Genomic DNA, 57,212 nt, shown 5'->3' on the forward strand with positions numbered 1-57,212 from the left:
GAGACCCCAAAATGAAAACTCCCAGAAATATTGTAGCCAAATTCCAGAACTCCCAAATCAAGGAGTAAATACTACAAGCAGCCAAAAAAGAAATAATTCAAATAATATAGAGTCACAGTTAGTCAGCATAACACAAGATGTAACAATTTCTACATTAATGGATTGGAGAATATGACATGGAATTTGATATTTGAGAGGACAAAAGAGCTAGGATTACACCCAAGAATAACCTATCCAGTAAAACTGAGTATAATCCTTCAGGAGGAAGAAATAAACATTCAATAAAATAGAGGATTTTCAAGCATTCCTGATGAAAAGACCAGAACTGAATAGATAATTTGTTTTTCAAATAGAAGATACAAAAGAAACATAAAGAAGGTAAATAGGAAAGAAAAATCATAAAGTATTTGTAGTTAATTGTTTATATTTCTACATAGTAAAATGATATTTTTATGTTCCAGAAACATTTTCATTATCAGAGCAGTTAGATGGAACATATTTAGGCAGAAGGCAGAGGTATGAGTTGAATGTAATGGTATAATAATCTAAAAAAATAAAATTAAGGGATGAGAAAGAAGAATGCATTAAGAGAAGGGGAAAGGAGTAATGAGATGGGATAAATTATCTGAGATACAAGAGGTCTGAAAGAAAATTTACAGTAGAGGGGGAATTGAGGGAAGTAGGGAGGAGAGAACATGAACCTTACTCTCATCAGAATTGGCTCAAAGAGGGAATAACATTCAATTGGGTGTAGAAATCTACTTTACCCTTTAGGAAAGTTAAAAAAAAGAAAGGGCTAAGATAAAGGGGATGGGAACTGATAGAAGGGAGGGCAGTTTGGAGGAGGCAATGGATTTGAAAACAGAGGACCGAGGCTATCATTATCTGTATAATCTAGGCCAAGGCCTCAATTTCCTTATCTGTAAAATGAAACAATTGGAGTAAATGATCTTCTAAGGTTTTTTCTGATCCCAAATATCTTAAAAGAGAGCCTAAGCCATGAATAAAATATTGGATTTGGAGTTAGGAAACTAAGTTCAAATCTTCATTAAGATACTTAGTTGTCTGACTCTGGGCAAAGTGCTTAACCTCTGTGAGTCTCAATTTCCTCACTTATAAATTGTGTAGGCTGAACTCTATTATCTCTAAGACCCCTACCAGCTTCAAACCTATGATTCTATAACCAGAGAATATCTGAAAGTGACTTTAGAGCCCAATCCTCTCATTTTACAGATAAGGAAGTAAAATCCACGTTTTTTTTATTTCATAACATTGTAGATTGCGAGCTAGAAAGGACTTCAGAGAACATCTAATCCATATCTTCTCATTTCTCAAGTGAGAAAACTGAAGCACAGGAAAGTTAAGGAAGGTTAATTTCCCTAACATCATATAGGTAGTAAATTTCAAAAGTGGGATCTGAATTCATATCTTCTGATTCCTGAGCCAGTGCTCAAGGTCACATTAATACCAAATAGCATAGCAAGATCACACTTTCTGATTTTAGATCCCCACTGCTCTCTTTACTTTACTATTTCTGCCTATGAAGTAACTGCAGAATCAAAGAAAAGAAATCAACCAAGCATTACAGCAAAAGGACAAGGAAGAGGAGAAGAGAATGTTTGATTCAGGAACTCTGGATGAGTAAGTGTGGAAAATAAGGAGGAAGCAGTTGCTAGAAGACCTTGAAAGTCAGTAAGGTATTTATACATGATTGAGAAGGCATAACTGTAATGTTTTTAACTTGAGTAAAGGAGAAGGGAAAATGTGATATAATAAAATTCATATTTTAAGAAGATTAATATGTCTGTGTGTCCAGAATGGATTGAAAGGGAAAAAGGTTTAAAAATAGATAAAAACTAGAAGTATATGTCTGGGATGTTTATCAAGTGATGTTAGTGGATTAAGAATAATGAAGAAACAAATCTAAGAGTCTATGGAATAAAGACAGGATAGGTCAGAATAATCACCAAGTCATAGAAAAAGAAACTTAATACCATTTAATTCTACTTTCATTTTTTAAGTGACTATTATGTGCAAAACATTGTACTAGATGTTGGAATTCCAAAGACAAAAATGAAGTGGTTCCTGCCCTCAGGAATTTTACATTCTACTGATCATAGAGGAGATAGGATATATATGCAGATAAATACAAATTATATATAAATGCAACATATCTATAGACTCTTGGGTATTCTTATCTCAACTCCCACTCAGACAGAGATGAGTTCAAATACCAAGAAATCTGTAACACAGAAGACATTGTAGTTTCTACTGTAAGTAAAAGGAGATTCTGGAATATAATATTCCAAAGGGAAAATTATATAGGCTTACAACCAAGAGTAACTTATCCTGCAAAGCTGAATATCATCCTTTAGGAACAATAAGTGGATCTTTAATGGACTGGAGCACTTTCAAGCATTTCCAGTGAAAAAACTACAGCTGCATAGGAACTTTGAAATACAAATATTGAGAGTCAACAGAAATCAAGAAAGGAACATTTATTTGAGTAAATGGAAGGATGTAGTGTTAATGTTTTAGTAAAGGAAGAAGAAACAAGTGTCCCTTTAGAATTTCAGTATCTTCAAACAGTATTGAAAGAGTTAAAGAAGAAAAAGCAGAGGTGGTGAGTGAAGCAAAACTGCTCTTATTCTAAAGGTTTGAAAAAAGGGAAGGCAAAATAAAAACAATACTCTTGTATAAAAGAGGAGAACTTGATATTGATATAAAAGAGGAGAACATAATTGAGTTATATGAAAAGAATATGCAAACATGAAGAAAGAGATAGAGAGAATGAATCTCACTCTTGTCTGAAATGGACCAAAGAGGATTGAATACACAATTCCTTGTAGAAATAGGTCAAACTCATCAGGGAAACATGGGGATAGAAAGGCGTTAAAGGAAGGATAATTTGGGGGCTAAAAGAATCACTAGCAGGAGCAGCTAGGTGGCACAGTGAATAGAGTACCAGCCATGAACTCAGGAGGACCTGAATTCAAATGTGGCCTCAGACACTTAACATTTCCTAGCTATGTGATCTTGGGCAATCACTTAACCCCAATTGCCTCAGGAATAAAAAAAATCACTAGCAAAACAAATCTTGATTCTGAAGGGAGAAGACTAAAAAGAGATAAAAGAAAAGAACTTCAATATAAGGATGTGCCTCAGAGAACTGGGAAATAAGAAATTATGATATATGAATGTAATAGAGTATTATTGTGCTGTAAGAAATGATGAAAAAATTGATTTTAGAGAATCCTGGACAATATGAAATGACACAGAGAAAAGTGACCAGAATCAGAACCACAATTTATATAAGTACAACAATAATCTAAAGAAAAACAACTTTGAAAGACTTTAAGAACTCCGTTCAAAGAATTGACCAACTAGATCTATACAGATGACCTAAGATGAAGCATTTAGCACCATTTGACATAGAAGTGATGAACACAATGTTCCAAGATGTATACTTTTAAACTTGGCCACTATGTGTATTGGTTTTACTTGTCTTTGTTTATTCATTATAAAGGGGTTTTCTCCCCCTTTTCTTTATCTCTTGACTTATAATTGGATAAAGAGGAGGTGGAGTTAACAATAACAATGCCAATAAAAATGAGCAGAGGGCATTATAATGTCCAGAGAAGAACATAAGAAAGTTTAGAAGGAGACAAAGAAAGGTAGGAGACAGTTTTAAAAGTATAGAATCTACTTTTTTAAAACCCCAAACCATTATGAAATGGAGATTTATAGTTTCATATGGGAACCTTCATTTTCTACTCTGCTGTGTATATGGGAATATTCTAGGGGTGAGAAGAAAGTTGTCAGACTTTTAAAAAGAGGCACTTTCAATACTCTAGACAAGAAGCAATAAGGGATTGAACTAGAATGAAAGAAGTGAGAATTTGAGAAAGAACAGTTTGGAGGAAAAATCTTAGGGGATGATGGAAAGGTTATGAACCCAGTTTTAAATAGGTGAGTTTGGAGGTGACTACGTATCAATTCTATAAATAAAGTAAAAAACTTTGACTCTGTTACTGCAAAAAAAAAAAAAAAAAAAAAAAAAAAAAAGGAGAGGTATTCTTAAAATGGAAAGCCTGATGAAAGTTCAGAGGTATTAGAACTGGAAAGTCTGGCCTAGAAAAGGAAGTTAGCAATAGGAAGGTGATGAGGGAGCTGGAAATATAAGGGATTTAGTAAAACATATTCCTGCTGAACAAAGGCAGAAAGGAAGAGGAAAGAGGTAAAATAGTAATAATAAGAATTAAGAATAAGAAAGAAATAAACGAATAAAGGCCAAGAATGTTTTTGATTTTGTTTTTTAAGGATATCAAGAAAAAAAGTATAGTTGGCATTTGGACAGGTGAGTTCACTTCTCATTTCAGATACTAACTAGTGTTTTGACTAGAGATATGTCACAGCCTCTCAAAGCTCCAATTCCTCATCTGTAAATGGGAATAATATTGCTGGCACTATTTCCTTCATAGGGATGTTCTAAGCAAAGTTCTTTGAAAATCTTAAAACACTTTATAAATATGAAGCATGAAGTCCAGATTCTGAAATGTCCAGCACTAAGCCAAACACATGACTAATTTATAGTCATCATTAATATTCCAGTCTGTACCTACTACTCACCCATGTGGTCTTTTTCTCCCTGTATTCTCCCTCTCTCCTCAGACCCTTCCCTTCTAACCACTATCACTTCATTCAGTGTAAATAGATTTCCTTTAAAGCCCTCATTGAGTACAGAAGAATTGCACATGTTTAACATATATTAACATAACTTGCTGTCTAGTGGAAGGGGTGGGGGAAAAGGGAGGAAAAAAATTAGAACACAAGATTTTGCAAGGGTGAATGCTGAAAACTATGCATATGTTTGGAAAATAAAAAATTTTAAATAAAAAAATTTAAGATATAATCAGGGAATAGAATATTCTGGCTAATAAAGGTTTAGTCTCTATGCAAAATAAATAAATAAATAAAGCCCTCATTGAGGCAACTACTATAAATGTTACAGTTTGGGGGAGAGGAGGGCAGAGTATCTTAAAAGTTGTAATGAAGTACCAGAAATCCAACGGTGCTGGATTATTTTTTTTGTTTACTCTGTGACTGAGTGTGGGAAGAAGTATGGTTAGTAATATATCTCAGAAAAGAGGTCTTAAGGGTATAAAGGGGGCATTTGAAGCAAAAGAACGTGCTTATGACAAAAGAATTAAAACAGAGACCGACGCAGACTATGCTTTCCCTCCCGCCTTTTCACCAATCTGCCCCCAATTTCCCTCTTCATCTCAGTGACGGACACTGTCTGTGCCCATCTTCCGAATGTTTCTTCCTGCATTTTCCAGCTGCCACTAATAAAGTCCAAAAAAAAAAAAAATCCCCCAAACCAGAGCCACGCAAATCTCCTTGGGAATCTCCATCCCAGTGCTGAGAGGCTAGATAGTTAGGGAGTCTGCAGAAGGGCTGGCGGCGAAAGCTGTAGAAAGGGGGAGTCCTAAGGAGAGAAGAATTGGGAGAGAAGAGTGGGGAGTGGAAGAAGACTGACGACTCCCGGGTAGCTCCTCCTCCTTGACCCGTGAGCTCAGCGCGGAATCACAGGGGAAGGAGGAGGAGCCAGCATGAAAGAGGAGGAGCAGCTGCAAAGGCAGTGGCAATAGCCAGGGCTGGGCTGGGGCTGAGGCTGGACTGAGAAAGAGCCCCGGCGGGTAGCTGTCTCCTCCAACGCCCGGGAGCCGGGCTCCTTGGGAGCGGAGGGCTGGCCGGGGGCTGCTGACGCCCCAAGAGCCCATGGAAGGCAAGGCTGCTGAGCGGAGCTCGGGGCTCGGTGGGCTGCGGGCGCTGGGGTCCCCACCAGGTAGGCGGTGCCGCCACTGAAGGGTGGGGAGGGAGTGCCGAAGAGGTTGGGCTCTATGCACGCCGCTGCTGCCCGGGAGAATCCCCACTTTGCCCAGAGAAAGAGGAGGCAGGCGGCCTCTGGTGGGAGCCCCGAGGCGGGGGGTGGGGGACTGTCCTAGGGAGAGCGCACCCCGTCCGACAGTAGCCAGGGTCGGAATCCGGGCGCCTGGCTGCTGGGGAGGTATCCGATGCGGAGCCGGCGAGGCGGCCCCTTCATTAGCTTGCGAGTCGCATCCTTCGCTGTCGCCAGCCAGGGCCAGACTTATTCTTGCAGCTGCTGCCGCCACTGAGACCTGGGCCGGGGCAGCCCTCCCGTGACATCATGTACACCTTCGTGGTGCGCGACGAGAACAGTAGCGTCTATGCCGAAGTCTCCAAGCTGCTCCTTTCCACTGGACAATGGAAACGGTTGAAGAAAGACAATCCCAGGTTTAACCTGATGTTAGGAGAGAGGAACAGGCTGCCCTTTGGGAGACTGGGTAAGAGACTTCCCTCTCCTTCCCCTACCCACCTCCCTCCTAATGCACGCTCTCCTCTCATCCTGAGCAAATAAAGACAATATATCTTTTCCCACAATTCGGTTGCTTAGGACCCATCCAGGAAGGTGAAACGATCACAAGGTCTGAGAGCCCATTAGGTTTTATCCCTCCTCACCCCTTTGCGAAAAGCAGACTTAGGGTGGGTTTTGTGCTGATGATTCTTCCCCCTGATTCCTCTCTTCCAGCCCATCCTGAACAATGGGCTGACTCAGGAATTTACATTTTGGGAGACCCTGCAGAGTGGGGTGGAAGAGGCCCTGATTGAGCTGCCCTAGGAGAAGGGGAAGTATTGCACAGTGTAGGGTCCCGAACAGCAGCAGCTTTGCGTGTTGGGTGTTGCCTGCTGCAACAAGGGAGGGACTCAGATCTGGTATTTGCCAGTTAGAAACCCTGAACAGAGGTTTTTACCCAATAGCCAAGGTAATAAATTATGTGTCTAGGGTGTTTTTTTTCTCAAAAAGATAAAGTTTTTCTTGGGTTTAAAAGAAAAAGAATCTATTCTAATAGTCATTCATGGTTGGCAACAAAATTGGGTAGTCATTCTGCAGCACTTCCAAACCACCTTTTAAGTTGGACCTGGTATTTCATTCACCCTTCAGCTCTTTGAAATATTCTGTTGACTGATTGCCTTTTCTTAAATTCTTAGGAAAGTACTGTATTTAGGATTTGCTTCTAAAGAAAGATCCAACAATGGAAGATTTAGCTAAATGTAATGAGATACTAAACTAACAGCTGGACTAAAAAAATAAGGCTAATGAACCAATCTACTAAAAGGAGTGTACTCTTTAGGAGAGTATAAGATTTAAATTTTTTCTTCTTTCAAACTTATTTACCAAATTATTCAGTGAAAGAAGATCTTGCATGAAGTTAAGATCTAGGATAGGTCTGACTCCAAGTGCAAAAAAGACCCAAAACGATTTCTGAAGACTTAGTACTTAATCTTTTCCCTTTTATTCTCCTTTGAATACTTTGAACAAAGTAGTCATAGAACTTGTATAACATGTATACATTCTTCCTTTTGAGTGCTCAACCTGAATCAGTTTCATCCTTTCATTTATCTTTTCTGAAGCCATGGGCATGGACCATATTCAATCAATATAAATTTTTAAAATGCTTTATCAGCATAACTGTTTATAATTTTGGCATTCCATATATTTAGTTTATGTGACTATGTTTTCATCCAATTCTTTTGATGCTCATAGTTTTTTGTACTATCATAAAGTAAGGTACTACCATATGAGGAAAAAATAATTTTAAGGATGAAAATAGCCCATGTAATGAATCAAGTTTCAATGTATTACTTGCATGTATATTAAGTATGTTACAGGTTCTCTATAAAGAATCATTTTTCTTTGAAAAGAAAAAAAATGGAGTCTTCAAATTACAAGTCTTTTTTTTTTTTTGAAAATTAATATAAGGGAACCTTAAAACCTTTTAGAATTCAGAGATCTAAGTGAAAAAGCTCTTACAAGTAGACATTTAACCCAAGTTCCCAAGACTCAGTTAACACTCTTTCTGTAAAACTTCCAGTTTGGCTCACCTTCTAAGAGACAAATGAAAGTGAGTTAGTTTTTAAATGCGCCAAGATGACTTGGTTAGCCTGATTACCAACATTTTGCTTTTGAAGATAATGTATATTGTCCTAGGTGGTTATTAACACAATTTTATTTAGATTTTTTTTTTAGGAGAGGACTAGGTAAATGAGCAGATTCTTTGTTTCATTTACTACCTGTACTTAATCACTAAATGGGTATGGCCTCAGCCAAACTGAGATCACTTGAAAACCTTCACTTAAAAGGGCCAAGGTCTTTCTCTCATTGCGTCCCAGGCCATCTCCTGTTATCCTAATCTATATCTTGCCACTGAACCCAGATGGTAGGGAAAGTGAGGCAGGTGACCCTGCACAGCTCTCCCTTACTGAACTCCAGTTCACTTGCATCATCTTCCTGATGTCAAGGTCATCTTCAAGAATGAAAGACAAAACAAGTATTAACAGAATTTTGAGAAGTAAAATGACCATGTATTTAATATTTGATGGGAGTGACAGATCTAAGCCAGATGTCATTTAAAGAATCTACACTGAGTAGGAAGGATGTTGTACTTCTTTACTTAGCTTATGTCTTTTCTTTATTATCAGTATTTCTGTGAGATGAGGTAGGAGGCAAGTAATTTCATTTTGTCTTGTAGAATCATATCCATTTTCTTTGCTTGGATATGCTCTAGTCTGTTTTGTGTTTTCTCTTGCACACTGTGGGAAAAAGGTATGGAGTTGCATAGATGTATTTTCAGTTTAGAAATCTAGCTGACTCAGGTAATAGTAATTACCATGCCTAAAGCAAAAGCAAAATCCTTTTATCAAATCCCTCAGTCTCAGAAAACTTTGGCAGGGATGGAAAAGATGGAACAAGACATCTGATTCATCTTCCATTGTCTTGGAAGCTCACATCAAAAATTTACCCAGAACAACTTTAAGGGAATGACTGAAGCATTTATTAGGCATTTATTATGTGCAAAGTATTGTGCTAAGTGCTAGGGATACAAATAAAGAAGTAAGATGATCTCTGTTCTCAAGGAGCTCACATTCCAATTGGGGGAACAAAACATATGGAAGGTTTCAGCTGTGAGTAGATGGAAATGACCCCTGGTCCTTAGGGTGCAACAGCAAATGTAGAGGTTAATGACTTTTCTTTAATGTCATTTCCACTGGTAAAAGCATAATAGAGTAATGTTAAGTGATTACACAGGAAATTTTTAATTAATTTAAGCCAAAACATTTTTCAATATGCTTATCCAGATGTATGGCATAAAGAAACAGAAAGTTCATTTGTATATGATAACTTAGATTTTTCCACCTTCTCAAACATTTTTCAAGTTAAAATGCACTTACTGATACTTGTCGGCTCCCAGATTTTTGTATTTTATTTTGCTTACCTTGATGCTGAAGAGGCAGCATGACCACACAGTGAAAACCAGTTTCAAATCCTGCCTCTGAAAATTACTAGCTATGTAATTCTGGACAAATCACTTAACCTCTATGTATCCAAGGCAACACACTTACTAAGTTGTAGATTATATGGTAATTCCTTCTGCTGAGGAAATCATAGAACCTTTATTTATTCTCCTAGTACTCAATTCTAGTGATGCTAATACTTCCTGTCTTCTTAAGGAATATAAGTCCAGCAGAAGAAATATTACAGATGGACTGGAGGAGGAGAGGAGAGTGGAGGCAGGAAGATCTGTTAGGAGGCTATTGAAGTAGTTCATGTGGGTAGAAATGAAGGCCTATCTTAGGATGGTAACAGTAGGAGTAGAGAGAAGGATATGGCAGCATGCTATAGTGGATAGAACATTGGGTTTGAGTCAGAACATCTTGTTTTGAATCCATGCTCTGCCATCAATTATTTACATGACTTTGGGGAAATCATTTAATATTTCTAGGCATCAGTTGTTCATCTGTAAAATGAAGGTGTTGGACCAGGTAACTTCTAAGGTCACATCTGTGACCTTATCTGTGATTTTATCATTGCCTATAACTATGAGAATCTTTGAGGAGCTATTTAGGTACCCACACAGTTAACACTGATATAGCCATAAAGAAGGTTATTTTTCTTAATAGAAACTGAGAGGCCCCCAGGACAGTTTTGCATGACCCAGAGGAAGTGGTTCAGAAATTGGGTAGCTAATGTTTTTAATTCAGGTCCTTTAAACCCAGATAAAGCTCTTTTTAGAAGAGACTGAAATGAAAAGTAACTTTTCTAAGTTAGAGCTTCTTGTTAGCTCTTTCAGTATCCCCACTGGAGCTTGGATGACCTCATGTCTGCTAAAGATAAACAGGATGTAATTAGATAAGATGTTGGTTGGAAACAAGAAAAAATTTTATATCAAATTAGAGAAATAACTGGATTTAGGTCTGGCTTTATTTGCCAGTCATTATTAAATCTCCATTGGGTTCATAGCACTGAATAAAAGCAGCAGGAATTTGTGGATAACAACCAAGTTAAAGCCAGGGGACCCAGATTGGGACCCTGGAAATTCTTTTTTATTTCACTTCAACAAACATTGATTAAGTATGTAGTGTATACAAGGTCCTTACTGGGTCCTAAGAATACAAAGACAAATGAAAAATGGATCCTGTCCTTGGAGGTTAGAGTCTAGCTGTGTGACCTTGAGGACAAGACTTCTGATTCTTACGGGTATCATCACTGTTGCCCTATCTCCTTAGACGGTGTTAATTGCTGAGTGAAATAAATTGCAAAACACTTTGTAAATCTTGAGCACATTGTACACATATACACAATTGCTACTGTTACAGGAGAAAAAGCATGACTGAATTTGGTGGGGAAAAAAGTTATTTTCTCAAAGGCTTTATTACTCTTAGAGACAAAATTAAAATGTGTATACATTGAGTCCAACAAGATGATATGACTATTGGTCCAGTAAAATATATAATTCAAATTCATTTTATTTTGAAACAATAATTGACACTTCAATTATTGTAACTGAATTCAGAAATTTATTTCACAGAATCTGAGAATTTCTGAGTTGGAAAGGGTTTCAGCAACTATCTAGTTCAACCCATATCTAAAAAAGAGTGCACCAATAGGTGGTCAGCCAGCCTTTGCTTGAACTATTTTCAGTGAAGGGGAATCTATTTCCTAAGACAGACCATTCTACTTTGGGATAATTCTGATTATTAAGATATTTTCCTGCATGTCAAGCCTAACTTTTCCTCTTTTCAAATTCCATCTATTACTCTTGGTTCTGGTTCCTCTTTTACATGTTGTTGAGTCATTTCAATTATATCTAACTCTCTTTGTGACCCCATTTAGGGTTTTTTTGGGGCAAAGATACTAGAATGATTTGCCATTTAAACTGAGGCAAGCAAGATCGAATGATTTTCCCAGGGTCACATAGCTAATGTGTTTGAGTCCAGATCTGAACTAATAAAAATGAGTGTTCTTGACTCCAGGCCTGGCATTGTATATAGTGTACCACCTAACTTCCTCTTTCACTTGACAGTCTTTCAAATACTTGAAAATAGATATTATGACCCCCTTCACCAGACATCTTTTCTCTAAAAGTGCCTGCTAGTTCCTTCTTAAGAAATTGAACTGATATGCATTTACCCTTTGTGCACGTGGCTCAAAAATATAACATATTTATTAAACAAATAACAGTTGCTAATTCTCTTACAAGCAAGTTGGACTTACACCTTACAATGCCACTCAAACTTTTTGGAGCACACACTAGGCTGATAGCAATGAAGATAAAAGAATCAGCTAGCACTTTAGGTTACCGCTGAAATTGAGGGACCAAGGAAAGCATGGTATGGAGCAATATAAGGAAGGTATAAAAACATAAACAACAGAAAGTACTGAAATCTGAACATCAACAATACTATGAATCTAATTTCTGAAGCTCACCCAAGATAGATGGAGAAAAGGATCAAGAAAGATTTTGTATAAAATATGAACTTGTACAGAAATCAGAGAGAAATAGGAAAAGGATTATAATGAGATTGTGGTTAATGGGGAAAGAATAACTCATAGACATTAGAAATTCAACAAGCAAAGATCTTACCAGTAATATATTTAAAGCCCCATTTCCTCATCTATAAACTGAAGGGGTTAATTAAATTCTCTTGTTCCTTCCATATTAAAAAATTTTGATCCAATCCTATTAACATGTGGCATTTTTTTTTCTTTTTTGAGATGACTTTTAAAAGATATCTTAAATTAGAATATTTCACATTTATATTGTGCTTTTAAGTTTCCAAAGCACTTTATAGACATCTTCATTTGATCCTCACAACAGCAATCTAAAGCAGATGCTCCTATTATCCTCTTTTTAGCAATGTGGAAGCTAAGTCTAAGTAAATTTTCAAGATCAAAATTGAGGTCAAAGGCAGGTTTCAAAGCCAGACCTTTTGAATTCCAACTCTACAATTCTAGCTTTTATGCTAAAAATAAGTTAGTTTTTATAAGAATATTTGTTTAAATTCAAAATCAAAAGATTATCAATACTGTATCAGTTTTCCCTAACCAGATTGGTTTCTGCTGGTAAAAGAAATTCAACTTTAAATAATATGGATTATGCGGCAGCTAGCTGGTGCAATAGAGTGAACACTAACCTTGGAGTCAGGAGAGCCTGAGTTCAAATGTGTTCTCATTTCCTAGCTGTGTGACCTTGGGCAAGTAAGGGAGAAAGGGAATACATATCTCTAAAGCACCTACTATGTGCTAAGTGTTTTTTACAAATATTGTCTCATTTGATCCTTACAACAACCTTCTGAGGTAGATGCTATTATTATTCTCATTTTAGGTTAAGAAAACTGAGGCAAACAGAAGTTAAATGATTTACCCAAAGTCATATAGTAATATCTGAGGCTGGATTTGAATTTAGGTTTTCCTGACTCCAGGCCCAGAACTATATCTACTGGCCTACCAATTGCCTCACAGGCCAATGAAAGAAAGGTTATAATCATTAAACAATCTCTTTGCTATTTCTTATCAAAATCAAAGGATAATTTAAGATATCATCATAGGAACTGTCTGTGGAATCCCTCCGATTTTGAAGATAATTCTGCTTGGGGCTGGAATTATTCTAATTGCTTCATTCATAGGAGTTTAGATTTAAAACCAGAGTAGACTGCAGAAGACATCTAATCCAACCCTTTCATTTTAAAAAAGATAAACCTGGCCTTTTGAGGTGATTTGTCCAAGGTCCAGTAAATAGAGCTTGGATTTGGAGTCTTCCCCAGCACTGTAGCAAATGGGAATTTACTGAGAAGAGGAGGAGGAAGAAGTAGTCACTTTTTGAAAAGCCTTGTGCCCCAAGGGCTTAAGCATGATCTATACTACAGTGACCTAAACAAAATAATTATTCGTGCAGTCCAGTCCTGGCCTGAGGACAAGCAAGAAGCCTGTTGATGATAGAACATGTTGGTTAATAACTCCTGCTGCTTAACATAGCACGTGTGCAATTTAGCAGTTAATAGCCTTGCAGTGCTTTGTCATGTGCTCTACCTTGCAAATCACATTGCTCCCTTGGCTCATGGGAAATGACCCAACTGTTCATCTGACAGGTGTCCAATGTACCAGATCCCTGTGGCCAGCTAGAGGACCAACTGCAGAATTCCTAGACTTAAAGCAGACCATAGCCAGTTGGGAGTCTGGAAGTGATTCAGAGTCAAAAGATCCCATTAATTTTCTACCTCCCAGTTGGCTTGGCATTCCAATAACAGTTAGGGAGTTTGGAGGTGAAACTTAAAAAGGTGTGAAGAAAACAGGTCTGTAATGTAAATTTGGCCTGTAGACTGGTGTTTTCGCAGCAAATGCATGAATGTATGGCAGCTTGATAACAGACTAATTCATCAGTGTCATAATTAAGTATATATACTCAATGTTCTAAAAACCAGTTTTCTTTTTTGTCTAATTGTCAACGTAGTGGAAAAGGCCCTGCCCTAGAAGCGAGACCTTGGGTGTGCTAGTCTTGGTTCACTAGTCACTTCCTGTCTATACCTGTTTCCTCATTTGTAAAATGAGAAGATTGGAATAGATGACCTCTAAAGTTTCATCTAGCTCTAATATTTGAATGAAATAGAACTTGGTAATCCTTACATATCATGTAAACATCTACATGATCAGTCAATCAGCAGTTATTTATTGACTACTTACTTTAAGCCAGAGATTGTCCTAGGTTCTGGAAATATACATACAAAATCCTTTCTATTATACAGCAAGAAAAAGATTACTGTATATCACTCTGTATGTGGGTCATGTACTTTGATTCTCAGCCTAATCCCCAAGAGATAGTGTCACTATTGGGCTTCAGAATCCTTTAATAAAGTGAAGGGTTTTCTCATCATTTAGGGATTGGCCTTCATCTTAAGGATCTTCTCTTCACTTCTCCTTTCACCAACTTTTCCCTGTTCGTTTTCACAAATATAATGGCCACCTAGTTCTTGGTCTATCTTGAAGAGTTAAAATCCAGAACTATAAATATTTAGCATGCTATACAACATTTTATATTCTTTTTTCTTTGCTGTAATAAAAGCATCACCTTTGATGATTCATTCTTATTCCACACATCCAGTTTTTTGCCACATTTTGTTTTTGTTTTTTTTAATGTTGACAACAACTGTTGTATATGTTAGCTTATCTCCATTCACTCAGCCAGCATTCTGGTTCTGGTTTTCATTTTCTCTCATCTAGAACATTACTATTATAACCATTCTGATCTGCCTGTCTCAATGGTCTCCACATTTCATTCCATTCTCTGCTAACTTGCCTGAATGATTTCCTAAAAGCGGATTTTACTGTGTCATTCTTCTACTCAATAGAACTACAGTGGTTCCTCATGCTTCTGGAAATCAAATGCAGACTCTTCTAGTTTGACACTCTTAGTCCATCATGACCTGCCCCATCACTCTCTCTCCAGTGTATTGTATGTTACTTCTTTTAAAACATTTTGTGTTTCATCCAAACTGGCTGCCTTGTTGTTCCTCCCACAGCATGCTATCTTCTATTTCCATGTATGCAATATGCCTAGATTTCATTCTCTGTTTCTACCTATTAGAATTTCTAACTTTTCAAAACTCAGCTCAAGAACATCTCCTATATGAAGCTTTTCTTGATTCCTGAACCTAGCTATTAATTCTTTCCCCCAAAAAATAATTATACCTTTTGTAGATCCCTACATACATATATATGTATGTGTGCATATACATGTCTCCCTATACTAGATTATAGACTCATTGAAATCATGGAGTGCTTGACTTTTGTTTTTGTATACCCAGCACATCTACCATATCCTATCAACACCTGGTAGGTGCTTAATAAATGTTTGATTGTTTATACTCACCTATTTCTGTTCCTTTTCATCTTGATGTCCCCTTTATCTTCCTAGCTTCGAGTTTCATGCATGCCAGTGAGGTTAGTCTTCTCTTGCATGTGCTAGAAGGTGATAATGTGCTGTAAACAACCTGCCATTTCTAGTTCAAGATGTTGAATGACATTTTGGTTAAGTGCTTTGCAGGTAAGAGAGCTAGAACTGCAGAGAAGATTACAAGATTGTTTACTCTGAACCCTACATTTGGCAGCGATCCAAGGATGCCAAATACAGGAAAAACAGAGTAGTTCCTTCAAAGTTCCAGAGATCTTGTGGCTTAGATCTGGGATTCAATTCAATCTGCATCTAAATCCAAGGCTACACAATGCTGATTCACCAATAAGGATTCTTGACTCTGGAGGAGAAAGGAAAGCTGGTGTCTTTGCTCTTCACTTCAATCCAGTTCACTTTCATGTCATAGTATCACCTCCCTGATGTTATGATCCTCTAAAGAAAAAACAACCACAACAGCAGAGATAGAAAAAGCCCTGGATTTAGCCAAGCTCTTGAATTGAATCCTGATTCCATTACTATCTGTGTGGTCTTAGATACATCTTTTCACCTTGGGGGAGAGGAAAGGAAGGAGGGAGGGAAGGAACTAAATTTCCTTCTCTATAAAATGTAGAGCTTGGTGTGAATGATGTTCCTAGAGTTTTTTTTTTTCTTTTATAGGACAATATATTTTTATCTTAAATTATAGATTGGGAAGGAATCCATGAACTTGTTTATTTAAATATTTTGAAAGCTATTTCAATAGAATTAGTTTTATAATCTTATATCTTTATATTATGTATTTTTTTATTTTGGGGGAGGCAATTGGGGTTAAGTAACTTGCCCAGGATCACACAGATAGAAAGTATTAAGTGTCTGAGGCCAGATTTGAACTCAGATCCTCCTGATTTCAGGGCCAGCACTCTGTCCTCTACACCATCTAGCTACTTCTATATTATGTATTTTTAAAAAACATTTTTCTGATAACGGGAGCCATCAAGATACCAAAAGGCTCTATGACACCAAAAGGATTAAGAATTCCTGTCATCCCTCATTTTACAGAGAAGGGTTCTAGAGAAAGAAGAGTTCTAGAGAAATGTAAGTGACTTGACAAAGACACATTTTGTATCCCTCAGAGCCATGATTCAATCCTAAGTCCTCTGATCACAGAGTCCAACTTCCTTTCTGCCATATCAGACTACCTCTCATTTTGTATAGATGTTGACCATATATCCACATGTCTATGATATGTCACAGCTGACATATCATAGATGTTGCTGTTGAGTTATAGCCCCTGAAAATGTAGGTTTTTTCCTAATCCTGCCTAGCCTTTTACAATTTCCAAATGCTTTCAAATACATTATCTTACCTAGTGATACTCCTTACACATATTAAATAACTGTTGGATAGATTACTCTGTAGTAAGCACTATGCTGTGCCTTTTTTAAGCCCTAAAGCAAAACTTCTTAAACTTTTTCCACTCTGAACCCCTTTTCACCTGGGAATTTTTATGTGACACCAAGCAAATAGATATATAAGACAGGTATACTAATCAAACATTTACTGTTTCATGAGCCCAACATTCAGTGATATAATCCTATGTGCAGTCACAACTCACAGTTTAAGAGGCTTTGCCCTAAAGTACTGAAAGAAACACCTTTTTTTCTGGTGGGAGAAGACCACCTACAGTTTACTTTCCTGTCTTAATATTTGTCAAGTGTATAGTTCTGCCACTTGGAGAAAAATTCCAATTGAGACAAAACAATGTGGATCAGAGCAAAGTGAAACTGAACTGTTTTTGTTTTTTTTTTAATTGTGTAGTAAAGGAGAAATTTGGATATTTGGGTACTGGGAAGGGAACAGGAATTTAATAACCTAAAATGATGTCATAGAAATGAATACTTTTGGCTTTCAGAAGTTTGAAAAAAACAGAAGACATCTTAATGGGAAGTAGCTCTTTTAGAAAAACATGTACAAAGGAACTACCTTCTTGGAGGGGAAGAGATTAAGGAAATCAATTTAAATGTTTAGATAAAAACTTTTTAAAAGGCCTGGTAGAATAGCCAAGAAGGCTAATGCAATCTTAGGCTGCATTAAGAGAAGAGAAATTGTCTGAGATTAAAGAGGTACTTTAACTGTTGGCCTCTGCCTCAGTCAGGCCACATCTAAAATATCAAGTTGAATAATGGGCAGCACATTTTAAGGACATTGATAAGCTGGATGGATAGTCAAATCGAAGGCCATTCAAATAGCAGAGGCAGAGGACCTTGAATCCATGACTACTTATGAGATTTTGTCACTGGGATTTTTTGACATAGAGAGACAGTCACTGATGTCCTTTCCAATTCTGAAATTCTCCCTTTCTGTGAATCTTCTTATTCCTATCTACCATATAATTCTTTCCCTTTTTCTTCCCTTCTCTTATAATCTCCTTCCCTTGGTTTTAGATGAAACATAAAAGGAAGAGAATTTGTTGGTGAAATTTAGGGGGTCAGTCTAGTAAAACCTCAAATCTATAGATAGGGTTTTTTAGGCAGAAAAATAGGCAGGGCAAATACTGATGATTCTTTACCCTCCAGCTGATTTTAATAGCATGTTTTCATTAGGACTTAACATCTTCCAATTCCCCTCCTTATGTCATTCAGTTTAACACTTGGGAGCTGAAGCCTGAATATGATTTGTATGAATTTTTCAACATATCCAATACATTATACTGTAAAATATGAATGAATCCTGGGAAAAGAGGGATGAAGCTGGAGTCATGTTCAACTCATGGCCCCGTTTGGGGGTTTTCTTGGCAAAGACACTTGGAATGTTTTTTTTTTTTTTTTCTCATTTTACAAATGAGAAACTGAGGCAGACAGGGTTATGTGACTTGTCCAGGATCACATAGCTACTAAGTGTCTGAGATCAGATTTGAATTTAGGAAGGCAAGTCTTCTGACTGCAGGCTTAGTACTCACAGGAACTTCTTGTTCAAAAAGTATCTTAGTTGTTTTCCCCTCTAGCTAAACCCACATTTGCCACAGTGCTAGAAAAGAGTTTTGAGTTCAAATCTTACCGCTAACTAATGTCACTTGTGCAAATTTGGTTAAATGACAATCTCTCAGGGCCTTAGTTCCTTATCTGTAAAATGTTGAGGGGAAGGGAGGGGCTGAAATAGCTGGCTCCTTTTTGATCTAAATTTATGCCTCTTTGAACTCCAGTATGGTGCTTTCTACTCAGCCACAGCCTCCCTTTTGCAAGCCTGCTCTTTTGCTTAGAGTGAAATATATGATTGGGGGAAATAAACAAAAATTAGCTAGTTGACTTAAGGGAGGAAATAAGCATTGATCTGTTCAAATGCCTTTCAGGCAATTTCTATTTAATGGAAAATCCTGAAAGCAAGTAACCCCTACTGGGATAAGATAGTGAATTTTAACACTTGGTTGTGTACGCTACTCTGTTAAATTACTGTAGCTATCATCTCCTGTCTCTCCTATCTTCAATCTCTGTATAAAATGGTTTATTTCTTGCTGCCTAAAAACAAATCTTTGTCTTCCCTATCCTTAAAAACAAACCAAAAAAGTTTGATTTCACTTTCCCTATGTTTCTCCTCTCTTAATAGCTAAACTCTTTGAGAAATCAGCATATAATTGATGCCTCCACTTTCTCTCTTCTCATTCACTTCTAACTGCACTTTGGCTTCCAGCCTAATCATTCAGTAGAAACTTCACTTTCCAAAGTTAACAGGATGCTCTTAACTGAAAAATCTAAAGGCCCTTTCTCAATCCTGATCCTCCCTGAAGTCTCTGCAACATTTCATTTGTTGATCACATCTCCTAGATATTCTGTCCTCTCCGGGTTTTTGAGACTCTGCTTATTACTATTTCTCCTCTTTCCTAATTTAGCACTCCTCAGTCTCCTCTGTTAATTCTTAGTCCATGTTAGTCCATTAACCATGAGCATTCCTCAATATTATATATCCTGAACCTCTTCTCTTTTCCCTCTATATCAAAAACCTTTAACTTGTTTTGATGTCAAGGACCACTTTGGTGGTCTGGAGAAGTTTATGACCCCTTCTTAAGTGCACACAATTTTTTAAAAAATAGATTATAAAAGGAACTAATTATATTAAAATATAGTTATCAAAAAAAAAAAACTTCCTGGAGCTTAAATTAAAAACTTTTTCTCTAGACTGTTTTACTTTCATAGTTTCATCAGCTCCCATTAATTAAGTTCTCATCTTGACGAAAATAAGTCCCAGAATTATATGGCTCTGCTGAGCTACATTTACATATCTCCACTTGGCTGTTGGGCATCTCAAACTGGATATCTCATAAGTATATCATTCTTAGCATATCCAAAACTGAACTCACTCTCTTTCTCCCAAAACTTCTCCCACCACCATTTTTGAACATCTCAGTATTCTCAAGAGCACCATCATCCCTCCTCCCCCTCATCACCCAGAGGCGTCAGCCTCTATGGTAGGGCTTTTTAAACTTTTTCTACTTATAACCCCTTTTTACCTGAGAAATTTTTACATGACCTCAGGTATATAGGTACACAAAGTGGGTATACATATCAAACATTTACCGATAAATCATAATTTCACAACCCCCACATTTAGCTTTGAGACCCCATATAGAGTCACAAACCACAGTTTAAGAAGCTGTGCTCCTCACTTCACTCTCCACATCTTTCTAATCCATTGTCCAATCTTTTTCTATTTTTATAACACCTCTCATTTATGTCCCCTTCTCCATATTCATATAGCCACAATATAGCTCAGGCCTATATATTACCTCTAATATGCCTGAACAATTGCCTTTTTATTGGTCTTTCTGCTCCAGTCTACCATCACTCAACCATCAGAGTGACATAAATCCATCATAAATCGTAAGTTTAACCATTTCTGTTCCATTGTTTTATCTCTCCCCTTCATGTATGTATGTTTTTCTCTCTGTTCTCTCCTTCCATTTATCTCCCTCTTCTTCTCCCTCTTCCTCTTCTTCTCCCTCTCCCTCTCTTCTCCTCCTTGCCTGGAATGTTCCACTCTTTCATTTCCTCCTCATTTCTCTGTCTTCCTTTAATATTAAATTCAAATCCCACCTGTTCTAGGAATTCTTTCCCAATCACACATCCCCCTTGCCCAGCTGCTAATACCTTTCCCCTTTTAGATACTTCAATCTATATTGTATATCTTTTACATGTTCCTAGTTATTTACATGTTGTCTCCCTATTAGAATATAAGCTAAGGGCAAGGACTGTTTTTGCAATACTTTGAAGCCCCATCAGTACCTACTACATATGCTTAAAAATATTAACGGTTGGTTCTTAAATAGGGAAAGCATAAATTGGTCAGAGTATATCATAGACACCCTTTTCTGTGTAATATTATTGAATAATGATGGTACAGTTGTTTCTCTTGGGTGTTCTGTTGCCCAACCTTTTTCCCTCATCCTACTCATACATTAAAATAATACCTTACCTGCCTGTTTTCCTTTATAGGTCATGAACCTGGTCTTATACAGTTGGTGAATTATTACAGAGGAGCTGATAAACTTTGTCGAAAAGCTTCTTTAGTTAAGTAAGTCTACATTAAACTTTTGTTTATTTTTTTAACTGCATTTTTCCATTTTGAAAAATCTTTTAAAAAAGAAATAGAAGAAAGTTTGCTTTATGCTTATTTGAAAACATATTAGAACTCTGTTATGACAGCTAGGTGGTATGGTGGCTAGAGTGCTGAGCCTTGTGTCAGGAAGACCTGATTTCAAATTCTGTCACTGACACTTGCTAGTGTTGTGACAGTGGACACTTAACATCTGTTTGCCTCTGTTTCTTCATTTGTAAAATGGGAATAATAATAGCACCTGCCTTAAAGGATTGTTCTGAAGATCAACAAAGATAATAATTGTAAAGCATTTAGCATATTGTCTGGCACATAGTAAGCACTTTGATTGTTTTTCAGTGATGTCCAACTTCTCTGAGCCTTTTGGGATTTCTTGGCAGATATTTAAGTGGTTTGCCATTTTCTTTTTCATCACATTTTATAGATTAGAAAACTGAAGCAAACAGGGTTAAGTAACTTGCCCAGAGTCATACATCTGGTATCTAAGGCCAGATTTGAACCCAGAAGGAAGAATCTTCCTAACTTTAGGTCTGATATTCTTTCCATTGTGCCATCTAGCTGCCCACATTATGCAATATGTGTTAGATTTTAATATTATATTTTCTTTTTTTAAAAAGGGCAGAATTCAAGTTAAGCCATACTTACCCCAATGACCCAATGCAGTGAGAGTTTAGCTTCTTAGGCACCCAAGGGATTCCTTAATAAGGCAGTCATACAGATAAGACAGTATCCCTACCCCTACATACTCTGACAACAAGTTTAAGTGAAAATCACTAATTACACTTTTGTGTTAATCTCTTTAAATATGTATCAGGGTACTATGTTTGCCCATCTATTCTCTCTTTTCTTAACTGGTCCAAGTCAGTCTGAACTCATATTTTGGTTTGGCCTCTTTCCCCCTCTTTGTGTTGCTTCACTTTGCATATTTCTTTATATTCTTCATGTTTGTCATTCTTGATGACTCCATTGCATGAACATGCCACATTTTATTTAACTATTTCCTTATTATTGTACAATTAGGCTCCTTCTGCTTTTTTATAATTACTATTATGCTGCTAGAAAAAAAATCTTTGTACAATTAGGCATCTTTTTCCTCTTGATAACTTTCTGAGTAAATTACAAGTAATGCAATTATTGCATCAAATGGTATAAATTGTCTTTGTAACTTCGATGGCATACTGTCAGATTGCTCAGCAAAAAGATCATATCACTTTATAATTCCACTATCAATAAATATCAGTGAATTATTAAGGCAGCCAAGTGGCACAATGGAAAAAGCACTGGATTCAAGAAGACCTGAATACAAATCTGGCCTCAGATATTTACTAGATGTGTGACTCTGGGCAAATAACTTAGACAGGACTTAAAAAAATTAAACAGCCACCTAGAGAACACAATTAGCTCAAAGTAAAAGTATTTCCTGAGATGATATCTCAAGAAAATTAGCTACAAATTTTTCCCTTCCTCCAGTAGATGCCGTGGCCAATAGATGGGAGTAGGGTGGGAGGGATGTAGGGTATGGGTTGAGAAATCCCTTTTCTCTGCCAAGAGGCAAAAAAATTCCCTCTGTGGAGCTGGGTTCTTCCTCCATAATTGGCTCTCTTATTGACTGCCAGTGCTCATACTCTTCAGAACTGTCTTCTACCTCTCTTCTCTTTCTTGAGAACTGTCTGACTTTCTGAAGAGTCAGCTGAGGGGTGACTGAGCTGTCACCCAGCCAGTGGTTTAGCTTCCCTCAAATTCCACCAAGTTTGACTGAAACCATTCTTCCCACATTTTAAAGTGGCAGCAAGTGCAAGCCCTTCTTTAGCCTTCATTTAATAATTTGTTATCTGTGTTAACTGCCTCTTATATTCTGTATTTTCATCAGCTGCTCTGAGGTTAGGTCAATTGCTCAGGTATCCTCTGATCAACAACCTTCCCCCTCTCCTCCTCTATTAAAAAAAAAAAAAGTCTGGTTCCTTTAACCCTCTCCCCAATGTGAGGCTAAGAAGAATGGATTGTAGCAGGGAATTTACATGTGACTGAGAATCAATAGGTGTGCAGTGTTTTTTCCTTTGATTTCTAAGAAGATTAGCTCTGAGTCTTCAGTCTGCTTTGCAGTGTTACTGAGTTCCTTCATTTATACTAACCTGGCTCAGTAAATCAAATATAGTAAGTAAGGAGCCATTAAATATTTGTTGATTTGATGTCAGAATACATCATGAATCAACCAACAAGCAATTCTTCAACATCCACAATGTTGCAGGTAGCATCCAGGTTCCATGATGCTAGAGATAAAAAGACAAAAAAATGAAGTAATTTTTGCTTCTGTGGAGTTTATGATCCATTGATGAAAATGACAGCTAGATGATATGATTGATAGAGCACTGAACTTGGAGTCAGGAAGACTTATCTTCATGAGTTTAAATCTGGCCTCAAACAGTGACTAGCTGTATGACCCTTGGCAAGTCACTTATCCTTGTTTGCCTCAGTTTCCTTATTTGCAAAATGAGCTGGAGAAGGAAATGGTAAAGCAGTCTAGTATCTTTGCCAAGAAAACCCCAAATGGGGTCATGAAGAACCTGACATGACTGAATAACAACAAAAAAAATTTATATAGTATTTTAAGGTTTACAGCATGCATTACACATCTTTCAACATTTAATCCATATAACACTCCAAAACTGGAACACTTAACAGCTTCCAAGGTCACCCAGCTCATAACAGAGCCAGAATTTGAACTCCAATTTCAACTCCAAGTCTAACACTCTAACTATTGTGCTAACTAGTTGTTTATATCTACATACCTAAGTAAATAGGAAATATATAAAAAATAGGAATAGATTATTTGGAAGGGTGGGGGAGACATGAACAATCAGGGGAATGAGAAAAGGCCTCAAAGGTGGTTGCTTGTGCTGAGTTTGAGGGAAGTTAAAGAACACTAAGAAGAAAAGATGAATCTTGCAGACAAAGGGGGGATATGTTGATCAAGGATGGTGAAGTGATTGATGGAGTTTCAGTTTGTGAGTCCAATTTGAATTAAATGTATGAAGTGTGTGAAGGGAAGCAGTGTGTCATCAGCTTGGAGAGGTATTGGAACCAGATAATGATGAACTTTAAATACTAAATAATATACGTCAACAACGATACTGTATGAAGATGTAATCTGATGGAAGTTGATTTCTTGAACAAAGAGACCTAATTCAGTTTCAATTGATCAATGATGGACAGAAGCAGCTACACCCAAGGAAAAAAAAACACTGGGAAATGAATGTAAACTGTTTGCATTTTTGTTTTTCTTCCCGGGTTATTTCTACCTTCTGAATCCAATTCTCCTTGTGCAACAAGAAAACTGTTTGGATCTGCACACATACATTGTATCTAGGATATACTAGGACATATTCAACATGTATAGGACTGCTTGCCATCTAGGGGAGGGGGTGGAGGGTGGGAGGGAAAAAATCGGAACAGAAGTGAGTGCAAGGGATAATGTTGTAAAAAAAAAAAATTACCCTGGCATGGATTCTGTCAATAAAAAGTTACTATAATAAAATAAAAAAAAAATACTAAATAGAGGAGTTTGTATTTTATTTTGAAGGCAATAGAGAAGCACTAGAGCTTTTTTTCTTTAAAGGGAGTGACACAATAAAACCTATACTTTAAGAATATGATTTTAGCAGCTATGTGAAGGATATATTAAAGAGTGTAAAGGCTTGAAGCTAGAAGGCTGTTGCAGTAACCAAGCTTTTTACTGTAATGACTGGGGTCCTTTCTCCAATTAGAGATGTTTTCTTTTTCTTTAGAAACTGAGAATAGCTCTACACTAACAGAGAGAATGGGAAAATTGAGTAAATTGTTTGAATAATTCAGTCTCTTCTACCATTACTCCTGCTGCCTCTCCCCTCCCCCATAAATTATCCCCCCTTAAAAAAATATTGACTTGAAAAGTTGTACACTGAAGATAGTAGGACATATTGTTAGTTCTTTATAGATACTATAAAGTTATTTTGGACCAAGTGCCATGTTAAAATGAGCTGGAGCATGCTTTTAACATTCCATTTGGCAAATGGACTCAGGCCTCCGGGTATATCATATTTCCCTCATGTAAGGGCCCAAGGACAAGAGCTAAGCCAGAAAAAAGTCCAGTCTTTGGCTACTCCATTCCTCTTGTGACTTCTTGTCATTTAGGCCTTATTAAAGAGTGATCAGAATATTAGAAAGAAGACTTTCTGGGGCTTTCTCCTACCTCCCACTCATCCCCCAGAAGATATTCCTTGGAATTAAAAAAAAAAAAAAAAGGCAACTGATCCATCTGTTGTTATCCATTAGGTTAATCAAGACAAGTCCTGAATTGACAGAATCATGCACATGGTTCCCGGAATCCTATGTGATTTATCCGACTAATCTCAAGACTCCTGTGGCCCCAGCATCACCCTCACAGAATGGAATTCGCCATTTGATAAACAATTCAAGGACAGATGAAAGGGAAGTCTTCCTTGCTTCCTATAACAAGAGAAAAGAGAGTGGGGAGGGCAATGTATGGATAGCCAAATCCTCCGCAGGCGCCAAAGGTTAGTCCCATGGCCATGGTTATACTCAAAAGAATGTTTTTCCTCCTCTGTTTTATCATTGGTGATAATGATTTTGATAATGAGTTTGAAGATGATAGTTTGTTGTTTCAATGATAGCTTTTTGCTTCCCTAAAAATATGATGCACTGGATCATCTTAGCCTGATTCCATCTGTCTCCAAGACCAATTATGAAATAGTGAGTTTTGAATGTTTAGTGAAAGTTTTGAACTTACATTATTTCTGATAGCAAAAAAGTTTTCTGTCCATGAGATCAAAGTGGAATCGCTGAATCCAGTCTCTGCAAATAAATGATGTCACACAAACATTATGGCAGTCTTAACAATTCTAACTTTTCTTTGGAAACTGGTACAAAAAAGTAGCTATTTATAAGCATCCCTATGTTATACATCTGCCAAATCCCCAAGGCATTGCTACATCAGTAATGTTTAAAGGAGAGAAACTGAACAGTTAGCCTACCTTTTGAGCTATTTGGGATCAGCACAGTTCCTATCTGTAATTTTTATTTCTTCCACTTAACTAACAAAGAGGAGACATTAAATAAATGTTTGTGGGTTTTAAAGAAACTACTTTTTAAGCTTGAGCTTATTGATATCAGCATAGTTTAAGGACTGTGGGAAAAGTGATCCATGAATTTATTCTGAAAAAAAGTTTTATGTGTCTAATCTCAACCATGTGTCCATCATGTAGCATAAGAATGTGTAATTCTAGAAATCAGGAAACTTGGGTTCTTTTAGATCTGGCTCTATCACTGACAAACTATATGATTTGTGGTAGGTTATTTTGTGGCACTGCTTATTTCAAAAGGACTTCAGAGATCATCCAAGCTAGTCCCTACCTAAATTATGCCTCCCATAGTGATCCCTGAGGCCTCTGCACAGTGATTACTAACTTTCCCCCTTTATTTTCCTCATTCTCAAAAAGCACTTTATATAGCTAGATTTTTTAAATGACATTTTATTTTTCCCCACTTACATGTAATGACAATTTTAAACATTCATTTAAAAAATTTTTTTAAGTTCTAAATTTTTTGTCTGTCTCCCTCCCTTATAAGCAATGATCTGATAGAGTTTACATGTTAATACTACCATATTAGTCATGTACAGCTAGAATACATGTGATTCCTCTTTCATTTCTTTGAAGGTCATCATTCTCATCATGTTCCTCTCTATGTTCTCTAAGTTAAAATTGCCCCTTTCTTTCAGCTGTTCCTTGTATTACATGGCTTCAACTTCCCTTATCATAATGAGTACTCTCTTCTAGACTTCTACTTATGGATGTCCCTTCCATGATCTACTGCCCAGAACAGGACATAATATTCCAAATATGACCTGACAAGGGTGGAGCACAGTGTAGTTAATATCTGTCCTAACTCTGGATATTATATTGTTACTAATACAGCTTTATATTATATTAATTTGTGGCTCCTACATCACATTGTAGTCCACTTGAATCCCCAAGTCTTTTTGACAGGAACTGTTTTCTAATTCTTAGAGCTATATCTAAATGGTTGATTTTTAGAATTCAAGTGATAGAATTTGTAATTATTGCCACTAAATTTCAACTTGTTAGCTTTATCCCATTTCTGGAGTCTATCTGTCAAGATCACTTTGGATCCCAATTCTGTTCTCTAGGATATTAGCTAGCTAAATCTCCCCATTTCACATTATTTGAAAATTTAAAAGTTATGCCAAGTCTGCTTCCTAATCAGGATACAACATTCTATCAATGACAAAACCCTGTGACATTTCACTAGATATCTGCCAACCAATTCTGAACCCAGCTTACTGTCCTTTCCTCTAGTCTATATCCCTCCAGATTGTCCATATGGCCAAACTTATGGGTCTTAAGTTTCCTCATCTGTTAAATGAGGTGACAAAAATCAATCCGGTGAAACTTTCTTTGAGCCCTAATATTTCTATAATTCAGGGTTGGGGTTCAGAAGACCTAGTTTTGAATCTAAATTCGGTAATTTATTTTCTATGTGACCCTTGATCTCTGAGCTTTAGCCCTAGAAAAGACAAGAATGCCACACTAAGATTCTAAACTCAGTAAGGTTATATGACTCCATTACTGCTACTGATCCAAATAATAATAAACCTAATTCTCTATTCCACATTAAAAATCCTTCAGATACATGAAACTTGTTCTTCTGTCCAACCTGTGTTTTTTTCTGCAGGTGAAATATCTCCAGTTCCTTCAGCTTATCCTCCTCTAGTCCAGTCACCAGTCCCCCCACTATCCTAACAGCCCTGGAGCTGCTCGGATCGTTAGAATGTTTCCCAAATTGAACCACTCCTTACTGATCACATCATTCCAGATGGCTTTGATCAGAGCTAAGTATAGTAGAACAGGCTCAATTCTCATTTTGAACACTATATACTTCCTGATTCAGCCTAAGATCACATTAGGTTTTGTAGCTGCTATGTCATATTGTTGATTCAAATTGAGCTTATTGTCCATAAAAACCCCCAAATGATTTTGAATTGAACTGATCCATATAATGGGGGAAAGGTTTGAGTCTGGGGATTTTAGGTCTCTTTTCTCAACTCCCAAATGAGGAACTTGGATGAAATGATCTCTCAGATTCTTCCAAAATGTTACATTCTAAAATTCTATGATCCAGTGTTCATATAGTGGGAAAAGCACTGAATTTAAAATCCGGATTCCTAGATTCAAATCCCATTATCTCATAGAGAAGTCTTGAAATATGATGAGACTAAGTGGAATTTTACTAGATTCAACCCATGACTTCAGCCTTTATAGATCTCTTTCATTACTGACTTTGGTATCCACCATTATAATTATCCCAGGTTTGTGTCATTTATAAACCTGATAGGTATATCTCATATGATTTCATCCAAATTACCCAGTTTCTTCATATATAAATGGAACTCATTCTTTATCTTGATATTTCATTGGATTCTTAAGAGAGGTGATGAGTGAGAATGTGAATTATCTAAAGCACTGAATGAATGTAAAATGTTACTAATAGGATAAAAAATCCAAAACCAGATGAGAGAATTGAGGAAATTTTGTGCTCTTCTAAATAAAGTCATTGTGCATTTGTGAACTAAAAAAATAATCTTTATGGCTAATAATAATAATAGTAATGATAACTAACATGTAGGCACTTTAATAACTGAGGCAAATAGAGATTAAATGACTTCCTGGAGTCACACAGAATGGATTTGAACTCAGGTCTAACTCTAGTCCTGGTATTCTATCCACTGTGCCATTTAGTTGAAGAGCATGAAAATACTCTAATATTCTGTCTTTGTAAAAAAAAAAAGGAAAGCACTAAGTTTTGAAGATATATAAAATGATAACATTTTTAACTAGTGCTTTAAGGTTTATAAACCCCTTTCTTCAAAAAAGTGAAACAACTTGCTCTGAGACTGAATTCATTTGAGAGGTGAGAACAAGAGATGCATATTTTTGTGTAATTTTTCTATCTTTCTGGAGATGTTAGAAGTTATGAGCAAGGATGAACTCAGCAAGAGACTTAATATATATAAGAGAACAGGATCTCAGTAGATATTTAGGATTAAGGATTAAGGAATTTATAGGATTGCAGCCATCCTTTTATCCTGTTAATTATTGAAATTTCATCTAAAAAAACATTTTTAAACTAGAACTTTATATAAAGTTAAAAATATAAATTTCAAAGTAAACATCCCCTTATAAATCTTTTTATTTTAATTTGCTGTTTTCCTTAATGCAAGGTATTGATTTAATATACTTATTCATACTGAAACAGTAATGAAATCTCATCTCCAAAGAAATCTGCCAGTATGATAATCATGCCGTTATATTAGATTTTTACTGAGGAAAGCATTTACTGGACAAGAGAACTTTAATGATCTTTTAAGACTCTAACAAATCCGTTCATAGTCAAAGTCTCTCAAATGGAAAGAGGAAGGAAAGCATATGTAGGGTATTGGTTTGGTGTTCTCAGAAGACATTAAGTCCCATTTTGGTTTTGTGTGGGTTTCTCCCTCCATTCTATGAACTGAAATGACTTGCTTTCTTTTCCCCTGTTAGGTGAAGGCATTCTTATTTCTTCAGAGGCTACAGAACTGCTGGATTTTATAGATAACCAAGGACAAGTGCATGTGATTCAGAAATACCTTGAAAAGCCTATGCTTTTAGAGCCAGGTCATCGCAAATTTGATATTAGGTAATTTTTTAAATGATGCTTCTGGGGTTATGTTTATACTTAAGAAAAAAATTATGAAAATGATAAGGATGGTTCAAGACATGTTTGTTGAATCTTTTCACATTACAATTAACAGATTCAAAGAACTAGATTATAAGCCTATAAGGAAATGTTGCATAATATAGTGGATAGAATGCTGGTAAAGGAGCCTATGTTCAAGTTCTACCTCTGACATATACTGACTGAATGATCACAGTCACTCAATCAACTTATAAGCATTTATGAGATATTTAATCTATCCTAGGGGTAGGGTAGTGGCACAGAGAATAGGGCACTTAGATTGGAACCAAGAAGATTCATCTTCATGAATTCAAATTCAATCACAGACAATTACTAGCTATGTGACCCTGGCCAAGTCGCTTAACTCCATTTGCCTCAGTTTACTCATCTGTAAAGTGAGCTAAAGAAAGAAATGGCAAACCATTCTAGTATCTTTGCCCCCCCCCCAAAAAAAACATGAAATGAGGTCACAAAGAATCAGACATGACTAAAAATGACTGAACCAACAATAGTGTGTGCCAGGTACTTTGCCAAGTGCTAAGGATTTGAAGAAAAGCAAAAAACAATTCTTCTTGAGAAGATTTAAGCAGCTCTATAAGACTATATATAAGGGACAGAGAAGTTCCTGATATCCTTCAGTGGAAGTTTTCTCACCAAGAATTTTCTATAGCAAAGAAATTGCAGATCCACACAAACAAAATTCTATTTTAAAAAAAGTTTTAGTTTTTCCAAAAGAATCAAAATTTCTTTGTTTTATTACTGAGGATCTTGCTTACTAAAATTAGGGGATTGATTTTCTTGTAAATTTGAAAAGAAGCTGAGATAACAGCAAGATTTATACAAAATAAACAAATGTGGAAAGAAACTATTCCTTGCTACAGATAATAACAGTGTCTTATTTCCCTCCAACTCTTTATGAATTTCATGGGTGTGAGATTATTTTTAGAATTTGGTTTATTGACTAGAACCTCATTTATCCTAGTTTTAAGGTAGCCAGGCAAAAGGACTGACAGAAGAGGAGGGTGTGATGTTCGTTTCTGACCAAAGCAGTCATAAAGTCATTCAAGGACAACATCAGACAACAGTGTATATTCTGGGATATCTTTAATACTAGCTCACAGCAGGTATTTCAGTCTTTCTCTGGAGGATGTGTGCTCTAAACAGATTATTACTCACCAACCAGGATTTCAATTATACAAGTCTTGTTGATTATAGAGCACAAAATTTATTTAATGGCTAAGTTGAACTGCTATTGTCTTGAGTTAGTAATTATTTACTGTTTTTCTTAAAGAAGCAATCCAAGGTGCTTTCTTATCTGGGTGTCACCAATCACTTTACTGGAAATTTCTTGAAAGCCTAATGTTTTATGTTTTATGTCCCTACTTCACTTTAGATTCATAAAAAAATTATACTGAGAGAGTCGCCATCATAAGATGACATAAGATAAAGAGCCAAATTTATGATATATGACTATTTAGAATGGATTATCACCCTAATAGAAAAGTCTTCTCCCAAGATAATCATATCATCTCTGTAGTAACTTCCAATGCACCTAGAACATGGGGTTTCTTTGCCCCAGGAGAAGTTCAAAAATCGTGTGCCCTTTTCCATTGTTGGCTATGAGATTCACTGTAACATGTAGTATAACTCATCACAAATAGCTACATGACAGGGAGAAAGATATTTCCTGGGATTAGAATATACAAATGTATAAAAATCATGAGTAAAAAAGATGTTATCTAGGTAGCTGCCCATTTCCCACCCCCTGGGTTTAGCTTTTAGCTTTATTCTTTCTTTTCTTGAATCTCATCACCAGATTAAGCCACCTCCAAAATGGTTTTCTATAAGGTATTCTAAATGTATCACCCATTTGTTCAGTATAGTTAATTCTTAAAGTTGCCAACACAAATATTCTGTAAGAATTTATTTAATTTTTTGGGTTTAAATCCTTCTAAAATTTGTAGCAAATTGTGAAAATAATCACCTTGACACGGTCTTGTGATATCAGGTGCTTGGATAGAAAAGTAACTGTTGTCTTTTTTTTGGCAGGAGCTGGGTCCTAGTGGATCATCAATATAATATCTACCTCTATAGAGAGGGCGTACTTCGGACCTCTTCAGAACCATACAATATCACCAATTTTCAAGACAAAACTTGCCATTTGACCAATCACTGCATTCAAAAGGAATATTCAAAAAACTATGGGAAATATGAAGAAGGGAATGAAATGTTCTTTGAGGAATTCAATCAGTATCTAACAAGTGCTTTGAATATTACATTGGAAAATAGTATCTTATTACAAATCAAGCAAATAATAAGGTAATTTATTTGTATCTTTTTGTTAATTCTAACAATTTCAAGGGGAGGTTTGGTTTTGTTCCCTTACATGGAAAGGAGTCCCTCTTACTGACCATTCCCAAAGAATGGAGGCTGCTTCATGGATCAAACTGAGAGGGCAATTGTTATGGTTTCAATAATAATAATTGATAGATGTATATTGAAAATTGAATTTTGCATAAAGTTTCAATTACACTTTCAGTGGTGTCAAATTCAAATAAAAATGGGAGCCATTAACATAAATACGGATCCCTCTGGGATACATATTGATATAGAAAGCCTCATATTACATTATCAATGTTTTATTTCATTTTGATTTAATTTTTATTTCCCAATTACATTTTAATCTGGCTCAAGCTGTATTCTCAATGTCGTGGGCCTTTACGTGTCCCACAGGCCACACATTTGACACTTCTGGCCTACATTATTTCATTTAAGCCTCTTAACAGTTCTATGAGGTGGGTACTATAGGTATCAGTGACTTAAGAGGTTATCAGAGATGTCCATCTTAGCTTGTATAATAAACCTGGGATTTTAATCCAAATTTCTGTTGACCCTAAATGCAGCACTCCTTTTAAGGGAGAGCCCATGAAACGGTGTTAGCCTTTTTTTTATGTTGTGTTTTAGGAAAGATGATTGTGAACTAAGAGCCATGATGTATTTATCTTAGAATGATGGATGAATAAACACTGTGAATACTTGTTTAAAATATGCTTTTTCATGTATAGACTTATTTGATTTTTATAAACATATGAACTAAGAAGGACAGGTGGTGGTTTCCTGATTTTATTGATGTGAAAACAACCACAAAAATGCTAAATGACTTACACCAGACTAATGGTACAGTTAGCACTAGAATTCAGTTCTCCTAGTCAATCATTGTTGTTGTTTGTTCTTCATTCTCAAAGATGACCATGACGTTAGGAAGGTGATACCCATGATATGCAATTGGATTTGAGTGAGAGGGGGCTGTGCAAAATCACCAGCTTCAATTTCTCCTTTGGAGTCATCTGGGTCTAGTGGCCAGATATAGATCAGGAAAAGTGGACATGGCCCTTTTTTAATACTAATTTATGGTATCTATCATCTGTTCAAATAAGCATCCTTTTTGTTGTGTGTGTGCATGTGTGCTTGTGTGTATTTACCACATTCCCTCTATGTTAGCATCTTTTGTGTCTCCGGGTAACAAGCAAACAAATGGAAGCACAAGCCATTGATGCTCATTCCATTTTTACTGGTCACAAATTGGGTAAAGGGGTTTCCTAGTTGTCTTTATCCTGAAGGAATGGGTCTTGCTGAGAGATACGTTTTACTTAAGAGAAGTGAGAAGAAAATGTTTTGGAGGTAGTGACTCAAAATTAAGTTACTTTGTAAGAGATTTCATTCAGTGCTACTTGATGACAGAGGAAAGGGAGAAAAAAGTACCTTTCCAAGTGGTGGCAGGATGTCAAACAATAGAAATCCTGTGTGTATCAGTTGTAGTTTTGCCTTATTCTTGGGTCAAATTATTGTCTTATATCCTTTTACGTTTCTTATCATTCACAACAACGTGGGCTTAATGGAAGATATTCCTCCTAATCCACTGTGTGAGGTTTTAACTAATTGATTATTTTATATTTAGGACTAATTACAAAAAAGAAATTAATTTAATGCCTGGATTTGTTATGGATTCTGTTTTTGACAGGGTCTGCCATTGATTTGATTCTCCTTCCTTCCAGGTTAGTTGATTCTGTGGAAAAATCAGTTTACTGAATTCATAAAACTCCCCTAGAGTTCTTCATTTAAGGTCTTGTAGTTACTTTGAGCATGAAATATTTCTAGTAAAGTACAAGCAACTGAGAGAAATGAGAATTAGCCTGTGTAATCAATATATAGGGTGTCCCAAAAGTTTTAGTGCAATTTTAAACCTATAGCTCCAGAATTAAATTGTTGGCAAGTTTTCTACATGTATATTTATTTTTAGTAGTATTTTATTTTTTCCAATTGTGTGTAAAGATGATTTTTAACATTTTTTTATTTTGAGTTTCAAATTTTCTGTGTTTTTAAAAGTTTTATTGATGTCTTTTGGCATCCTGCCATAGTTATTTCATAATACATAATCCTTCTCAATTGAACCCTCTTATAAAAAAAGAAAAACAACCTGATAGAGTATAACCCATTCTGTACTCATAATCTCTACCTGTCTCCTGAAAATAGTGATGCATGTTCTACCATCTATTCTCTGGGACCCACTGCTATCTTCATTTTATTATTATCCTATTCACTATCTACATTATTCTGCTTCTGCTTATTTTGCTCAATATTAATTCATACAAGTATTCTCATGTTCCTCCAAATTTATCACATTTATCATTTTTTAAAGTCTAATAGTATTCATCTGTCACAATTTGTCCAGCCATTCTCCATTTAATATCCAGTTTTTGCTACCTTCAAAAGTGCAGCTATTAATATTTTGGTATATGTGGATCTTTTGGGTTTTTTTCTTGACCTCCTTGGGGATATATGCCCAGCATGTAAAGGATTTATGAGTCAAAGGATATGATGTTTGATAACTTTTGTTTTATTTTTTTCAAATTGTCTTTCAGAATGTTCAGACAAAGTCATAGCTCCAAAAGAATTATATTAATGTGTCTGCTATTCAGCTTTCTCAGTATTTACTATTTAATGTAGTTTTTAATCACATTTGCCATTTTGAGAATAACAGCATTTTGCTAATGACTCATTAGCACAGACCAGCAAACTAAGGACTGGAAATGAATTGAATTTATAGGAAATAAAACATTAATACTGATGATAAAGTTGAAAACATGGCCATATTTAAACTAGATTTCTAACTGTACCAAACCTCTTGAATTTAGAAACACTGTCTCCATGTAGTTAAAAAGTTCTTTCCAATAGAAAGAAAAAAAGATCTTATCACATTAGCTGAGGGTATGCTTCCCAACCACCTTTTTTCTCTATAGATACCAAAACTTCTTCCTAGTCTGAAATCCCTTGAATACAGGAATCAAGATAAGGAAATAAAAATTCTCAGTTTAGTGGACTATCAAAAAGCTAGTGTGATCTTGGGCTTCATTTAAACAAGTATAATATCCAAAACAAGGGAGGTAACAGTCCTTTCAATTTAGTAAATATTTCATATTGCTGTTTAGTCATCTGTCATGTTCAACACTTTGTGATCCTATTTGGGGTTTTCTTGGGTGGTTTGCCTTTACTTTCTCCAGCTCATTTTACAGATGAGGAAACTGAGGCAAATAATGTTAAGTGGCTTGCTCAGGGTCATATAGGCAATACAGGTCTGAACCAAGATTTAAACTCAGGAAGATGAATTTTCCTAAGTCCAGCAAGTGGACGATCCACCATGCCATCTAGCTGATAAAGTATTTTCTAGGTAAAAACTACTATACTGATCAAAATCTTTGTATTGGTCTAAACACATGGAATGTATTGTGTTCGATTCTGACTGCTATGTTTTAAGAGGGACATTGTCAAATTAGAGTGATATGCCCAGAGATCAGCCATATAAAGGAACTCAAAACTATGGCATGTGTAGGATACTTAAGGACAGGATGTGATGTTAACCCTAGAGGAGAAAACCTGGAGGACTCACTAGTGAAATGAAGGATGTAATGGCTACATTTAGATATTTGAAGATTGTCATCTGGGAAATGAATGCTATTTATCCTCTGTGACTCCATTGGGGAGAAACAGGACTAATGGAAAGAAATTATAGGGGAACAGACTTCAAGTCCCTTAAAGGTTCCCCATAGGTTTGCTAATATTGGAAAGTAGAATGAACTGTCTGGTGAGACAATGAGAATCCTGTCACTGAAGATGTTTAATCCAAAGCTGGATGACTACATGTAGATAGGATTCATATGTCAATGGTAAATAATGTGGTTGACTTGATAGAAATAAAACACCCCCCAAATCCAGCTTTGTCTTTCAAGCTAAGTTAACATACATTTTGGGGCTTTTATATTTCTTCTGTCCCAGGATTAGAGGCTATCCTATTGAAGGTGAGAATGTTGGGTGAATGGATATAGCATAAATGTCTCCCCCCCATTTCTTCTAATGAGCAAAAAACTTTATCACTTTATGCCTTAAAATGTGAAATACTTTGTTATTTCTTTAAATAAGAATTTAAAAGTCCAGTCTCTCTTCTTCTGTCAGAAATCCAAAAATTCTAAGGGAAAAACTAAGTTATAGATTTTCCATCCTCAAGGAAGTCAAACTTATAAAGAAGAATTCTTTATATATTAAAAAAAATCTTGCTTGATTTGATTATCCTTGATATTTATTGTCAAATATCTCCTTCCTTTTCTCATTTAATTCAAGCATTCTCTATTAGGTATATCAATTTTTCCTCTTACTCCTTTCAAAACTTTCCTTAATCTGGCTTTGATCTGCTCATTGAACTAAAATTCCCCTCTCCAAAATTACCAGTGATCTCTTAATGATCAAATTCTAATGACCTTTTCTCAATCCTGTAGCTCCTGAAGGGAAGAGTCAATATTTTTGCTTTCCTTTGTTTCTAGTTCTTAGTTAAGTGCTAAAGCTTTTACTTACTCTATGTTTAAATATGGCAGTTATTTTAGAACAGGACCATAAATGCAATATATTCAGTAGTCTGAGGTTAGTCCATTTTTGTTCTGTTATTCAACCCTGAATAAAAATGAATTTCATTTTCCAGTGATCTGGAAGATCAAAATTTGATTATATCTAAAATTCACCTGTAGTAGAAGGGTCATCTAGGTTATTCTGTTTGACCTTTTCTCTCTCCAGTTTTGAGTATTTTGAATTAAAATACCAAGTAATTCACTTTTCAAGGAATTGCACTTATATGGAAAATTGCAAAGTATTTGGAGCTTTTTACATTTTCTATTCTAAATAGAAAAAATGGCTATATTAGTTTAACGAATTTGTTAAAAGCACTTTAAAATTCTTGTTTCCCCAGATATTTTGAGGCCCTCAATAGGCCTTTCTTTCCCTCATAGCTCACAGAACTTTAAAAAAGTCATAGTTATACCTAGTTTCATTGTTTAAAATACACATATCTGAAATAGTTGTGTTCAGCCATTTTGGATGTGATGAATTGTTCTTGGAACTGAAAAGATTATCTTTAAGCCAAAATATTTCCAATTACTTAGGAAAAGCCAAGTTAACCTGCTTCCCTGTGCCATTTAGAATTGCAAATCTGTTTGATGTCTTTACTGAGTTTCATTCTGAACATAAATGATCAGATGTATTGTTGTCTTTGTGTCACACATTTTATTGTCTATCCAGTTAGATTCAGTAAAAATAGAGTTTTGTACCTTTGTTGCTGTAGAGTTCTTTGGAGATAAAATTTTTTTCAAATTTTTCATTTCATCTAGTCTATTTGGAAAGTGAGGAAGATACAGGCTAAAGGTGTGGCTGTTATAGTCTTTTCCAATCCACTGTTTTTCTTTCTAGTGCATTCATCTAGGAATCTCCATTTTGTGGAGATGCTCAGACCAAGCCTCATTCCCCTCCCCTATGTCTGGCTCCTGGACTTCAAAACCATTTCCCTATAGCATCACCTATTTTTAGATGAAAGAGGATGACCCTCATTAGGCTTCATTTTAAATCTAAAGCTAAGCTTTGTGCATTGACTAAAATTATTATTTATTGGCTAGAACATGAAATCCAAACTTCTCTGTAAGATGATATATGCTGCATCTGAGTACCAGTGTCTTTAACTTTCAGTCAGTTAACCAGTCAAGTACAATGCAGTGTTTAAGATTTTCTTTGCATTTAAGAAAATTCAGATTTTTATAGAATTTCAAAGTTGAAAAGGACTTCAAAGACCACCTAATTCAATTCTTACCTGAAAAAGAATAGTCTTTACAATCCAATCTACTACTGATCCTCCACTTTTGCTTGGAGACCTTCAATGAGGGGGAAACCACAATTTTCTGAAGCAGCCCATTCCATACAGTTATTTTGCTGCACAAGAAAAATCTAATTGCTAGAAACTTTTTCCTTATCCTCAAACCTAAATTTTCCTTTTTTGCAACTTTCCCTTGTGGCTCCTAGTTTTGCCTTTTGGGGCCAAACAGAATAAGTTAGCTTTTGTTAGCTAGAAGATGAACTATTCTGTGAAATTTACTGGATCAGTTTAGATTAGCAGAATATATTTTCATTCTCATTTAAGGAAAGGGATTCCAAATGAGTTTTTTTGACAACATTACAAATAAATTACAGTGCTGTCACTGGGCACAAGCTTGAATAGTGTGGTGACCTTCTTACTGTTCCTATTTGTTTCATCTCTCCTTAACATGACTTCTAACTCCCAGAAGTAGTTATGGTGACCATTAAAACTTATCATGAAACTGTGATGAATTGTATTTCATACCTGAAGAATTAACTGTTACTGAAATCATATGAACAATATAAACTGTCAAATGAATGTAAATTCATAATGTACCATCATAAGCAAAAAAGTCAAATTGGATCATGATGCAAAGTAATAGTAATAATGATATCATGGATTCTACAGTTTGTAAACTTAGAAATCATCCATCCCAACCCCTCATCTTACAAATGAGAAAACTGAGGCTTAGAGAGAGTAAGTGATTTCTCCAAAATGACACTGTTGCTCATAGAGCTAGAATTCAGACCTAAGTCTTGGCACCAAGTTCAGCATTCTTTCCATTGTATAATGCTTCCTAGCTTGAGTAGGGAAATAGGCTTAAAGAAACAAAGAATTTGTCCATGGAGGTATAGCTAAAAACTGGCTAGGACAGGATTTTAATCTAGGCCATCTTGACTGATCCCAATTTTTTCTTATATTGTCCTTCCTTTCTAAAAGAAAAAAGGGCTTTTTTTTAATTATAGCTTTTTATTTACAAGATATATGCATGGGCAATTTTTCAACATTGACCCTTGCAAAACCCTCTTTTTCAACTTTTCCCCTCCTTCCCCTCACCTCCTCCCCTAAATGGCAGGCAGACCCATACATGTTAAATATATTAAAGTATATGTTAAATACAATACATGTATACATGTCCATACAGTTATTTTGCTGCACAAGAAAAATCAGACTTAGACATAAGGTAAAAAATAACCTGAGAAGGAAATCAGAAATGCAAGCGGACAAAAATAGAGAGAGTGGAAATGCTATGTTGTGGTTCATATTCATTTCCCATAGTTCTTTCACTGGGTGTAGCTGGTTCTTTTCATTGTTGAACAGATGGAACTGATTTGGTTCATCTCATTGTTGAAGAGAAGGGCTTTCTTTTTTTGAAAGCCAAGTGGCCATAAGCACCAGAGAAAATAAACTAGGGTAACTATTTAAGCTAAGGGAGGGTCTGACAATGTCAAAAGTACAACAGGATTATCACGTCCTTATTTCTAGACATTGTACCTTTCTTCCTGCTGAAGATCATATTAGGCTTTGCAGCCATCCTAACATAGCGTTGACTCATGTTGATTTCTCTGTCCATTAAAGTTTCCAGATCTTTTTTCATACAAAGCACTCTCCATGTCTCTCCATCTCCTATTTGTAAAGTTGATTGTTTGAAGTCTGGGCCTTGACTTAAATACCTACCAAATTTCGTTCTATTAACTGATCCCCCAAATGTCTGGCCTATCAAGTTTTTTTTGTTTGTTTGTTTTAGGTCATGATTATTATTCAGTGTGTGAACCTATCTCTCTCTAGCAATGTAGTAGATACTTCTTGATTTACAAGCTCTGGCCATCTCTTGGTTTACAAAGGTTCTGAATATAGGTTGGGGGTCTCATTTGAGTTTACGTTGACATAACTTTAATGAAGCTTCAGAGCAGCTTATCAACTATGTGTATTGGAGAAGAGAATGAGTAAATGTATTTTGGCTATACTCTGTAGGAGGTTTTAACAAGAGATATTATTAATTTATTAATTACTAATTTTCAATTGGTAGCCAATATTAGAGTCCTTTATCTTCAGATGGATAACATTTAAGATGTATATTTTTAATAGAAATGAAACTGTGAATACCCATTACTTGATACATATGCTTTTCTTAGTTGAATTTGTTTTTAATTCTCTGGGTATGAAAACACTGCTGACTATTTGATTGACCATGAAATGAGATCCTGACATTTAAAGATCCTAGGCAAAAATTGAAATCCTGATTAATTTTGTTCATGTGAATAATTGTTATGGATCACTGGGTCTTTTCTAGACACAACAGGTTAACTTCCCTCATCTGTTGTACCTTGCTTATGAACAAATGGCCTGGGTAGCTCTGCTATCTTGATGTAATCTGGCAGGTTCCTTATAGACGTGTATGGCATTGCAATCAATAAGTCTTCTACCCAGAGGCTTTGCAAAAGATGTAAAATGAATTAATTGCCAAACCCCCTTCTCCAACAACTGAAGAATTTATATTCCTAGAAATAAATTTTGACATTTCAGGTTCTGAAAAATAATTCTTAAGTGGCAGCATAATCACATCAATTCAATAAAAAAGACTTATTTAGTAGCTAGAACACAGTGCTTATACCCTGGGAAAAATATATCAAGACAAAATGCAGTTCTTGCCTTCAAAGAGCTTACAGATAACACAGATAATGGGTAATAACACACATTACATAGTAAACACACAAGTGCAAGCAAATTTATAAATGGTACCAAGTCTTTAAAAATGTGATATCAAGTTAGAGAAGGTTGCCAACCCTCCCCCACCTACTTTTTACAAACATAAAAGAGCCATGGATGTTTAGATTAAGCTACTAAAGGCAGCTTTCCTTTATTTGATTAATTCAACAAACATTTATTAAGCACTTACTATCTTTTCCTTGTTCATTATGTATTAAATGCTTACTAAATATTTGTTGAACATATGTTTGGGACAGGCAATACAGATGGTCAAGGAATTGGGTCCAGAGTTGAACAGGAAGACAAGAACTGGTTTGCCTTGGGGAGGGCAGGCTGGTTTGCCTTTGGGAAATGGCAAAGCTTCTTTACCCCCAAGCTTCTCAGGTAAGCAAATGCCCATATTTTTAATTCCAACATTCTACTACATTGCTATGTGGCACCCAGACATGGAATACAGACATTTCTAAAGAATTAAAACTCATTACCACATAGAGGGCATTGGAGAGAAATTTATAGTGAATATGAACAGGCAGCAACATATAAACAGAAAGGAACTCTGAAGAACTGTATTAAAATATATCTCCAAAAAGCATATCTTCCAGGTATCTGGAGATAGGCCTCTAGCATGTATGAAAGGACATGGACAAAATTCACACAGGATGCATAAACCTGGAGGGGTTGCCATCTGTGTCATTAGTAGGAACTCATGAATGGATGAGATCAGAGATGTATTTGAATATGTGCTGAGAGCTATACTAGGTTTGGGAGATAAAACCAAAATAGTCCTTACCTTCAATGAATTTATATGAGGGATGGATGTAAGCAGGAGGGAGGAAGGGAACACATACACAGATAAGTAAATCAAAGGCAATCACTAATAATTATCAAATTACTAGCAACAAATCAAAGGCAGCACTAGTAACTGGGTCTATCAGGAAAGGATTCCTCTAGGAAGTTACTCCTAATTGGAGCCAGGAAAGAAGTTAGGGACTCAGAGAAGGAGAAATAAAAGATAAGCTTTTTCATTTATTTCCATTAAATTGGAATCTTTTTTGATTTGATTCAGTGTTTAGTCTGTTGAGATCTTTTTGGTTTCTGATTTTATTCTTTGTATTAGGTACCATCTTCAAATGGTACCATCTTCAAATCTGATAAGCTTTCTATTTATATCTTCATCTAAATTATGAAAATGTTATTGTCATAATCCCAAACAACATAAGATGTGTTCATTATCACAATCCTAAGCAATACACTGAAGATATAAAAATAAAAATGAAATAGTCTCTGCTCTCAAGGAACTTACATGGCACTGAGGGTTCCAGAGAAACAGATATGTCTGTGTCCTATAGAGGTTCTGTATTTTTTTTTCTTCCCAATGGAAAGAGCAAAGTCAAAGGAAGAAAAAATAAATGATATTTGAAAAAATAACATGAATTTTTTAAAAAGTAGTTTGGAAAAGATAAAAAAAAATTGATAATTGAAATTAAAAAAAAAAAGCAAATTGGGTGAGGAAGTAAGATTAAGAAAGGGATTAAGAAAGATTTCATGTATATAGTGCCACATGAGCTGACCTTTGAAGGGAACTAAATAAAAAAGTAGAAATGAAGCAGAAAGTTAGGCATGGAATGTTGAATTCATGGAACAGTTAGTGGTACAGTTTAGCTGAAATACAGGGTACATATCAAAGAATAATATACAATTTAGAAATGTGGATTGGAGCCAGATTGAAGCTTTTGATGTCAGGCTGACAGGTTTAATATTTTACAGTCGAAATTTGGAAGCCACTGAAGTTTGTTACTTGTTTTGGCAGATCTATAATTTAGGAATAGTCTTTTGGAAGTTATGTGGAGGATGGATTGGAGAGAGAAGAAGCAGGGATCATTGAGGGCTCTTTTATAGCAATACATATGAAAAATGAGGACAGACTGAACTAGGGTGGCGGTCATGTACATGGAGAGAAAGGGACTCATAGGCAAGGTATTATGGTGATAGAACTGATAAGACTTAGCAAGTGTTTAGGTGTTAGAAGACAAATCACAATGCTAGTGAGTTCAGACTTTAGAAAAAAAATTAAAGAAGTGTTTCTCTGCTGGTATCTAATTGTACAAGTAATACTTAAAAGCTCATTTGTTGGTTTTTTTAATCTTTTGTTTTGTCATCAGAAATTTGAAATGATTTTTTTTTGGCAGAGGGCTAATAGGAGGAATTAGTTGTAATCAGAGCAATCAGCAAAATCATAGTCATAGAAATGAATGTTTTAAAGTATCAATAAGTTTTTTGATTATTCAGTTTGAAATGTTGATTCTGTCTGCATTATTCTCTTATTTTTTCATTTTCAATTCACATTACATGCCAATGTACAGTCTACTTAGTGGACTCCCAACATTCAGACTGTACTGGACTTCTAGGTCTCTGTCCATTTTGGTTCTCATAAATTAACCTATGCAACACCATCCTATAAAATTCCAGCTAGCCAGTGGGATCCCTTTTCTTTTTTTGAAGATCATTTTGAAGATCATTCAACTTTCCAACTGAGATTAAGTAATAACACATAGATTTTTTTTAAAGTTACATTCTTTGATCCATATTGGTATAGCAATATAATTCCTAACTCTCAGGAAATTTAAAATGTGTCTTTTAAAAAATAATAGTAGGTTTTTATTTTTCAAAATATATACAAAAATAGTTTTCAACATTCACTCTTAAAAAATACTTGAGTTCCAAATTTTTCTCCCTCCTTTCATATCTTTCTCCTTCCCTTAGACAGCAAGTAAGCCAACATAGGTTAAACAGAAACATGTCCCTTTGTCAAGAAGCATGATATAAGAGCTGCTAGGTGATGCAATGGATAGAACATTGACCCTGATGTCGAGAGGATCTGAGTTCAAATGTGGACTCAAACACTTACTAGCTGTGTGACCCTAGGCAAGTTACTTTCTCTCTCTCTCTCTCTCTCTCTCTCTCTCTCTCTCTCTCTCTGTCTCTCTCTCTGTGTCTGTCTCTCTGTCTGTCTCTTTCTCTCTGTTTCTCTCTCTCTGTCTCTCTCTCTCTATCTCTCTCTCTCACACACACACACACACACACACACACATACACACACAACATGATAGTGGTAGGAGAGCTGGCTTTGGCATTAGAGGATCTGAGTTTAAATCCAGGCTCTGCTACTCTCCTACCTGTTTGACCTTTAGTAAATCACTCTCTTTAGTAAAAAGCATCTCTCCTTCTTGGTTTTGAAAAATGAGGGTGTTGGATTAGATGACCTATAGACCCTTAAATTCTGAATCATCATGATTCAATCTGGAAGCAGCATGGCAAAGTGGAAAGAGCTGGCCTCAGACTAAATAAGACCTGGGTTGAAGTCCCATATTTTTGTCGGTGTCTCAGGTACTTCAAATATAATCATAATTAAATTATAACTTAGGATCATAAATTAAACAGCTATTGTACATCTATACTAATGGGTTTTCCTCATCAGAAATTTTTTAAACTAATGAAATCACAATTTCAGATTTGAAAAAGAAAAAGAGGAAGAAAAAAGGAAGGAGAAAAAAAAGAGAGAAAGAGAGGAGAAAAAGAAAAGTCTCCTTTTTCATGTCATTTCTTCTCTAGGAAAAAGCAGTGTTTGTTTTACAGATTATTCAAATTCCCTTTTTTTATGCTAAAAATACACAGAAATTATATTCAAATTCCCTTTTTTTATGCTAAAAATACACAGAAATTATCTCCTAGATAAAGGAGATATAGCTAGAGGCACTTGGAAGAATAAACCTTTGGGAGTTCCACTTAAGTTGGCATTTTGTTTTGTATTAACTGACAGAGAAATATATTGTGGTTGAATACATTAGTAATTTCAGGATTTTGAAAAAAAAAGTTATTGCTTAATTGGTTCTTCCCAAATAATCTGATAGTGTCTAACCGTGGAAAAGGAAACATAGATGAAGGGTGGCATAGTGGACAGAGTATTGGACTTGGAGTCAGGAAAATTCTAGTTTGATCTGGCCTCTGTTTCTTGCCCATAAGCCTATATTCAAGTCACTTAATGGCAAAGGAGGGCGATGATGATAGTTATAGTACCTACCTCATAGCATGGTTGTAAGGGTCCAATGAGCTGAAGCACTGGCAAACCTTGAAGCACTACATAAATTATTACTAAATATAAAGAACACTTCTAATGATAATTTCTATTCTTGTTAAACTAGAGCTCTTAATGTAAAATTTTCCTTAAATAATATATGTCTACCTACCAAATTTTAATGAGACAGTTAGATGGTACAGTGAATAGAGAGCCAGGCCCGGGGTCAAGAAGACTCATTCTCCTAAGCTGAAATCTGGCCTCAGATACTTACTAGCTGTGTGACTCTGGTCTAGTCATTTAACCCTGTTTGCCTGAGTTTCCATCTGTAAAATGAGCCAGAGAAGGGAATTGCAAAACCACTCCAGTATCTTTTACCAAGAAAATCCCAAATGTGGTCACAGTGAGTCAAACACAACTGAAATACATAAACAGCAAAACAATAGAAATTTAAGCTTTCCAAAAAGCAGCTTGATAGTAGTAGATGAAGTACTGAACTCAGTAAGATCTGAAATCAAATGTGACCTTAAACACTTACTAATTGTGTGGCCCTGAGAAAGTCATTTTACCATGATCACCTTTAATTTCCTTAACTATAAAATGGGGATAATAATGGTACCGACCTCCAGAGAGTGTTGTAAAGATTGAATGAGATGATGCTTGTTTCCTTCCTTACTAAATTGCTTTCTTTTTCAATTTTACAGAAGCTGCCTTATGTGTATAGAGCCTGCAATCAGCACTAAACACCTTCACTACCAGAGTTTCCAGCTCTTCGGCTTCGATTTCATGGTGGATGAGGAGCTGAAGGTCTGGCTCATTGAAGTCAATGGGGCTCCTGCATGTGCCCAGTAAGCCAACCCCAGATACTACATTTTACATTCTTTAGGATAGATTGATAATAGTTTCTTATCATATGATTTTCCCCCTCATTCAGTTGATTGGCAATAATGGGATGAATATTATCACTAATTGGTACAAATAGTAAATACCATAGGATTCAGAGGAAGGAGTGATAACTCTGGACCTGGAATTAGAAACATAAGTTCTGTTTCAGAAAAGTGAAGAGAATCACAGAGGGAACTCTAGGAGAAGAGCATAACATGAACAAAGGTATAGAATTGAGAATGAATTAGGCCTGTTCCCAAAACTTTAAGCACACCTATTTTGCTGTTTAATACTGTAGGAGAATGGTAGAAATTAAAACTAGAATTAGAAGATGTAGAAAGGTCTTGAATGCCAAAGTAAGCCATGTGCCTTTTCTCCTATAAGCAATTGAAAACCACTAGCGGCTTTTGAACAAGAGAGTGGAATTATAAGAACATAGTTTTAGAAACACCTACTGGTAGTGTCAGGCAGATCAAAAGGAGGGTCCTTTCCCAACTTTAAGAAGTAATTTTAATGTCTCTGAAGGTTATAAGGTAGTGCTGTGCTTTAAAAGGACAATAGTTGGTAAACAATTTTATGAAGAGCCAGAACTCAGCTCCTCATTTGTTTTGTTTTGTTGTTACATTTTGAGTTCCAAGGTATCTCCTTCCCTCCCAACCCCAAACTAGCTAAGGCCAATATTTGGCAAAGATAGAAAGACAAACCAACAAACACACACATACACACACACACGTGTATATATGCGTACGTGTATGTGTGTGTGTGAGACTATATACATGCATGGCTTATGCATGTATGTGTGTGTGTTTTTATATATACATGTGTATATGTGAAACTATATAATACATACTTCCATACATCAGTTTTTTCTTCTGGAGGTAGATAGAATCTTTCTTCATAGTTCCTTTGTATTTGATCTGAATATTCATATTACTCAGAATAGCTTAGTAATTCACAATTACTCTTCAAACTTCTGTTACCATATACAACATTCTCTTGATTCTACTTATTTCACACTTCATTATTTCATACAAGTCTTTTATATGTTTTTCTAAAATCAATTTATTTCTCATTTCTCATAACGCAGGAATATTTAATTACAGTCATATACTACAACTTATACAGCCATTCCCCAATTAATGGATAGATCTCCTCATTTTCCAGTTCTTTGCCACCACAAAGAGAGCTTCTATAAAGAAATGTTTTAGAACAAATAAATTATTATCCTTTTTCTCTGACCAACTTGAGAAACAGACTTAATTGAATCAGTTTACACCAACAATGTCATTAATGTCTATTTTTTCCATATCCCCTCTAACATTTATCATTTTCCCCTTATACTGTTTTCACCAATCTAAAAGGTATGAGATGGCATATCAAAGTTATTTGAATTTCTTTAATCAGTAATGATTTTGAGTTATATAAATCTTTGATTTCTTTTTCCAAAAGCTTCCTATTCATATCTTTTGAACATTTAACATTTAGAGAATTATTCATATTCTTAAACAAATTGGAAAACTTCTCTATATATTTGAGATACAAGGCCTTTATCTGAGAAACTGCCTGTAAACTGCCCCTCAATTTTCTGCTTTCCTTCTAATCTTGGCTATATTGATTTTATTTGCACAAAAACTTTTTATTTAATATAATCAGAATTATCTATTTTATATCTCACAATGCTCTCTCATGTTTATTGATAAATTCTTCTCTTATCCATAAATCTAATAAGTCAGACCCTCATTTGTTAGGATAACTTGAAAAAGTCACTTAACCTTAAGGACTTAATAACAAAATCACAGTTTCACAAGATTAGAAGAGGCCCTCAGAGCCTCTACAATTCAACCCAAACCTAAATTCCTTCTGCTTCATCCCCAATACATGGGAGTTATTCAGCTTTTAATTGGAGAACTTCCATGAGGAGGAATCTCACTGGAATACTCTCCTAACGTCCCAGACCAGTACATTCTGATTTTGGTTAGTTCTAATTATTGGTAATTTTTTCCTTACATCAAACCAAAGTTTACCTCTAGATTAGACAATCTAATCCTACTAACTAATCCAGTCCTTTAAATACCTTAAGACCACTATCATATTCCCTGTCTTCTTTTCACCTGTCAAGGCTATGAAGTTTCTTTATTTAAAGGCCCACAAAACAGGGTTTTTTTTTTTTTTTGTTTGTTTGTTTTTACTATAGTCCGGCCCTTCAACAGTTTGAGGGACAGTGAACTGGCCCCCTATTTAAAAAGTTTGAGGACCCCTGGCCTCTAGTTCCTTCAGTTTAACATGAATCTGAAACCTTTTAATAGCCTAGCTTTCCTTTTTCTGTACTTTCTCCATCTTATGTATGGTCTTCCTAAAATGTGATTCTCAGAACTGAATACAATGATCCAGATATGGTTTGACCAGGACAGAGGACTTAGAAGACCTGGATCATCTCTTCCTGGATACCATGCCTCTCAATGCAATTTCCAATTATGCAGTTTTTGGTTGCTTTATCGCACTTGATTCACATGAACAATGCACTAAACCCTCATAGATCTATTTCACATGAACTTCTATCTAGCCATACCTCATCCTTATATTTGTGAAATTGATTTTTTGAACCCAATTCTAAGTCTCTTGATTTGTCCCCTTTAAATTGCCTGTTGATAGATTGTTCTGACTTGCCTTCCCCATATTCTAGACCTGCTTCTCATGCATACAGGTCATACAATCTTCAACAAATTACTTGACCTCTCGGTTTCCCAGACAACTAGGTTATTATGTTTCAGAACACTGATCCACACTGATTGAGGAAATTTCTTTACTAAGTAGTTTCCTACAATGTTCAAATCACAGATCTATCTACCTCTCCCCTAAAAAAATTTAAAACATTAAATATATTAAAAATAATGCACTAATAATTGATGCTGCCATGAATATAGGGGAAGTAAAGCATGTGACCAACTCTCCAGTCCCAGCTCTAGTTCCCTGATTCTTAAAAGTTTGACTTCTTGACTATTACTCACTGCTATGTTTTCTTAATCTATAATTCCTGGACAGGTTCTTTACTGAAGAGAAGGCAGAGTAATGATATTAATTCATCTCTCACTATACAGTTTCTTTGAAAAAAATTGAGATCCTCGATCACATTGGGAAGTGGTGAATTAGAGTCTTGTACTTAGGGCACCAAATATTTCTTCACTTATTAGATCAGAGTAAATGTTGATCTCCCAAGTACTTTATGGAGATGATTGAATTTGCACTAGAAGCTGATACCCAAAATCAAAACAGAGTATATTTGGAGGATGCCAATTTACCCATACCCTAATTTCACATGCATCGTTACTTCTCTGCTTTTGCCAAAGCTAGGATAAGAAGTGATTTTTGGTAGGCAGATTAAGGACAATGATAAGAAAAAGGATGTTATATTTGGTTTTCTTATGAACACATTTAATGATTATTCCTCTTTCTATCTGTCTGTCTTTCTCTACCTCTGTCTCTTATTTCTCATTTTAGGAAACTTTATGCAGAGCTTTGCCAAGGTATAGTGGATATAGCCATATCCAGTGTCTTTCCTCTCGCTGACACAATGCAAAAGCAGAACCAACAGGCTACATTTATCAAGCTATGATGAAGAGATGATTAAAGCAACACATATCAGAACTGCCGCACATTGGGCTTTTGGGGGGCAAGAGGGAGGGTAATTGGGGGGTACAGAGATTATTGAATTGTTTGAAATCATGCCAAAAATGGGAGAGAAGTGGATTTTTTATCTGCAAAGGAAGAAGAAAATAAAAACAAACACTTTCAAAGAGAATTCAGAATGAGCCAGAGTTGCTCAGAATGTTTCACCAGACTCTGCTCTAAACACAAGTCATACAACTTTTGAAAACTGAAGCAAATCTCTCTGGGAGGACAGCAAAATATTACTTTAAAAAAATGAGGATTCAATAATTTTATGTTCTCATCCTTTTTTTAAAAAAAATCTTATTTTTTCTAATAAGGCAATTTTGTGAATAGCCTCTCTCTTCCTCAGGGACCCAGTGAAGCTTGGTCCTTTTGTTAATGTGTCAGTTCTTTCCACCTGCTGCAGTCTTAGTGCCTTAGCTCAGTTCCCAGTAGGTAACTCTTTTACTCTTTTACTCTTTTCCATTAAGAAAATCTCTCTTGCTCTGGGAACTAAGAACTCCTCAGAGCAGTAATTTTTGGTTACTGATTCTCCTGTACCTCCTTTATCCCCCTTCCTTGTGCCCTATTCTTCTGGCACCTGTTGAAAACCTGAAAAGGAGCAAACACCAATAGCCCTGAGCTTAGTAAGAGGCTCTAAGCTAGGGGATAAAGAGGTTTCCTAATAAGATTGGGATCAGTTGTCTATTAGAATTTCCATCATGGGGAGATAAAAAAAAGTGTTGAGATTATTTCAGCCTGACCTATGGGTTTAAGTAAAATTATTTTAACTCAGTGCTAATTTTTTCCCTAAATTATCTGCCCTTCTCCCTCTTCCCCACCTGACCAATACCAGTAATGAGCATTTGTTTTAACCAGGTTGAATGTGTTAAAATCTGATTTGTTCTATTAAACTACTTAAGATTTTTATTTTTAACTGACTTAATGAAGTACATTGGCAAGATCCCATTTTAATGATTTTCTTTTGAAAATTAAAAAAAAAAAAACCTCCCTCTCTGTTTTCTGCACTTTGAAGAGTAGACATCCTTCTTCCCAATGAGTTTGCTCCTACTCTTCCAACATGTCCCTGAATTTCCAGGTCTGTAGCTCCCCTATCCATGGCCTTTCAATTATCTCTTCCTTCTTGGACTCTATGCACAGGTCAGTCAATCCTAGTTATCTACCTGTGCTGCAAAGCACCGTGGGAACTGCTGGTGGTTGTTGGAAATTCATCCAACTAGAGCAATCTCCTTTAGAAAAAAATAGTAGGGAAGGTTTTTTCAAAAGTCCACATGGCACATAAAGGATTTTCCCCTGCCAGTCTCTCCTCCTCACCCCATTGTTTCCCTATTTAAGTTAGATGTATTTTGGGTTTATAGAGCTGACTGTCCCTTTTGTTTGTTTGTTTCCTCTCTTTGGAGGACACATCAGGAGACCAAATGAGTAGCAGGTTGGAAGTTTTGAGATCATATTTGTCTTTAATGTGTCATCATTCATGCACTTAGAATGTCAAATAGGGATAAAGATTAACAGATTTTTTTTGATGGCATTTAGGAAATGACAGTCAGTTTTCTGCAAATGGTCTGATAAGAAAATGACCCTCCTCTTACAGTAACATTGAAATTTTTTTTCCATAGCCATTGTGCAGTGTTAGGTCTGAGGCATGCTGTATCTCTCTTTCATTCTTGGCACAATAAAAACAAACTCTACAATAAAGTTTGTTTTTTTTTTAAGTAGCAGAATTTGAATACATGACAATGAAATGCTACATTCAAAAGGAACAAGAGTTATTTAATAGAAGGAAATCTCTGACATTCAGCAATGGCATGTTTACTGAATTGCTTGGAATATGGCCTGATTGTGTCAATTCTCACGGGGATTTGGGATTCAGAAACCAGGCACCCACTGGTTTTAAAGACAATGAAGCACTTGTATTCTGGGAAGAAATAAAATCAGTCCTAATAAAAGTATATCTCAGAGGTCATAAAGTAGCTGTTTGATTAAATGTTTGAATCTGAGGTAACTTAACAGGTATTTTGGGGGAGAAGGGAATATGACCAACCTCTATGATATCCATGTAGAGTCTTAAAACTGGCTCTTCACTTTTAACTCTTATTTCTTTGAAGTGGTGGTAGTGGTATGCTGTCTTATACAGCATAACAAGAGTGGTAACCGGAAGAATTACTGATATATTTCTCTAAATTTTGTTTTTTTAATTAACAAATTATTTTCTCCCCCACATCCTATCCCATTGAAGGGGAAAGCCCAAAACAGAACAAATTTCTTCTTTAAAATATCTTAAGCAAAATTAATTTTCTCATAGTTCACATCCAAAAATTATGTCTCATTCTGTACCCTAGGTCCACTGCTTCCATCTTCAGGTGATAGATAACATGATTAATCATTGATCTTCTGCCAAAATATTATGAAACTTAAATAACATAAAGAATATAAATTACTTTGCAAATCTTAAATCTATATAAAAGCCAGTTATTACTACTACTACCACCACCACTATTATTCTTATTAATTAACCTCCAGTCAGGTTATGATTTTATTTCCTGAGCTTTCTATTTTATTCTTCCTAAGCTTCAAGCAATAATTATAAAATAATACAGGGATGTGCTGTTTAACAACCAGGCTTTCCACTTTAAAAAAAATATGCAAACACAGTTTTAGATATAATCTGCATCATTAACACTTAAGTCTAAACAATCTACACAACAATAACTCAAGCCCTGATATGTAGGATTGTTGATTTCTTAGATGGAAATGCCTAAATTGAATATTTAATAGAGGCCATTTCAAGCCTCTTAGAGCTGGCTCCAGCACATCCCTGGTCCTCTGGAATCATGGGTGATCATTGCATATTTTTGAAAATGCTATCAAAATTCTGTATTGGTGATTTGAAAAACTCCTTTGAACACAAGCCTCCAGGACCTTTAAGAATTTTTCAGCCCTGTTAAGACATGCAGACCTTGCTCAAAATGCAGATGAACTGAAAATATTCATGTATCTTAGATGCTTCCCAAAGATTTTGATTAAAAAGTATGAATATTTAAGAAATGAATTGGGTTCTATGTTTTAGTTTTGTTAAATTGCACATTGTTCAATAGGTGATCTTAAGTTTATAAAAGATAGCTATATTTCAGATAATATAAGCATACCAGGACTTAATTGAGGTACAAAGACACAGCCACCTATCTTGGTAAAATTTATTCTACACAACTCAGCTATAAATGTAGGAGACTGCATAATGTAGTGGGAAAGGTACTGAACTGGGGGGTTGAGACTTGAGCTCCAGATCTGGTTTTATGCTTGTCTAAGTGATATTGCTTTCATTGGTCACTGTGCCTTGATTTCTCTACTTGTGAATTAGTTCATTACCTTCGATTACTCATAAAGAAGGCAGATAAATATATTAGCAACAAAGAGGAACAAGGGGACAATTCTGTTGTCTAGAACTAAGTTAAGCCTTTATTGTAAAGGATAGTTATTTGGTTTAACTGTGGCCTTATGCCCTAAATACCAGAGTCAGCATGGGAAAATGTTTGAGCCTAGATTTTTGCTGAGAAATCCATACATTTGTGGAAATTAAAATTATTTTCATTTACTTATGGCAGTTAATGGATTTAAGGTAGAATGACTTATTAAAAACAGAGTTTTAGTTATGATAATGAGAATAAAGATGCAAATTTGATATTTTCAGATTTTAGTTGTAGCATATATAAATCCAATGGTATTAACTGTGAATAGTGCTTCCATGATTATAATTTCCTCTTTCTCAGTATGTCTGTCCCCACAATAATATTGTATTGATAATTACTATTTCTTTAAAAGAATTATGTTCACATTTATAACATATGATAGCACTTGAGTATAGTGGCCAACTTTGCCAATTACTTAATAACAATGGAGTGGTAAAAGATTTTTTTCATTGACTATTCCAAATGTTAATCAGGAAAATATTCAGTCACTTTATTGGAGAGACTCCAACACTACTAGATTTAAAATAATAAAGATTCTGATTTCTTTGTATCACAGTTAGAGAAGAATTAGAAGAGAATGATTGCAAATAATGATCAAAGTGAATTTTAACTGGTTATTGTCTCTCTCCCACAGCCCATCTATTGGAGGGGGGAAAACTGAAAACAAAATAATTTCCTTTGGAAAAAAAGCAGTTATGCAAAATTAAATCTCTCATAGATCACATCTAATATATATGTCTCCTCCTACATCTGAGGTTTAATTTGATACATTGATCATTTTTAGACATTGGAAATGGAAATAATTTAATTTGATAAATTGAGAATAGCTTTCTTATCTACATATGTACATTTAAAGAGAAGAGAGTTTAGTACAGCAGGAAACTGTTAGATCATAGATTTGGAGCTAGAAGGGATCCTTAGAGATCAATCTCCTTTATTTGCTGATGAAGAAAATTTTCCAGAATTAAGTGACTTGCCCAAGTGCACACAGTGGCTATTTTTAGATCTTATATTCCAATTCTAAGGAATAAAGACTCCAGCATTGAAGAACCAGCAGTCAATCAAAAAAAAAAAAAACTTATTAAATGATACTTTGTGTCGGACATAATGTTAAGTATTAGATATATAGAGACAAAAGAAAAAGTTACAGCCCTATCCAAAGAAGAAGACTAAAAGGGAAGACAGTATCTAAGAAGACAGGGTGACTTGCAACAGTGGCATCAAACAAATAAAAACTTATTATCCCAATGAGTTTCATATTGACTAAAGAAAACCACAAATTAACACTATGTTATATTATATCAATTTTGTTAAACATTTTCTAATCACATTTTAATTGGGTTGTAACTTTAGTATCTCTGGCCAATAATCCACCAAAAAGTTAAGGAGAAGGACTGAGAAAAAGCTTTTAGAGTTGGTTATTCACCTTCGAGATTATCAAGTCAAATCTTCTCATTTTATGGATGAGGAGATAGAGACACAGGGAGGCTGGGTGTTTTGCCCAAGACTGCACAACTGAATCTCTGAAGTAAGATTGGAACTCAACTCTTTCTGGCTCCAAGTCTAATACTGTGTCTAATGCACTATTCTGGATGGGAAGTTGACCCATCAGATGCAGACTTGGGATATTTCCCTTTTCCAAAGCCCAGAGAGGATAATCACTGTCCTCTGGAATATATTAGGGATTCTCTCTGGAGACCCCCCAGAAGAAAAGCTATCAGTAAACTTGTTGATCTTTTCACCCTAAGAAAAGCAAATATGTCATCCAGACTTCCACTAACTAGACAAATTTTCCATAAAATTCATTTCCTATGCATTGACTTTTATAAAGAGGAATTTTAGCATTCATTTTTTAAGATTCTAAATTCTAGGTTTTCCACCTCCCTTCCTTTCTATCCTCACTTCCCTAAGATGATAAGGGGTTTGATGTCGGTTATATATGTGTGCAATCTTAATTTTTAAGTAGTTATCTGGGTCTCTCATTGGGGAAAAAAAGTGAGTGGGGGGGGGGCATGTTTGGCCTGAAATAGATGAATAACACCTAAAAAAAAAAGATTTGGTCATTAAAAGGTCATTGGTAACTGAATAGATCAGTTTCACTTAGGTCATGAAACATGATTTAGAAAAAATAAAAGGAAATCTAGCAGTTCTGACTATAGATTGCTTTTTTTGAAGAATTTAACTAAAAACAAAAAAAAAAGAAAGATGAGAAAAGGGATTGTGGGATCTGATGAGAATTGGTTTTCAGTTTTTTTTTTTTTGTTTGTTTGTTTGTTTTTTAAGAATAGAGGAGACAGAGGCAACAAAAAAGGAACAAAAGTTAGGGAGATTGAAGATACAAGTAAGTAATGGGGGGAAAGGAGAAATCCACTGATATTTGATATTTTCTGCTCTTAGTTATATGATTTAATTTGGGTGTTCACAAGTTAATTTGAGTCACAGTGAATAGCAGATCATCTCAAGATTTGGGGATTTTAATGGACTATAATCTCTCAATGTGAGTGAACAGTATGATTCAATAACAATAAGAAAATAAATGCCTTCGTAGTCTGAGAGGTTTCTAGAATTAAGGAGGAGTAGGACTAGGACAACACTGTTATGCTGTCCTAGTCGGAGCATTATTTGTATTCAGGTCTAGTTGCCACACATTAGGAAGAGTTTGAAAGCTCACAAAGCTAATGAAGTCTTGGGTTGCATTAAGATGTATAATTTCTAGGAATAAGGAGGTGACTGATATTCCTGCTCTTCTCTTCCCTGCACAGACCACATTGGGACTATTTCATTCACTTCCAGGTATCAGAGTTTTAGAAGAACAATGATAAGATGAAGAGCTTCTAGAGAACAAATAGTAAAGAGGACAATTTAGGTTTAGTGTTACAATTCCATACCTAAAAAGTTCAAATAAAAAATTCTTGAGGGGAGGATGACTTCCAAACAAAAAATTCTGAAAGTAAAATAGTTTTAGGGCATCCAGGTGATGCAGTGGATAATGTCAGGCCTGAAGCCAGGAAAATTCATCTTCATAAGTTCAAATCTAGCCTCAGACACTTAACTAGCTGTGTGACACTGGACAAGTCACAAAGTTTTCTCATCTGTAAAATGAGCTGAAGAAGGAAATGACAAATCATTCCAATATTTTTGCCCAAAAACCCCCCAAAATGGGATCACAAAGAGTTGAACACAACTCAAAAATGACAGAACAGCAGCAGAATAGGCTGATTTAGGAAATATCAGGTTCCTCTTCATTGCAGTCTTCAATCAAACATTCGGATAACTGAATACATATTGAGATTTTGTCAGGTAAATATTGGGCAACAATTGTTGTGGCCAAGCAACAATTCAGTAATATTGCTAAACACAATAGCTAGCATGTTATATTGTCCCTGTAACTAAATGAGTTGTTACTCTGAAAACCTTCCCCAGTACTAGATGTGAAATGTTTTCCCATCAAAATATTTAAATACATGGGCCATATAAATTAAACAAAATGTGTCTAAATTGTGAATTGGATGGTAATATTAAATACTGAAACTTGTGAGAGGAGAGAGTATGTAGATAAATTTTCCCAGCAGCAGAAACTCCCAGCAACTAGCCTATGATTAAGTAGATAAGTCACTTTTTTTTAGGAAGTAAAAACTTAAATATTTTATTATTCAATTAAAGGCAATAACAATTACATACATAAAATTAATCCTCAAGACAAAAGCTTGTCAGAAATTAAAGATTTCTTTGACTAGCAATTAAAATTTATTTTATTTTTTAATAGCCTTTTATTTACAGGTTATATGTATGGGTAACTTTACAGCATTGACAATTGCCAAACCTCTTGTTCCAATTTTTCCCTCCTTCCCCCCACCCCCTCCCCCAGCTGGCAGGATGACCAGTAGATGTTAAATATATTAAAATATAAATTAGATACATTATAAGTATACATGACCAAACCATTATTTGCTGTACAAAAAGAATCTGAGGTAGATAAGTCATTGGACATGTAATAGCTTAATGGCTATCCCCAGGGTCACACAGATGGTGGGTATGAGAGAATCAGAGACAAGGTCACCATATGTATGAAGGTTGAATTTGACTTCAAAAAACGGCAGCCGCTCATGATGAGTCCAATCCCAAAATCAGTGAAATGCCTTAGTAAAACAACGTTTTGAAGTATTTGTTCCTAAAATTAGAGAGAAAGAAAGGTTGTAGAAACTTGATTTTGTCTTTACCATTAAAGTTTGTCTTCCCTCCACAGAGAGGACAATGAACTTCATGCTGTCTCAATCAGTTTTTTTTTTTATGTGTAACTACAAACTTTCTTCTGCATCTAATTGCATCAATTAGCAACCAGCAATACATTAATGTTAGAAATTAATTTCAAAAGCTAGAGAGGCGTCATTAAAATCTAAAACTTATCATTTGATCTATATGCCAATCCTCTTGCAGAAACCCACAAAAGATAAATCATACTGACTCCT

At 35.6% G+C, this 57,212-nt stretch overlaps 1 protein-coding gene across 2 annotated transcripts; it reads left to right on the forward strand.

Annotated features, from left to right (window-relative positions):
• Positions 1–5,580: 5,580 nt before the first annotated feature.
• Positions 5,581–50,971, forward strand: TTL (tubulin tyrosine ligase). 2 transcript variants are annotated; one of them, XM_031951002.1, is made up of 8 exons: positions 5,581–5,848; positions 6,140–6,368; positions 20,798–20,876; positions 25,230–25,471; positions 29,534–29,669; positions 31,758–32,027; positions 45,427–45,570; positions 49,106–50,971. In XM_031951002.1, the coding sequence occupies exons 2-8, from the start codon at positions 6,212–6,214 to the stop codon at positions 49,218–49,220; spliced, it is 1,143 nt and encodes a 380-aa protein (XP_031806862.1). In that variant the 5' UTR covers positions 5,581–5,848; positions 6,140–6,211; the 3' UTR covers positions 49,221–50,971. The 2 variants fall into 2 exon arrangements, with proteins under 2 accessions (XP_031806862.1, XP_003758163.1); XM_003758115.4 differs by having other exon boundaries at positions 5,581–6,368.
• Positions 50,972–57,212: the final 6,241 nt, after the last annotated feature.

This window comes from Sarcophilus harrisii, chromosome 2, assembly GCF_902635505.1.
Source record: "Sarcophilus harrisii chromosome 2, mSarHar1.11, whole genome shotgun sequence".
NCBI classification, from domain to species: Eukaryota; Metazoa; Chordata; class Mammalia; order Dasyuromorphia; family Dasyuridae; genus Sarcophilus; species Sarcophilus harrisii.

Coding starts and splice junctions, on each gene's coding strand:
- TTL (XM_003758115.4), top strand. CDS start 6,212: ATGTACACCTTCGTGGTGCGCGACGAGAACAGTAGCGTCTATGCCGAA. Junction 6,369..20,797: donor GCTGCCCTTTGGGAGACTGG/GTAAGAGACTTC, acceptor TTTCCTTTATAG/GTCATGAACCTGGTCTTATA. Junction 20,877..25,229: donor CGAAAAGCTTCTTTAGTTAA/GTAAGTCTACAT, acceptor GTTATCCATTAG/GTTAATCAAGACAAGTCCTG.